This window comes from Bidens hawaiensis, unplaced genomic scaffold (assembly GCF_021521415.1).
Source record: "Bidens hawaiensis isolate Kalapana, Puna unplaced genomic scaffold, B.hawaiensis_p1.1 tig00020044_1, whole genome shotgun sequence".
Lineage (NCBI taxonomy): Eukaryota > Viridiplantae > Streptophyta > Magnoliopsida > Asterales > Asteraceae > Bidens > Bidens hawaiensis.
In genome coordinates, this window is record NW_027493052.1 from 13,977 (window position 1) to 86,065 (window position 72,089).

General features: G+C 39.4%; 4 protein-coding genes and 1 pseudogene across 6 annotated transcripts; 3 read left to right on the forward strand and 2 right to left on the reverse strand.

Annotated features, from left to right (window-relative positions):
* Nucleotides 1-15,438: 15,438 nt before the first annotated feature.
* On the reverse strand, nucleotides 15,439-17,587 carry LOC143559820 (pentatricopeptide repeat-containing protein At3g58590). The gene has a single exon (XM_077048281.1). It carries the CDS (start codon nucleotides 17,530-17,532, stop codon nucleotides 15,439-15,441), a length of 2,094 nt encoding a protein of 697 aa, XP_076904396.1. The 5' UTR covers nucleotides 17,533-17,587.
* A 1,370-nt stretch (nucleotides 17,588-18,957) lies between these two features.
* Nucleotides 18,958-23,460, forward strand: LOC143559805 (uncharacterized). The gene is made up of 9 exons (XM_077048268.1): nucleotides 18,958-19,452; nucleotides 20,330-20,536; nucleotides 20,619-20,861; nucleotides 21,418-21,484; nucleotides 21,581-21,760; nucleotides 21,857-21,948; nucleotides 22,175-22,363; nucleotides 22,442-22,578; nucleotides 23,241-23,460. Exons 1-9 carry the CDS (start codon nucleotides 18,958-18,960, stop codon nucleotides 23,416-23,418), a joined length of 1,788 nt encoding a protein of 595 aa, XP_076904383.1. The 3' UTR covers nucleotides 23,419-23,460.
* Nucleotides 23,461-24,465: 1,005 nt separating this feature from the next.
* LOC143559821 (pentatricopeptide repeat-containing protein At2g37320-like) lies at nucleotides 24,466-31,461 on the forward strand (annotated as a pseudogene). The gene is made up of 3 exons (XR_013140001.1): nucleotides 24,466-25,243; nucleotides 26,272-26,687; nucleotides 30,929-31,461. The product of XR_013140001.1 is annotated as a pentatricopeptide repeat-containing protein At2g37320-like (transcript).
* A 1,112-nt stretch (nucleotides 31,462-32,573) lies between these two features.
* Nucleotides 32,574-40,443, reverse strand: LOC143559817 (asparagine synthetase [glutamine-hydrolyzing] 2). The gene is made up of 13 exons (XM_077048278.1): nucleotides 40,307-40,443; nucleotides 39,076-39,214; nucleotides 38,598-38,693; nucleotides 38,367-38,508; nucleotides 36,854-36,949; nucleotides 36,638-36,732; nucleotides 36,212-36,373; nucleotides 35,333-35,413; nucleotides 35,035-35,256; nucleotides 34,614-34,748; nucleotides 33,656-33,823; nucleotides 33,455-33,562; nucleotides 32,574-32,791 (listed from the first exon to the last, which is right to left on the reverse strand). The coding sequence occupies exons 1-13, from the start codon at nucleotides 40,384-40,386 to the stop codon at nucleotides 32,639-32,641; spliced, it is 1,677 nt and encodes a 558-aa protein (XP_076904393.1). The 5' UTR covers nucleotides 40,387-40,443; the 3' UTR covers nucleotides 32,574-32,638.
* A 1,150-nt stretch (nucleotides 40,444-41,593) lies between these two features.
* LOC143559806 (uncharacterized) lies at nucleotides 41,594-44,965 on the forward strand. Of its 2 annotated transcripts, XM_077048269.1 has the most exons (3): nucleotides 41,594-41,613; nucleotides 42,582-44,726; nucleotides 44,806-44,965. In XM_077048269.1, exon 2 carries the CDS (start codon nucleotides 42,599-42,601, stop codon nucleotides 44,723-44,725), a length of 2,127 nt encoding a protein of 708 aa, XP_076904384.1. In that variant the 5' UTR covers nucleotides 41,594-41,613; nucleotides 42,582-42,598; the 3' UTR covers nucleotide 44,726; nucleotides 44,806-44,965. The 2 variants fall into 2 exon arrangements, with proteins under 2 accessions (XP_076904384.1, XP_076904385.1); XM_077048270.1 differs by lacking the exon at nucleotides 44,806-44,965 and having other exon boundaries at nucleotides 42,582-44,749.
* The last annotated feature ends 27,124 nt before the right edge of the window (nucleotides 44,966-72,089 follow it).

Here is a 72,089-nt window from a genome sequence, read left to right on the forward strand (position 1 = left end):
CTCAAGCTGCCCTCCAATGGCTTCTTCGAGAAGCGTTGCCTCAGGTATGTTTAACTTTGTCTTCACGCTTTTCTTTTGTAAGGAAAAGGTTCTAACACTTGTATTTTTTTCTTTGTATGTTGTGCGTCGGGTCTTTTCAGAGACCTCTTACGATGATGCTATGAGCGCAGCCCTCAACGCTTCTCATGAGGATGGGGAAAAGGCCGGCTTCTTGCTTGGTCTAGGGTTTGTTGAGAAAGGTGTCCCGCCTTCCAACTTCCCTCTGTTCGATGTGGATACCGAAGCCATTTATGACCAAGCATTGAACCAATACGCCGCCTTCCCGCATCCAGTGGTGGAAAAGGTGGACGAAGTAGCTGTTGCTGATGATGGGTTAGCTGTCCTCAAAGCTTTCCTCGAACCACCCCGTTCTTCTGATGGAGCGGGTCCAAGTGGAAGCGGCCCTGAAGCTTGACCCCGAAGATCCCTTTCCATTGCTAAGACTTGTATAGATTTACTCTTTTAGGCGGGTAGTAACCCGGCCATTCTTGTAATATATTATTGAAATATAAATCTTTTTGCGAATAAGATTGTTATTTCCTTTGGATTCCTTGCTTTATAAACTCATGACTTGCATACTTAGTTTAAGTTAGCAATTTTCCAAGTGTTTTAGAATAAGTTAACCTCTTGAACATGGTTGATGATGGGTTAAAGTTTTGCTTCCTCTTTCGTGATTGTGCGGGTAGAACCGTCACTTGCACTTGGTAGGATGGCTAAACTTTAACCTTCATCTGACCTGCGTGTAGGTTTTCCTCATTTTTCCTCGAAATTTCTAAGTATTTAGGATAAGTTAACCTTTGAACGTGGTTGATAGTGGGTTAAAGTTTCGCTTCCTCTTTTGTGATTGTGCGGATAAGACCGTCACTTGCACTTACAAGGATGGCTAAACTTTACTTACATCATACCTGCGTGTAGGTTTCCCTTATTTTTGTGTTTATGCGGGTTTTGCCGACTTCCACACGCAACGACTTACTTCTCCCCGTTTATGCGGTAAACACCGGCACCATTGGGGAGTTCATAAGGATAAAGGTAAACACATTATGAAAGGAGAATCATTTCCATTAGAAGTGGCTCTTGGCCTTTTCTTTACAAGTTTTGGAATTGATCTACATATAACATTTGCGTAATTGAGCTCCATTCCATGTTCTTGGGATGGGAGTGCCATCGAGCCCTTCGAGCCGGTATGCGCCCTTTCCCAGAACTTGTTTGATAACGTATGGCCCTTCCCAGACTGGGGCCAACTTTCCTGGGCGTTCTTGGTTCGAAGCCTCGTTGTTACGCAGTATGTAGTCTCCTTCCTTGAAGTTGCAGAGTTTTACCCGCGTGTTGTAGTACTTTTGCATTTGTCGTTTGTAGTTCTCTTCACGCACTGCGGCTAAGTCTCTGCGTTCCTCGGTTAGCATAAGATCCAACCGTCTTTCCGCATCATTGTCTTCTGGCTGACTCAAGACCCTTGGTGAGGGTAGGCCAATTTCGACCGGGACCATGGCTTCAGTACCATAAGTGAGGCTGAACGGGGTTTCTCCCGTACTGGCCTTCTTCAATGTTCTGTTTGCCCAAAGGACGTGCGGAAGCTCGTCCACCCAGCCGGATCTGTGTTTCAAGAGTCTTTTCTTTATGCCTTCGACGATGCTTTTATTTGCTCTTTCCACCTCACCATTTCCTTGCGGGTGTGCCACTGAGGTAAAGGTGTGGGTGATTTGAAGTTCTTTTAGCCACTGTTGTAGCTTTTTGTCAGCAAAGTTGGTGCCGTTATCGCTCACCAAATTCTGTGGAAGTCCAAAACGACAAATTATAAATTCCCAAATAAATTTTTTGATATGATTTGCGGTTGTTTGGGCTAAAGGTTTTGCTTCTATCCACTTGGTGAAGTAGTCGATGGCTACCACTAGGAACTGAACATTTCCTGCTGCTGTAGGAAATGGGCATGTCACATCGATGGCCCACTTCTGAAATGGCCACGAAGAAGTGACTGGAACCAGTTCGTTTTTCGGGCGATGCGTGTTAGGTGCGTAAAGCTGGCAAGACCTGCATTTTCTGATGTATGCCAGTGCATCCGTATGCATCCCCGGCCAAAAGTATCCCGCGTTGTTTAGCTTGGCTACAACAGCGCGGGGACCTGCGTGTACCCCACAGATGCCTTCGTGTACTTCCCTTAGGAGGTAGTTGGCATCTTGGTTGTCCACGCATCTCAAGAGTGGGCCAAGAAAGTTACGTCTGTAAAGGATGTCATTGACGAGTTGATAATTCAGTGCTTTACAGCGTAGTTTTCTTGCCTGTGTTTTTGACTCTGGTAGTATTCCTGCTGCAAGGTAATTTATTATTGGTGTCATCCACGTTTCTGTACTGGTTTGGATGACACAAATTTCCTTGTGCGGGACTGATGGCGCTTCGAGGAGTTCAATGCGGATGTCCTTTCCCAGGTGGGTGAAGGCTAGTGATGCAAGCTTGCTTAACGCATCCGCAGATTTGTTTTCGCTGCGCTTGATATGTATGACTTTACAATCACTAAAATCACGCATAAGGGTTTTTGCCTGGGCGAGGTACAGGGCCATGGTGTCGTTCACAGCCGTGTATGTTCCATTTATTTGGTTGGCCACCAGCATGGAATCCACGTGGGCTTCCAAGTTTTTCACTCCCATCTTACGCGCAATTCTCAAACCGGCCAAGAATGCTTCATATTCGGCTTCGTTATTCGTACTTGGAAAGTCCAGCCGAATAGCGTAAGTATATTCTTGGCCCGCTGGGTTGGTTAATTTTAACCCTGCGCCTGAACCCTCGTTACTGGCTGCTCCATCAGTATAGAGTCGCCAGACATCATTGACGTCCTGTGCTGGGGAGGGTTGAGCCTCCTCCTGGCACTCTTTCTCCCGCGAAGCGGGGACTTCTGCAATAAAATCGGCCAGGACCTGGCCTTTTATGGCTGGTCTTGGCTTGTACTTAATTGCATATTCTCCCAATTCAATTGCCCATTTGGCTAGACGTCCCGATAATTCGGGTTTGCCTAGAACGTTTGAGAGTTTGAAGTTGGTGAGAATGGTGATTGGGTGGCCCTGGAAATATCGTCTTAACCTGCGTGAAGCATGTATAAGTGCTAAGACTAATTTTTCGAGGGTAGAGTACCGGGTTTCTACGTCTGTTAGTACACGGCTAACATAATAGATTGGCATCTGGATGCCCTTTCGTTCTACTAGCAGGACTGCCCCGGTTGCTCTATCTGTTGCGGAAAGGTATAGGATTAACTCCTCTCCCGCTTGTGGTGCTGTAAGCGTTGGAAGTTCGATCAGGCGTGACCGAATCTCCTGAAAAGCTGCTTCCGCTTCTGGTGTCCAGCGGAAGTGCGTTTTCTTCAGGCAGTTTCTCAGTGTTGACACGAAAGGAAACGACTTATCCGCATGGTTTGCCAAGAAGCGATTAAGTGCGACTAGTCGCCCATTCAGTGTCTGAGCCTGTTTGATGGTGGTAGGTGATTCCATTTTAACAATGGCTTCGACCTTTTCAGGGTTCGCTCTAAAGCCATCTTTAGTAACAATGACTCCCAAGAACTTCCCTTCTTCCATCCCAAATGAACACTTGCTCGGGTTGAGCTTCATGTTTATCTTTCGGAGCGTGTTGAAAGTTTCTTCAATGTCTTTCAACATCGCCTCAGGCTCGAGGCTTTTGATGACCAAATCATCCATATAGACTTCCAAGTTTCTCCCGATTTGGGCATGAAACTCTTTGTCCATTAGTCGTTGGTACGTGGACCCTGCATTCTTAAGTCCGAATGGCATCATTTTATAACAAAATGTACCATCGGGCGTCCGAAATGCGGTTTTGTCCTGGTCATCAATGGCCATGTGGATTTGGTGGTACCCCTTATACGCATCCAAGAAGCATTTAAGGCGAAATGGTGCCAACGAATCCACTTTGAGATCAATTTCTGGTAACGGATAACAATCTTTGGGGCATGCTTTGTTCAAGTCTTTGAAATCTATGCACATGCGCCATTGTTTGTCATTCTTCGGTACCATTACGGGATTTGCAACCCATGTTTGATATCTACTAACGCGTACGATGCCTGCGTCAAGGAGTTCCTTGACTTGGGTTCTACACGCGTTAGTTTGTTCAGGCCCCATTACTCTGCGCTTTTGTACGATTGGCGTAACAGCCGGATCGCATTTGAGCTTATGCTCCGCCTTACTTCGGGGTACACCAGTCATGTCAGCTGGTGCCCACGCAAAGATGTCAGCGTTTTTCTGCAGTAAGCGTTTGAGTAAGGTGCGGGTGGGATCAACGATTGTTGGTCCAATGGTAACGGCCTGGTCGGGGTATTTGCCATTGAAGGCCCATTTTTCTGGTTCAGTGATGGTTGGTTTAGCCTTTTTCGGTTTGGGTTTAGATGAAACAGATGCAATGCATACCTGGGGAATGCCAGAGATCATTGCTACACCCTCAGCTGTTGGCCATCCCATCATGCCATGGACTGAAGATACCACGGCGTTGAATCTTGCCATCCCGTCTCTTCCGAATAGGATGTCGTACGTATGATGTGGCTTTTTCATTACGACAAAATCCACGTCTTCTGTGCGTGAATGATTCCCATCAGTAAGAGTAACGGGGAAAGATAGGATACCCAGGGGTGTTTCTGTACTTCCGTCAAACCCTTCCATTGAAGTGTAGACCGTTTCCAAGCGTTCTTTGTCTTCATCATCCAGCTTATCAAAGAACTGTCTGTACATCACTGTCGACGAAGCGCCGTTGTCAGCAAGAGTGCGTGAAGTGATGTAGTGCCCCAGCTGGCTTCTGATGACGATGGGGCCTTCTTTGCTGGGGCCTCCTGGCACTCGCGGGAAGCGCACCTCAGCTTCCTTCCACGCGCATGGTTCTGCCACCCGTCTTTTTCTTCCTCTGACCTTGCCATGAACCATGTTGATGCTGATATCGACGGGCTTTCGTCCGTTACCTCTGTACCGGTTGTCATTCCTTCCTCCCTTCCTGATCGATGCCACAAGATGTGCAAGTCTTCCGTCCTTGACAAATGTCTCAATAATATCCTTCAAGGATGTGCACTCTTCAGTACCATGACCCTTTGTCCCGTGGAAATCACAGGATTTGCTTTGATCCGCATTAGGTTTCTGCCGGATCAATGGGGCTTTAGGCCATGGCAATTTTTCCGTGGCAAATATCTCCGTGACGCTCTTCGTGAGTGGCGTCCACCGGTGTTTTCGGTTTGGAGGGTGTGTGTTGTCCCTTCCGCCAACAAGAGGGCGAGAGCTGGATGAGGTGTCAAAGTTTACCCTTGACTGCCAAATACCTAGCCTCCTCTTTTTGTTCTGCCGGGCGATCCGGACATTGTTCTCTCTGGTCCTCTGCGTGTAGAGGTGTGTACTCTGGGGAAGATCTCTTCCCAGTTGCTTTTCCGTCTCGGCAAAGCGCTTTGCCGCCGTCATGATGGCATCCCAAGTTGATGGCATGCCATCCTTACCCGTCAATGTGCGGATAAGTTCTGGGTATTCGGCGCCTTGGATGAAGGCGGCGCGAACCAGATCTTCACTTATGTTGCCGAGACTAAGCTTTTTGGAGTTGAAGCGAGTGATGAAGTCTAGTAGAGATTCATCCTCCTCTCTCACGCAGTTAAGGATCGTCCACTGCTCTTCAGTGTACTTCCTCTGTTGGCTGAAATGCTGGCTGAACTTGTTCTGAAAGTCCGCCCAGTCATATATGTGGTGGATCGGTAAACGATCGAACCATGCCCTGGCCGCTCCGACCAGAGTCATCTGGAACATGTAGCACCACGTGGGTTCCGTCCAGTTGCTGACGGTAGCCCCCGCAATGAACCTGTTCAAATGGTCGTCTGGGTCGGATAGACCATCGTAAGTGCCAATGTTGTACATTTGTTTGGCACTTCTCGGGGCGATTGCTTCCGCAAGGTCCCTTGCGAACTTTGACTTCCCTGCATTTGTAGCAGTTGGTCTAAAGGTTTTGGAAAAGTCACGCGGGTTTCTCTCCACGATTGGTTTAAAGGCTTCCCCAAAATTCCTTTTTGGTTGGACGTCCGTTTCCTTACGCTTCCCTTTCGCCTTATGGCGAGGGTTCGCGTCGGTGTCGGACTCCAACTCGTCGTCTGAGTACTCGCAGTCACTGCTCATATTGAGGTGTTGGCGAGTACTGGCGAATTCGTCAGCCTGTTGAACTGAACGCAAGCGTTCGTCCAATTCGGCTTGGAATTCTCTTTGCCGTGCTTCGGCCCACGCCTTCACTTGATCTAGTGTTTGGCGAGGAACCTTCGTTCGTTTTTCCAGTTGGGTATCGGAGAACCCCAATGGAATATTTACTCCACTTGCCCCGGCTTGGGTAGTCGGGGTAGTGTTCGTAAGGATTGTATAACCGCCGGTGTTCCCCCCAGTTGCTGGGGTTGTTACCGGGGTTTCTTGGTCGGTTACTGGCCTTTGAACCGGAGTAACGTTAACCATTTCTTCAGAAATTGTGAAAAAACTAAAGTAGTTCTAGCTTTTATACACGGATGGCGCCAATGAAGAAACACTAAGTGACCCTGTACAGATTATAGATAATCTGGGGGTTAAGTAATGTTTCCCACGGATGAGGTCTAGCTGAGAAGGCTGTTCTTCAGGAGACCTGCAAAACAAACACCGTAAGCTCGTCACTGAGAAGGGGGGGGGGGTTCCTCCTTGTGACCACCCTCCGGCGTGAGAATCAGACTAGGTTGCTCTGAATATAAGTGTATATTAAGAGATTGCTAGATAACTGGATAGCAGATGATCTTACCATTCCAAGATATTGGAGTATTTATAGCCGAAGGTAGGTTTCCTAGAAGGTACAGCCGGCTGAATAGTATTCCTGTTCAACCAACAGTGGACTATGCACAGGCCATACTGGTTGGTGGGTAGGTTACGGCCAACAGTAACAAAGTCGGCTGCACTATTCCACCAACTGTAGATTATGCACGTCCCACTTACTGTGGATTGTACGCAGGCCATGCTGGTTGGTGAATAGGTTACGGCCAACAGTAACACTATTCCACCAACTGTAGGCCGCGCATGCTCCTCAGTAAGGGTTGGTGAGTAGGCAGCGGCTAATAGTGACAAACAGTACTAGAGGGTGCTCCTCCTCGCCCTGTTGTCGATGAGCTGTCACCCTGTGATTGGCTCATGGGCTGTTCTGGTCAGATCGTCTGTCCTATCCATACCTTGGTAGGTATGGTACAAAAGATCTTTCAGAATCAGACTGGCTCATTTAGGCGGGATTGTTCCCGCCTTGCTCATTCCTTCATGTGACTACTGAAGTAGCTAGTGTCTTGTGCGTGTAGCCCTGCTGTCTGCGGGTAGCCTTCCCTGATGGCTTGTATCCGCAACTGCGGGAACAGGCGGGGTACTTCACCATTGGGAGGCTTTCCCTGCGTGTTCAGCTTGTGTACTGCGCGTAAGATCCTATGAGCATGGTGGGTCCTGCGGGAGCAGATGGCCTTTGCGCAGACGTCCCTGTTCAAGGTGAGTCTTGCGGGACCAACTGGTCTCTGCTGGGACCTACCAATGAAGAAACACTAAGTGACCCTGTACAGATTATAGATAATCTGGGGGTTAAGTAATGTTTCCCACGGATGAGGTCTAGCTGAGAAGGCTGTTCTTCAGGAGACCTGCAAAACAAACACCGTAAGCTCGTCACTGAGAAGGGGGGGGGGGTTCCTCCTTGTGACCACCCTCCGGCGTGAGAATCAGACTAGGTTGCTCTGAATATAAGTGTATATTAAGAGATTGCTAGATAACTGGATAGCAGATGATCTTACCATTCCAAGATATTGGAGTATTTATAGCCGAAGGTAGGTTTCCTAGAAGGTACAGCCGGCTGAATAGTATTCCTGTTCAACCAACAGTGGACTATGCACAGGCCATACTGGTTGGTGGGTAGGTTACGGCCAACAGTAACAAAGTCAGCTGCACTATTCCACCAACTGTAGATTATGCACGTCCCACTTACTGTGGATTGTACGCAGGCCATGCTGGTTGGTGAATAGGTTACGGCCAACAGTAACACTATTCCACCAACTGTAGGCCGCGCATGCTCCTCAGTAAGGGTTGGTGAGTAGGCAGCGGCTAATAGTGACAAACAGTACTAGAGGGTGCTCCTCCTCGCCCTGTTGTCGATGAGCTGTCACCCTGTGATTGGCTCATGGGCTGTTCTGGTCAGATCGTCTGTCCTATCCATACCTTGGTAGGTATGGTACAAAAGATCTTTCAGAATCAGACTGGCTCATTTAGGCGGGATTGTTCCCGCCTTGCTCATTGCTTCATGTGACTACTGAAGTAGCTAGTGTCTTGTGCGTGTAGCCCTGCTGTCTGCGGGTAGCCTTCCCTGATGGCTTGTATCCGCAACTGCGGGAACAGGCGGGGTACTTCACCATTGGGAGGCTTTCCCTGCGTGTTCAGCTTGTGTACTGCGCGTAAGATCCTATGAGCTTGGTGGGTCCTGCGGGAGCAGATGGCCTTTGCGTAGACGTCCCTGTTCAAGGTGAGTCTTGCGGGACCAACTGGTCTCTGCTGGGACCTACCTCTTCAAAATCCATTTTCCGTGACAGGTTTTGGAGTCCAATCAAAAGCTACCATATGTACTCAAGTCCGTCTTCCACGTCCAAGTTTGTACCAAATCCGCCTTCCCCGTTCAAGTTTACACCAAATCCGTCTTCCCTGTCCAAATTTACACCAAATCGGTCCAATTTCTAAAATATTCTCTTTTTAAGTTTTAAGTTTATATTAGTATAATTAATTTCATTTATATTTTGTTTTTCTTTTATAACTTTTAAATTAAAAAGTTTTATAAAATTTTGAATATACCATTGAGACATCTACGTGCCGACATAAATTTTATTCAAAATCGAGTCGGGTCAAATTTATGTCGAAACGTTCACTAAAAACTTGGCACGACTCGGTTTTGAATAAAATTTATATCGGCTTGTAAATAAAAATAAGTACGTCTCAACGATATATTCAAAATTTTATAAAACTTTATATTTCAAAATTTATAACAGAAAAACAAAATATAAATGAAATTAATTATACTAAAAATAATATTAAAATAAAACTTAAAACTTGAAAACAGAATAATTTAAAAGTTGGATGAGGAAGACGGATTTGGTGTAAACTTTGACACCGAAGACAGATTTGGTGTAAACTTGGACAGGAAGGCGGATTTGATGCAAACTTGGATGGGGAAGACAGATTTCAAATGGACATACATGAGATATGAAAGAAATTAGCACTATTACGGGTTTCTCTTTCTAAAAAGAATGTCATTTTGAGAATTTTCCCTTCTAAGAAAGACACCTTACCTTCACAAGTGTGGAAATTAGGGAACAACAATGCGATAGTGAGGTAATATGAAGAAATCCTAGAAATTAAAAGGGAGAGATGCGATGCGCAAAAGAGGAAATTAGGTAACTTTAAAATTGGCAAACTAAGAAGCGAAAATTGGCAAATTAATTGAATGGGCGTTACCGAATTATCAACTAACAATTGGATGACAAAACTTATTATTTCCTCTTCAAATCCAAATCCAATTTGTTTCAAGCTCACTGCACTGATACAACTTCCCGAGCATCTTGGAAATAATATAAATAATAAGTTTTGAACACTCGGTCAAACTATGACAAAAACTCGAACAATTTTGACTTTCTTTGGTCAACACGAAAAACAAACAACTTACTCGGCCGACATGGGAAAGAGCGTGGAGCATGCTTGATTCAAACCATCTCCGTAAGTTGGCTCTTACATTAATCAAGTCATACCGTGATCTATGTATCGCAGCCTCGCGGGTGCGTTGCAATATCTCACTTTTACCAGACCTGACATCATATATGCAATCCAACATATTTGTTTATTTATGCATGCACCAACCTCACTGTCATTATTTGAAACGGGTTCTGCGTTATCTTCGAGGGACTATTGATCACGGTATTCACATTCTTCCCTCTATGTCTATTGCCCTTACTGCCTACTCTGATGCTGATTGGGGAGGATGTTCTGATTCGCGACGCTCCACCTTCGGTTGTTGTGTATTTCTCGGTACTAACCTAATCTCCTGGTCTTCGAAACGCCAACCCACTATTTCTAGGTCGAGTGCCAAAGATGAATATTGTGGCGTCGCTAACACGGTTGTTGAAACGAGTTCGATACGTCACCTCCTGCTTGAACTTATGATTCTGGTTCGTCAAGCAACTTTTGTGTATTGTGACAATATATCTGCCATCTATCTATTGGGTAATCCATTCCAGCACCAACGCACCAAACATGTTGAAATAGACATACACTTTGTCATGAAAAGGTTTGTGTTGGCTCTGTTCGTGTTCTTCATGTACCAACTGATTACCAGTATGCAAATATCTTCACCAAGGGACTGTCGAGACCACTTTTCTTGAGGTTTAAGGCCAGTCTTTATGTTCGCTCTCCTACAGCTAAGACTGAGGGGGTGTCTTAGTGTATATCATTGAATATTATTTGATAATATTTAGTTTAAAATAGATGATTGTATAGGATTATATTTCCTTATTTATCTTGTATTGTAAATTTTTATTCAAGGCTTTGGAATGAGAATGATGACAATTCAGTTCATTAAATTTGGACGGTGTCTTCGCTTGGTTATCAAAAAGAACTCCTCAGATTAGAGAGGTAATATTGGCCCATCCATCTACAAATTACAAAAATAAGCAAATGTAAAACAAAATGTGGATTTGTAAATGTATTGGATGCTGCTGCCAAAGCCATTACAAGTGAGGCGACAGCAAGAAGTGCAAGATTGGCGGGGCTAAGAAGAAGGAGAAGAACCACTACAACCAGCAGCATGTTTGGTAAGATTTGTTTTTAAACCAATTGGTGGCATTTTGAGAGTTTTCACATAGCGAAAGTGTACATTTAGGTGGCGTTTTGTCACGGAGTTATCCCTCTAGATTCCGTGTGGCGCCCGAAGGCCAGCCAATCGGTCCGCTCATGACCAGGGTCTGCTGGTTTCGTCCTGCCTTGGACTCATCAGGTGAGCGGCAACAGCTCGCAACCAGCGATGCGTTCGTCATGCAAGCACGACTAGGCATGTACGCTTTCTTTCCTGCTGAGGCCGTGCCCAATAAAGTCCTGGACGAGCCAACAAACCCAAGCGTTACAACACAAATCAAGCATCTCGATCTTCAAATATTTGATCCGTGACACTCTCCCACCACCATAACCATGCACGTCCTCGTGCATGCACAAGTCATCCCATACCGACGTGCAAGACTTAGACGTTGTGGTCTTCCCCTATGCCATGCATGTCTGAAGGACAAGCTCGTCGTCACATACCAACTCACAAGCCGAAGCCTTGCGTTTTGAGAATGATCAACTCTGATAAATAGGACACCCAATAGTTCAGCCAAAATGTGAGTTAGCCGTGTCGGTTAATTATGCCGCCGGATTATGTGACGCCGACGTTCGCCAAGTTAGCAGACTTTAAAACAGGTTACGGCTTTGCTAAACCGTAAAACTTTTAACACGAACACGGTGGTCTTCACTTCACTGGACCAGGGCGGCTGCTCACGATTCCATACTCGCGGCGTACAAAGACCATTCAATCTTCTCCCACCACCATTTCTTAACTCATTCTCGACATTTTTAAGCTCTTTTTGGTTGAGTGTACACATTCCAACGTATCCGAGGTTCGACCTGCTCTGATCAAGCATCTCAATCTTCAAATATTTGGTCCGTGACAGTTTAGTATGCAGGAATAACCGAGGGAATTGAATGATTCATTGCGTGGGAATGAAAAAAGTGATGTTTGATTGCTCAATGGCATGGAATCATCCATTCCATATGGAATCTTATTCCATCGAAACTATTCGTTCCCGCATCCCTTCTTTTTTCATTCCATTCCTCCTTCACCTTACTTTTCTTAACAACACAGCCACCTAATAACAACCACCACCACCACCTTCGTCACCATCACCGCTACCACCGCTGTCGTTGCATGAGCACCACCACCATACCATTACCATCACTACCAATGCTACCATCGCAACCCCTGCCGCCTTACCGCCACTGCCACCACCATTTTTGTCGTAGAGCTACCACCGTCGCCTACAGGGGGGTTTTTTTTAAGTATTTTTAGAATGAAGTGTTTTTATTATTTCTATTTCATTCCTGCAATTTTTTTATACCAAATAACATAAAGTAATAATTCGTTTTATTCTCACAGGTTAACCAAACAAGATAAATGGTAATGATCCATTTGATTCCCTTATCCATTCCATTCATTCTCCTATTCCATTCTCCTTTCATTCCATTACCTCCAACCAAACATACCTTTACCGTTTTTGTTTGGGAATTTACGTTTAGAAAGTTTTTGGTTTTCTACTTTATACATTGTAGGCAAGTTGTGTTTTTGTTAGAAAGTAGAAATGAGTCAAATGACCCGTGTTATCGTTTTAGAATTATTCTAGTTTTTGTTTATAGTGATTTGTTTTATGTAGGGGGGCAATCCTGCCCAAAGTCATTCATTTGGGTCAGTTTGGGTTATTTTAAAAACCTTATGGGTTGATTTGGGTTGGATAAGTTTATTATACGGGTCAGAACGGGTTATTCACCAAAATTCTGTATTTTAAATTGGGTCAAATTGGGTTGAACTTTCTAGAAGAATGGGTTGGTAGGGTTACTCTTTTCAATTCCTCCAGAAACCACGGGTCACCACCGCCGTTCGCAGGTGGATCATCTGACAAACAGTCACCACCGCCGTTTGCCTTTCGCCACCGCCGATAACTTCATCTCCGGAGATTAATACCGCCGCCGATAACTTCTTCATCTCCGGTAGGGTCTCTGTCGATAACTTCTTCCGGTCACCACCGCCGTTCGCCGTTCTCCGCCATGAGCTACAGTTTGATCTTCATCTTTGGGTAACTCATCTCTGTCTTGATCTTTATGTGCATCAATATGTGAGCTACAGTGATTCCATAAACAATTGTTATATTACACCTATTTTGGGATTTACATATAACTAAATCTGACTTTTTGGATCTTCATCTCCGGACACAACTGTCTGACTTTGACCAGAAACATATCAAAAAAAATATAAAACAAGCTATTAATTTTAAAAAAATAAGCTATCAATTGGGATTTTTATATGTTAATCATATTAATTGTAGTTATTTTATTAACATAAAAATGCTAAGTTTCATTTTTTACATATTTAGATATAACAACTTTCATTTTTTAGTATATTTATGTTTGTATATTTATTAATATAACAACTTTCATTTTTTACATATTTAGATGAAAACGAGATTGAGGTGGAGGAACACGCGTTAATTTCGAGATATAATAGTAGCAATTTATATTGACCGAGAGGTATTAAAAGCTCATTCTCTTTGCAACTTTATTTTATGTTTGTATATGTATTATTAAAACAACCTTCCTTTTTTACGTATTTAGATTAAAACGAGATCGAGATGGAGGAACAGCTTGTATTGACCAAGAATATAATTTGTAGTAGAGTTTCTAGTTGTTTTGAATTGTTTAATGCTTGTGAATTGTTTAATGTTTGTGACTTAAAACAAATTGTGGCTGAATCTTCACAACTAAAATGATGTTTTGGTTTAATGTTTTGTTCTTCGTTGACTTTTTCAGGTTTTTTTTTTTAACAAAGATAATGGGAGAAACATTTTAGCTTTTTTGTTTTTAATTTATATTTTGAGTTATAATTTTTGTATTATTATTTTTTTAGAGTTTTTAACAAAAACATTTTATAACATTAAAAAGTAAAAACCCCTCAAAAAAATTCAAAAAAAAATTATAACTTAAAATATAAATCAAAAATAAAAAAAGTAAAATGTTTCCTCCGTTATCCTTGTTAAAAAAAAAAAAAAAAGAACCCGGACCCGAAACCTGTTTTGACCCATTCTGAACTGAACCTGTTAACCCTGACCCGTTCCGACCCGAACCAAAACAACCTTTTTTTAAATGACCCGTTTCGACCCTAACCTGTTCCGACCCATGACCCGTTTTGACCCAACCCATTTGCCACCCCTAGTTTTATGCTTCTTTAACGAGGTAGCAACCCAGTACGAATTTTATTGGTATTGGTTAGGTTCATACCGGCACATACATTAAACCCAAACCATAAATTAGTAAGCACCTAGAATAGTAGTGGTAGTGATATCACATAGCATATGATACAAAAAATTGAATATCAAAAATGCTTATTCAGTCGGTAAAACGTAGCCGTTGCATTTGGTCGGTGTCAGCCTCGTTTGTTACGTTTCGGAACTAAACCCAGAATATAGTTCCGTCAAGTTAACATATTCATAACAAAAGCACTGGTGTTACGGCGATGACTCGATGCGAATTCAATAGGTATCAATTAGGTTCATAACGTGCATGAGAACTAAACCGAAAATATAGTTTTGTATATTAACCTAATACAACATAGAGGATAACTAAAAAATAGTTGCTACAATGGGGGATTGAACTCAAGCAATTTAGTGTAACATGAGTTTAAAAATATTCCTTCAACCATCAAACAAAGTGAACAATTGGAATACATCTTGAAACCAATTTGATAAATGGTCAAACTATTAGCCCAAAAAACTTTATGATACCAAAGTTTTCAATTATACTAATTTATAATTTCAAAAACAGATAATTAATTAATTAAAGAAATATTGGTTTTAAATAATTTTAACTATGTCTTATTAATAAATAGCAATCCTAACTTTAAACTTGGCTGGTGGCGGTCCAAACTAAAAGGGTATTTGTTTATAACAGACCGCGACTAACGGATGTTAACTCCGTTAGTGATTTGCTGACGTGGACCTTCTCCAGACGTGTCACGCCAGAAACTTGCAACTCGTCGCCATTCTCCCTAATATCGTTACATCGTCTCTCTCCGTCTTCAAAACACATCAGAAATTAGTAAATGAAGCATATTTCATCTTCTTCCATGACCAATCCCAAGATACCAAAGCCGATCTTATTTTCAAAAATTCGAAATCAAATATTACACGATTTACAAAATAAACATAGGCTTTTGTTAAGGAGATCAAAACGAGTCGAATGATGTGTCAGTTACTCAAATGGTGCACGATTGACAATGGTGGACTTTACCGAAGACAACGACGGCGGCACGTCAATTAGGTTTTGAATGAGAGAGAGAAGGTGTAACGATATTAGGGAGAATAGAGGCGAGTTGCAGGTTTCCAGGGTGATGCGACCGAAGAAGGTCCACGTTAGCAAATCACTAACGGAGTTAACATCCATTAGTCGTGGTCCGTTACAAGCAAACACCCCTTTAGTTAGGACCGTCACCAGCCAAATTTAAAGTTATGACTGCTATTTGCTAATAGGACATAGTTAAGATTATTTAAAACCAGTATTCCTTAATTAAATATGGTTAGCCATAACTAAAAGACTCTATGGTTCTTTGTCTATTACAACCATCAAGGAAGCTACGCCATATGCTAGCATTTGGTGCAAAAGGCATCCCCAAAATAAACTTTTCAGCTTCCTTAAGATTACCATATCTGGCCATCAAGTCCACAACAAGAAGGTAATGTTCCATCTCTGGCTCAACCGCGTATTCGTCTTTCATTTTCTTAAACATTTCCGTCCCATCTTTCACTAATCCAGCATGTCGACACGCAGAAAGAACCGCTATAAATGCAACTTTGTCTGGTTTAAAACCAACCATCTCCATTTGTTTAAAACGTGCAACCGCCTCTTTTCCATATCCATGTAACCCAAGAGCCGAAACCAAAGACGTCCATGATATCACATTTCTCTCAGGCATTTCATCGAACACCTTAACCGCGCTCCACAAGCTCCCGCATTTTCCATACATATCTATCATTACATTGCAAGCCATTATGTCAAACCGGTTGAAATTAGATTTTATCATGAGGGAATGAAGCAAACTCCCCAAAACAAGGTTACATAGGCTGGTGCAAATGCTTATAACACTAACATATGTGTAACTATCGGGCGTGATACGGTCCACTTGCATATGGTTAAAAAGCTCAAAAGCTTCGTTGTAATCCCCATTTCTAGCACACGAAGCAATCAAGACGTTCCATGACACAATATCGGGATCTTCTACCTCGCAGAACAGTTCCTGAGCTTTATGGTACATGCCATTTCGATTATACATCCCCGCAACGATATTGTTGTAAACAACAGAATATGGTAGTTTATTATCATCAAAAAGACTTAACGCGTCTAAACTTAAACCATTTTTGGCATACGCGGTCATAAGTGCACCAGTCACATACTCGTTTAAAAGGTAACCCGTTTTCACAACCAAAGAATGAAGCTGCGTTACCTCCAAAGGTAAAACCGACTTTACAACACTAGAGAACGAAAACTCGTTTGGAAATGTACCCGAGCGTATCATTTCCCGCATCAGCATAACAGAAGTTAAACAACTTTTGTTGGAATATCCATGAAGCAAAGCATTCCAAGAAACTAAATTCTTGTCAACAATCTCATCAAAGCAACGGTGCGCGTTAACTAACCGATTGCATTTAGCATAGAAATTAACCAATGCACTGCCTACAAACCCATCGTTTTCATATCGGTTCTTGATTATCTTAGCATGAATAAACTCTCCATAACTCAGATTAATTAGCCTAGTACATGAAACAATAACACTCAAAAATGTGGTCTTGTTAGGGGCAAAACCGTCAATATACATCTTGCGAAAAAACTCGATCGCTTTCATTGGTTCCTCCCCATTAGCCAACGCGGTTATAACCGTATTCCACGTCACCAAATCTCGTTTAGGTACCAAATTAAACATTTTCACCGTTAAACATGTACCCGCACACTTCCCATACATGCTAACAAAAGCATTACCAACCGAAACTTTAGTTAACAATCCAAACTTAATAGCCAGCCCGTGTAACTGTTCACCCGAATCGAGATCATCCTCATATCGAAATCCCGATAAAACACCCACAAACGAAGATTCAGATAACGACATCCAATTCCACAAAAGCTCATGAAACATCGACATACATTCGTTTAGATATCCTTCGTGTCCAAGCAACGATATCATCGCATTATACGTCACTAGATTCCTGTATCGCATTTCATCAAACACCTTATACGCATCATTAACGCACCCGTTCCTACCCAAAAAGCCCAACAAAGCGGTAGCCACAAAACAATCAGTAAACAGGAAGCCGGACTTAACCGCCACTGCTTGCAAATAAAGTCCTTGATGAATGCTTAACGAATTACACGCGAAAAGAGTGGCGTAAGTGAACTGGGTGGGAACGAACCCGAATTGTCTCATGTCTAAGAACAAGCACCAGGCTTGTTGTGCATTGTTAAGTTGAGTGTAGGTGTTGATAATGGTGTTGTATGAGATGGTATTCTTGTGAGGCATTTGGTCGAACAGTTGGCGTGCAATGGATATGTGGCCGAGGGATGTGTAGAGAGTGATGAGGTTGTTGTGGAAGAATTGAGGTTGGGGTAAGGCTGATCCCATGGTGGCGATGAGTCCATGGGTGGGTTTGGGGTTGAGTGAGTTGACTCGTAAGGATTTACGAAGGAGGGTAACTAGAGGTGAAGCCAGCAGTTCAGTGTGGTGCCTTGGACCGGTTTCGGGTCTAATAACGAACCGTAAAGGTGCCTTGGATCGGGTTTGCCGGCGGTGAGTGGTGTTTGATGTACGCCTAGAGAGAATTAGTGGGTGGTGAATGGTGACGGTTTGAGGCTGGAAACACCGAGGGAGAGGAAGGCGGCGGCTGTTGGTGGTGGTTGTTTATGATGGTTAAATCCCATGTGTTCATTTTTACCCCATGTGAGGCACCAGGTTGGGTAAAAAAACGGAACTTAACATCAATTAAGAGGGTGTTTCGGATTATTTATTTAACTCTAAAAGTGCTTTTTGTCAAAAGTGTTTATTGGCTTCTGGCTTTTTGAAAAGGAGTTTTCAAAAAAGTGTTTGGATTAGCTTATGTGGTTGGAAAAACCATAAGCACTTTTTAAAAAATGTTTGGTATAGCTTATTAACACAAAATGACCAAAAGGGTAAAGGGTGGATAAGTTAGTAAAAATCAAATAAAAAAGCCAAAAACATTTTTGAAAAGCCTTAAATTGGGGCTTTTGGAAAAATGTTTTTTTCAAGCTAATAAAAAAGCCAAAACTAAATGGGCTTTTACATTTGCCAAACACCTTTTTAGCTTATTGGCTTCTTAAAAAAGTCATTAAGCCAATAAACATTTTTCAAATAGAGATTACAAATATCCGTTCCGTGCCAAACGTTAGCGTGAGTAATGAAAAGCCCAACCATTGCTAAACGATATTTTTGAGATTAATTGAGATGTTGTGATCCATTCTCTTTTTGTCATGGTATCTTTATCAATCACTTTCTCATGATAAATATCATATTAGATAATTCTAATTGACAACCCAATAGTGACGGGTGAGTTGGGTTGGCACATGACATTAAAAAAAAAAAATTTATAATTAATTCTTACAATTCATCAAAGCAAACTAGTTTACAAACTATTTTTATACCATGTGTTATGTAAATACTGGTTCATGTTTTTTTATACTTTTCCATACTAATGATTATGTTAACAATATGAAATACATTAATAAAAAATCTACTTGAGATCAGTCTTGTTTCTTTTATAAGGTTTTCTTTTTCAAGATTAACTCGACTCATTACAGGCTTACAGCCCTATTGAGCATTGGGCTCGTCCTAGTCAAGTAAATTTGTAATGATTAGATGTTTAATAATTAATTATTACAATGCTAAAAAAAATGGAATAGAATAACAAAATCGGCAGAGGTCGTAGCTGTCATAAAGACGGAAAAAGTCCACCCCCAACTAACACCCTCACCAGCACCGGTGGCGCCTGCCTCAGCTAATAATAATATTATTGTTAAGCAAGCACTAATAATAATGGCAGACCCCGACGTCCCCAAAAAGTTCCGAGCCCTAGGGGAGTCCGCCGAGCGTAAGTTCGCCAAGGTCCGGGACACCCCACCCTACACCCGCACTCCCAACCACTACTTCCCCAATGTCTTCAAAGCCTACACCAAGCTATGGGACTTCCAGCAGCGCAACCGCTCCAAGCTCGTCGAATCCGGCCTGCAGCGCTGGGAAATCGGCGAGATCGCCTCGCGAATTGGCCAGCTCTACTTCACGCAGTACATGAGGACCAGTGAGGCCAGGTTTTTGCTGGAATCGTATATCTTCTATGAGGCGATATTGAATAGAGGTTATTTTGAAGGATCTAGTTTCAAAGCAGTGAAGGACAGAGGGCTTAGGTTTAAGGAGTTGAGGTTTTATGCCAGGTTTTTGCTCGTGGCCTTGATTTTGAACCGCTGGGAGATGGTGAACTTGTTGCTGGACCGGTTTCGAGGGATGCTTGATGATAGTAAAGCTAAGTTTCCGGTATGATTCATTGATTATGTGTACAGAAGAAACTGAAACCCTAGCTATTTTGGTTGTTGGAGATTTTAGGTTAATTTAATTAATTTGAATGTTTGGTTTTAGGGCTTAGGTTTTGTACTAGTGGAGTGGATATTATTATTTTGGTTGTTTTGTAGGACTAATTGTAGGAAATTTTAGAGGTAGTTGTTTGATGGATTTAACTCTTTATTATGAAACTGAGTTTTTATGAAGGCTTTTGTAGACCGGAGGTTTATTAGTTTGTTGGAAGAATTTTTAGTTAGAATCATGCTGTTTTTTATCTGTTCTGATCCAAAATGACTGAACTATTGTGAGGATTAACATGCTATTTTAGTTGGAAGAACTTTTAGTTAATTCTGGAATGATGGTATCAGTAAGTTAGAATCATTTTATTTTTGTTTGTTCTCATTCAAGATCATGTTGAGAATGTGAAACTGAAGCATTTTGTGAGTATTAACATGCTATTTTAGTTAGATGAACTTTTTGTTAATGCTGGAATTATGATATCAGTAAGTTAGATTCATGCTATTTTATATATGTTCTGATTCAAAATTGAAGTTGTAATTGTGAAACCGAAGCACTTTGTGAGTACTAAAATGGCATTTTTAGTTGGAAGAACATGACTCCCTAGTTTAGTTATAGCTAATTTTTAAAGATAGGCATAATCATGTGGTTATCCTACTGCTTGACTCTTTCAAACAATCAAATTATACAAGATTTCTGTTAAAGATTTTATGGTAGTGTAATTGGGTATGCAGCTGATGCATTGTATGGACCCGTATCATACATTATTTATGAACACAAAAAGTTATGAATTTATGAGCCATGTTTACAGTTTTGAAAACCATTCTGTTTACAGGACACCACATTCAAGGAATGGAAAGTGGTGATGCAAGAAATGATGCGGTTTATGAAAGTTGATTCACCATTTTCGAACACTAGACCGTTACGTTACTGTGCAATGTTCGATTCACACCCAAATTCACTTCCATATGTGGCACGTTTCCATGCTAAAAAGGTTCTAAAGTTGGGAGATGCTTTGTTAATGAGCTATCACCGAAACGAGGTAAACTTGTTACATAACTGCTTGGTTATTTACATTTTACCCCTCCGTTAAACTCTTTAACCTTGGAATATTATCATTGCAGGTTAAGTTTGCAGAACTTACAATAGATACATTCAGAATGTTGCAGTGTTTGGAATGGGAACCAAGTGGATCTTTTTATCAGAAGCAACTTGCGGAAGCTCATGATAATGGTACTTCAAATGATCAGTCTGCTACTTCAGGGTTACTTGATATAAATTTAGTGGCGGATATGACCGACCCGTCTTTGCCTCCAAATCCCAAGAAGGCTGTTCTTTATCGTCCATCTGCAACGCATTTACTAGCTGTGAGTTGAAATATTTAAACTTTTAGTGTTGTGGTTATATATTATTGGTGGCAATCATGACCTGTTTTTAAAGAATAGGTTGATTTGGGTCTTCTCAAATCAGTCAATGAGTCAAACTGGGTTTGCTTAAATTAGTCAATGGGTAAGTGCTATAAAACTTGTTAACTTAAAAAGGATCCAAATGGGTTAGGATTGTTGTTTGTCTCTACCGCCTACTTATTGTACCGCGACACCATCGCAAACTCGTTTCAACCCTACTCCATTTTGGCAGAACTCTTTTTGATACGAACCAAATTGATGCTGTTTTTAATTTAAAAAAAAATTTGACCTGTTTTGACCCGAACTCATTTTGCTCAGAACCAATATTGACCCAAAAAACCATTCAAACCCGAACCCATTTTGGCACAAACCAATTGATGTTTTTTCCCCTTAAATTGACACGTTTTGACCTGTACTTTTTATGCTCAGAACCCATATTGACCCAAAGCCGTTCATACCCGAACCTGTTTTGACCTAAACCATTCAAGTTAATCCTTTATTTTGTGGGAATCTACAGGTATTGGCTGCAATTTGCGATGAGCTTCCTCCAGATAATGTTATGCTTATATATATAGCAGCATCAGGTTACTTTTTAGGTCCAATTATCCACCATGAAATCAATTTGTGAATTTGTGATTGTTATTAATATTAAGCCGCATATTATTATGTGTCCTCTGCAGGGGATTCTGGTCAAACTAGTGCCCCACATAAGCACGTATCTGGAAGTGTGAGAACATCTACGAAACTAAACACGGTCTATGAACGGAGTAAATTTGTGCCTGAAAATAATATCAATGGAAAGGGAGGTTCCAGCCATCCTGTTGAAAGTTGTGTGTGGTTAGGGCCCACCAGAAGTGGAGGTAGGAAGTGTGAACTGTGAAACTTTATTTTTTTGGCACGGTTGACTAAATATGATGAAAGATTTGACTCGCTTTGACTAATGTTGACTGTTACAGGGTCTAACAACCTTTTTCCTGGTGATCTAATCCCATTTACCAGAAGACCTGCTTTTTTCATTATTGATAGCGACAATAGCCATTCATTCAAGGCAGGTTTGTCTAAACTTGTACTTTTTTGTTATCCATTTGCAAACGGGTTATAAATACTTTTTTAGTGTATAAAAGAAAACAATATATTTGAGTTTCTTGATATATAGAGAATGAACATCTTTCTTTATTTTCAATAGTGATGAGTTTTATATATCACTTGATATATAGAGAATGAACATCTTTCTTTATAGCTGCTTATGCGCTTTCTTTTTATACACGTTGCAGATTCTACACGGTGCAGAAAGAGGTGAACCAGCAGCCCTGCTTCTTTCACCTCTAAAACCAACATTCAAAACTCAAACCAGTGGCGATAATAATATGACACAAAACGGAAGTCAATTCACCTTGTTTTTAACCGCTCCATTACGTGCGTGCTGGCAAATGTTTGGTCTCACATTTTCTGAAAACGAAGTGGTACATTTATTAAACGACATCTATTAATGAAGTAGTATTCTGTACACATGGTTTCTCATATATGTTTGATGTTTTAAGGATGTTATGGAAGATGCTGAGAGCATTGTTTCGGCTGCGTTTGCAGAGTGGGAAGTAGTACTTTGTACTTCAACCAGCCTAGATCTAGTGTGGGCCCAAGTTCTCTCTGAACCTTTGTTGAGACGGATAGTTCTAAGGTAAGTAGTCTTGTCTTCCACATAATATATTAAACCAGTTGACGTTTCATGATAAGTGAGTTGAATAATTTAGGAGTGTGCATAAAACCCAAAAACTGAAAATAATCTACCCTGAATAAAAACCGACGGTTTGATTTTATGTTTTTGTAAAAACCAAACACTCGGTTCGGTTTAGGTTTTGCATGTAACAAAAACCGACTGTTTGCTTTTATGTTTTTTGTAAAAACCAAACCGAAATAATTGAACCCAAACAAAAACCGTTTGTTTTGTGTTTTTGTAAAAACCGAGTATTCGGTTTGGTTTCAGTTTTGCATGTAACAAAAATAAAAAAATCGAACTGAACCGAGTTTATGGTTTTTATTTTGAGTTTTAAATTATTTATAAGAATTTAATAAATAGTTTTACCCGAATGCATAATAACAATTAATTATGTATTTAATAACAATTTTGGGCGTTTCTGTTAAAAAATTTTAAGCCCAGATGGCGAAACCGAAAAAACCGAACCGAACCGAACCAAAACCATAAAATTAAAACGAATGGTTTTCAAAAACTAAAAAGTCGAATTTTCAGTTTTAGTTTTAGACTCATGCACACCCCTTCAGAAAATGGCATGTTCCCTTGTTGACTCGTTACACATCCTTACTTTTAACGTTGTTTTCTAGATTCATATTATGTCGGTCTTTGCTCACATTTTTCGGGCACGAGGAAGAGAATGACGACTACGTGCCCGTATGCCTACCGCAGCTTCCGGAATCTGTGTCGGCAGGTGCAGAAGTTGTCCAATCAGCGGTGATGAAACTTGCAGAGCGCCTAAAAGTTTCGGATTGTTTTCAGTTATAGACATAATAAAGGTTAGGGGCAAATATGTAAATTCATTTTGAGTGAGGGGTGATTGGAAAATGATGGATGCTTGCTGCATATAGTTGTGGTGTAAAGGTTTGGTGATAAATACACAAGAGACTTACTGGTATTATTATCATTTGAGTTTGTATTTTATAGCCTTTTGTTTTGTAAAATGGAGGTACGTTGGCAGGTAGGGTGACTATTAATTTGTTGTTATTGGACCCCATAAAGAAGATATGACATGTTGGTTGGATGGATGATTTTATTTTCTTTCTTTTGATTTGTTCATGTTTTTTAGATACTTTTTATATGTTGGAATAATAGCTTCTTAATGTTTGACTTTGATTTTGCTGTGTTTTTTTTAGTCAAACTAGATATGCCATTTGGGTGTCTTATCAAATCTCTTCTGAAAAATCACCTGCAACTCGTTTTTCCTCTTTATTTTTATTCTTACACTATCTTTCAAAACTCACACACTCTATATACGATCGTATAGAAGTTATATAATCGTATGGAACCCCACATGACAAAAGTACACATAAGTACACTGAAGTACGAAGTATGACTCTCACACGACCGTATGGAAACAAAAAAAAAAAGAATTGATTAAGCCAGATGTGTTTAGAGTTGTGATAGTATACGGATATGATTGTTAAAGGAAATATAATATAATATTTCGTACATGCTTATCCTCGTTTTACTTAATGAGACTACACAATATGCCGGATTTGATATAATATTCTACCGGTTTTAATATATAAAAGTTTAGGTCTTTTTTCAAAATTATAATTTTTCTAAAAAGTTATACCCAAAGTTCTGAATATTAAATGGGTGATAAACATACACATCTTCAAAGTTATAATAACACACACATCTTCAAAGTAATAATTTCTTAAAAAAGTTATACCCAAAATTCATGCTTGTATACGAAGTTTGGCAATTGTTAAAAAAAAAAAAGTTTGGCAATTGTTAAAAAAAAAACTCGTATGATGGTATGGGAGTTGTACTATCGCATGGTTTAGGAGAAAAAGAGTCCATTGAAATATGCTTCTCTCCCGCCTTTCGCGGGCAATTATTCAAACAACCATCACTCGCCATTTGTCCACACACGATCTAACTCCAGACTTCACTTCATTCCGAGACATCTACACTTCCAATCTCAAAATCGCCACTCTCTCTCGCCAAGGCAAACTCCACCATGCACGCCAACTGTTCGACCAAATGCCTCAACGAGACACCGTCTCATGGAACTCACTACTCACCGCCTACTGGAAGCACGGTAACATTCACCAATCCAAACGCCTATTCGACTCCATGCCTATTAAAAACGTGGTCTCATATAACTCCATGATCGCCGGTTTTGTCGAAAACGGGTTAATTCATGAATCAAAAACGTTATTCGATTCAATGCCTGATAGAAATATATCATCTTGGAATGTTATGCTTGCTGGGTTTGTTAAATTCGGGATGTTTGAGGATGCGGTGAAGGTGTTCGATGAAATGCCGAGGAGAAATGTGATATCGTATACCGCGATGATCGATGGGTATGTGCGAATGGGGGATGTTGACAAGGGTAGGGAGTTGTTTGAGACTATGCCAAGGCAGAATGAGGTTTCGTGGACGGTGATGATTAGTGCGTATGTGGAGAGTGATCGGTTTGGTGAGGCGAGGGAGCTGTTTGGGCGGATGCCGCGCAAGAATGTGGTTGCGATTACTGCGATGATTACGGGTTGTTATAAGGAGGGGAATGTGGATGAGGCGAGGGTGTTGTTTGAGCAGATTCAGTACAAAGATGATGTTTCGTATAATGCTATGATAGCAGGTGTGATATAGTTTACTCACCACTTTATGTTTATGTTTGGCACTGTCCTTTATAAATATGTTGTCTATACTGGTGGGACCATAATTTATTTTCATAGGGTGCGATTGGAGGAGGGACGATCGGGATTTTTGTGTATAAATAACACTAATTTTTTTAAGGGGGGCGACCCCCCCCCCTACATTACAAGCAGGTCCACCCCTAGTTATTTGGATTACTATACTCTACACGTAAAAAAGATGTTTTTTGGAGTTGGTGTTTTAGTAGGGGGTGTTCATGGACCAATTAGGGTCGGTTTTGAGCGCAAAACCAAAAAAAATCGGTTTTCATAATGGGTTTGGTTCGGTTTTGTGTTTTGCCAATTGGGCCTGAAATTTTTAAGTAGACAAAAACTGACCCAAAGCAATGAATTTGGGCCTGATACTTTGGGTCTAAATATTTTGTTAATTAATGATTAAAAAACTACTATACATTTGGTCCTAAAATTTTTGGACCGACAAAAATACCAAAATAATGAATTGGGGCCTAATTTTTGTTGCTAATTAATGATTAATTAATTATTACACATTTGGTTCTAAAATTTTTGACAAAAACTCAAAACAAAATAATATTTTGGGCCTGGAGCTTTGTGCCTAAATTTTTTAGTAGCTAATGGTTAATTGATTATAACACATTTGGTCCTAAAAATTTTGGGCTACTATCGTTCATTAATTTTTTATAATTTACGTAACATTCAAAAATAAAAATTTTAAATTCATGAATTTAATAAAAATGAAAGTCCTTTTTTTCAGTTTATATGGATTTGGTTATAAATGTCAGTTCGGTTTTATGGTTCAGTTTGGGTTTTACGGTTCAGCTCGGTTTTCAGTAAATGCAATAGCGAAACCGAAACCAAACTGCAAAGTTTGTTATTGGAGAAACATATAATCAAACCATTGGTTTTGGGTTGGATTTGGTTATTTGGGTTACGTATTAGTTATTTCTGTGACTGACTACGTTTGTTTGTCATATAACACATATTCTTCATTCAGGTTATGCTCAAAATGGAAGAGGTGAGGAGGCACTAGGACTACTTCTAGACATGATAAGGAGTCGGTTAAAACCAGATCGATACACACTCGTCTTGCTGCATGTTCAGGTCTTGCTTCACTTACCGAAGGCAAACAAACTCATGCACTTGCATTCAAATATCATCTTGGCACATATGTTTCAGTAGGCAATGCTTTGATCACTATGTACAGCAAATGTGGGTGTTTAATGGACTTCGAGTCGGCTTTTGAACATATATGTGATCCAGATGTTGTTTCTTGGAACACAATCATTGCTGCTTTTTCACAACATGGATTGTATGAGAAAGCTGTCTGGTTTTTTAAGAAAATGGAGTTAAGTGGAAATGAACCGGATGGGATAACGTTTCTTAGCCTGTTGTCAGCTTGCAGTCATGCAGGTACAGTTAAATTTGTTGTATGATTGTGATAGGATGTGAATAACCTTTATAGTATAGTTAAATGGATTGCATAAGTTGGTTGAGAAAGGGTATGTGTTTCTAATAGGTCTAGGGTTGCATACAAAAACGGACATAAATTAACGAGAACACATGTGTTCGTGTTCATTCGCTTAACTAAGTGAAAAGAAATTTGTTCATGTTTGTTTGTTTATTAAATAAATAAACGAACATAAACAAACCTTCCACCAAAGTGTTCACTGTACGTACAGTTTACAGGACTAAATAGGTAAAATGGGTAAATTTAAAGAATAAAAACATCTAAAATGAATAGCCAATTTCATCCAATGTGCATCAACAATGCATAAAACTTTCTGTGTTCATTACAATAGTACATGTTAATATGGTGAATAATGTTCGATGCCCTTTCATTCACAAATATATCAGAATATATAGAGTACAAAGGGCCTAATCTATATTTGGCTAATATTCAACATTGACTACCAAATCTTTATATAATAATACTATATATCACTAATACAACCCCGCAGTCGAAACGGGAGGAGGCCGAATGTTGAGACTGGATCTGAAGTCTTCAAAAAGAACTCGTGGAAGACCCTTTGTGAAAATGTCAGCGATCTGAAAACGAGAGGGAACGTGGAGGACCCGGACTTGGCCACAAGCTTCCTTTTCGCGAACGAAATGTATGCCGATTTCGATGTGCTTCGTTCGTTGATGTTGCACCGGATTTGTGGATAAATAGACCGCACTCACATTGTCGCAATAAACAAGTGTTGCTTTTGATGGAAGATGATGAAGTTCACCTAGTAAATTTCGCACCCAACACGTTTCAGAGACAACATTTGCGACACCTCTGTATTCCGCTTCAGCACTAGATCTTGAAAGTGTAGGCTGCCTTTTGGAGGACCATGAAAGAAGATTGTCTCCCATGTAAACGCAATAACCCGAGGTCGACCTCCGAGTATCCGGGCAGCCTGCCCAATCAGCATCAGTGTAGGAAACGAGGGAAAAAGTATCTGACCGATTAATGGTTAGCCCATAATTTAAAGTCCCTTGGCAAATTGCGTCTAAGGGCATTCATGTGTGTCGATCGTGGAGCGTGCATATGCATGCAGACTTGTTGAACCGCATAACTAATATCAGGTCTGGTGAAAGTGAGATATTGTAGTGCTCCACACAGTTGGCGATATTAGTTGGAGTTTCAAGTGGAGTGCCATCTGTGGAGCTCATTTTCTGATTTGTGTCGACCTGGGTGACTGCGGGTTTACAAGTGGTCATACCCGCACGATGGAGAATCTCAGTAGCGTACTTTTGCTGGTTTAAAAATAAAGACTGGTTAGGATGTTTAGTAACCGCCACCCCGAGAAAGTAACTGATTGGGCCTAGATCTTTCATGGCAAATTCGTTTGCCAAAAGGTTCATAAACCGTTGGTGAAGTACATCTGAAGAAGTAACGAGCAGAATGTCATCCACGTATAGCAAAATATAAGCCGTGTCACAACCATGGTGATAGACAAAAAGAGAGTTGTCACAACGACTTTGCTGAAATCCCATACAATAAGCATACTTGGCAAAGCGTTGATACCACGCCCTTGGCGCTTGCTTTAGGCCGTAAAGGGATTTCTTCAATAAGCACACATGATCAGGATAACGTGCATCCCGGAATCCCATGGGTTGATGCATGTACACGGTTTTGTTAAGTTTCCCATGAAGAACGCATTCTTTACATCCAACTGATGAATAGGCCATGATTTTGAAACTGCAATGCTTAGAACAGTCCGGATGGTGGCCGGTTTCACCACAGGACTAAATGTTTCTCCACAATCCACCCCGACCTGTTGAGATCTCCCGTCACATACTAAACGGGCTTTATACCTTTCTAAAGAGCCATCTGAGCGTGTCTTGTGGCGAAAAATCCACATACTTCTCACAATATTCATGTTTGGATTTCGTGGTACCAAATCCCATGTCTTATTATCGATAAGGGCACGAAACTCATCGAGCATGGCACTCTTCCAATCCGGGTCAGCCAAGGCTGCTGTGGGGTTGCGTGGTAGAGGGGAAATGGTAGAAGTGTGGAGATTAAAGAACGGTTGTCTAAGTTTGGAGATGCCCGACATACTACGAGTAGTAATTGTACGGGATGGAGGGGGATTGAGAGGGGGGGCTGGAACCGTAGGTTGGGTAGGGACAGGAGGTTCCGGAGTAGTAGGTTGGGTAGGGACAGGAGGTTTCGGAGCAGTAGGTTGGGTAGGGACAGGAGGTTTCGAGCGTCTGGAGTAAGTGATAGGGTATGTGGTGGATGGTGTATTTGGTGGTTGTAGGGTAGTGGTGGTAGGAGCAGGTTGAGGAGAGGAGCTGCTAGCATTTGGAGATGGGGTTTGCGGTGGGGGAGATGAGGGAAGGGACGATTGTGTAGAGGAGGGATGTGAGGAATACCATATAGATGGGTGAAGGTCTGATGTAAAAACATCATACTTGGGAGGAGTAATGTGCGATTATGAAACGGGAAAATAGTCTCGTCAAATATTACGTGTCGGGATAAAGTAATTTGACCAGTGATCATATCATAGCATTTATAGCCACGATGGGTGTTAGGGTAACCAAGAAAGACACAAGGTGATGAACATTTTTGAAGTTTATGGATAGTGCTGGATGGGATGAGTGGATAGCACAAACAACCAAACACACGAAGATGAGAATATGAGGGGTGACGATTGTATAGACGGTATGTGGGAGTGGCAAATGAGAGGACTTGACTTGGAAGGATATTGAGTAAATAGGTTGCTAAATCTAAGGCATGGTGCCAAAAATTTAACGGAACGGAAGATGAGCTAGAAGAGTTCGAAGAATGTTATTAATAGAACGTATTTTTCGTTCAGACTTACCATTTTGGGAAGAGGTGTATGGGCATGAGAAACGAAGGATCATGCCGTGGGTTTCACAAAATTGTTTGAAGGAATTGTTATCATATTCCTTACCATTATCACATTGAAAAGACTTGATGGTTGTGTTGAATTGAGTTTTGACGAATTGATTAAACTTAAGAAACGTGGGGAAGACTTGGGACTTATTTGCAAGTAGATAAGTCCATAAGAAATTAGTATAATCATCAAAACAATAGATAATATTTGTGACCTCCTGAACTTAGAACGGGAGAGGTCCAGATATCACTGTGAACAATGTCAAAAGGTGAATAAGTAACAGAAGTAGATGAAACAAATGGTAATTTAATATGTTTCCCCAAAACACAAGACTGGCAAACTGAAGAATTGCTTTTACTAAGAGAAGAAAAAGGTAAGGTTTTGTTTAAAGAAGACGAAATATGAGATCCCGGGTGTCCAAGACGGTGATGCCAGAGATCTTGAGTGTTAGCAGCAAACGTGGAAGGACTGATAACTTTGGAATGGGGGGTGAAGGTGAGTGGGTAGAGGTCTCCAGTGCTGTTACATCTAAGCAGAGGAGTGCGGGTCTCATAATCCTTCACATCAAAACCATATGGGTCAAATTCAATTGAAATGTTGTTATCGGTTGTTAACCGACGAACAGAAAGTAAATTTTTAATAAGGTTTGGGACATGAAGAATATTGTATAAATGTAGGGGTGGGTAAGGTGAAGGGGTGGGTAAGGTGAAGGTAGGGTTTGGTTACCGGTTCCGTGGATTGGGATTTGAGCGCCATTACCTACAATTATGTTCCGAAAAATACCCTTATTGACATAAGAGGAAAAATTGCCTGGGTTGTTTGACATGTGAGCGGTGGCACCACTGTCCAGGTACCAATTCTGATCAGAAGGTGTCATCGACATTGTGTTGAAAACTTGGTCTGGCGCTGAAGGGGCCCAACAATGATAAGCTGGCTGCTGTGGAAAGGGGGGGCCAATACGCTCTGATACCATGTTAATATGGTGAATAATGTTCGATGCCCTTTCATTCACAAATATATCAGAATATATAGAGTACAAAGGGCCTAATCTATATTTGGCTAATATTCAACATTGACTACCAAATCTTTATATAATAATACTATATATCACTAATAATACAGTTTCTTTAATCATATAATGGAGCATTAAATACTTACAAAGTCGAGGATTAAAGTCAAAATCGTTTGCAGGTCAGCTTGGCCCGACTCTTTTGACCCATTATCCAAATTTATTCCAACATAACCGGTTCAACCATCTTGCCACCTCAGGTTTTGACCATTGACTTTGTCATAATGCAGGTATGGTAAAGGAGAGTTTATATTGGTTTGACTCAATGAAAGATACTTACAAGGTGGAACCAAAGTGTGAACACTATGCTTGTTTGATTGACATTTTGGGTCGATCGGGTCAAGTTGAAGCCGCTTATAAAATGATTAAAAAGATGCCATTTAAACCCGACTTGGGAATATGGGGCGCGATTCTAGCTGGGTGTCGGTTTAGTTTAAATATTGAGTTGGCTGAATTAGCTGCAACTGAAATTATGAGGTTGGATCCTAAAAACTCGGGGGCTTATGTTATGTTGTCTAATATTTATGCTGCGGGTGGTTTGTGGAGGAAAGTGAGTCGAGTGAGACACTTGATGAAGGAAAATGAAGTTAAGAAGCAAACCGCATTTAGTTGGATGGAGATCGATAACACAGTGCATTATTTTGTGGGAGGAGATGCGTCTCATTTAGCAATTGATGAGATTCATCATGTTATTGTTCAACTTTACTCACAAATGAAACACATGGATAAGGAATGTTACTTAGGTTATCAATACATTACATAGCTTAGAAGCGGTGCGATTTTTGTCTATACTAACGATTCTCAATTTTTATAATAGATTAGAACTAATGCGTTCAAATCTCATTTTTGTGCATCTTGAGGAGTAGTTAGAAGCAACAACATTCACAACATCCATCTGGCTGCTAACATGAATCAATGTGACTTGCTCTTAGAAAAACTACGTTAAACGGTTCATAAGGTTAATGTGACAAACAATGCAGGTTTTCTCCGCACTAGCTCGTTGTACTTGTAAATAAACTTACTAACAATGTGCTAATGTTAATGTGAGTTGATACAAACTGAGCTATATTCCATAAGACCAACTTAATTTTGTAAATCTGTAGTGAAACTTTCTTTTTTAATTCAAAATGTCTGCACCTAAAGGGTGCTTTCCTAATTATCTGAATGTTCCAATTTTATTTAATACTCTTCCAATTACTATTTTAAAATAGTTTCTAATTTGAATGTAAGTAACCATATCTACTTAAATATTCACATTCCACAACTAGTTTCTATTTTGTAAGTGCTAATCATAAGCCCTTAACGGATTTTGAAATTATACGATTAGTGCAATAATTAGGGTGTCAATCATGTCTTCGTTGGTCGATTATTAATGTCAGAAACATTAATGGCCGAGTCAAAGGGGTAGTTAATCGAGTTGGAAAGCTGTAAAATGGGTTAAACAGCCGAGTTGATTAGTTTAATGGGTTAAACAAATCAACCTATGCCTGTCATTGAACACAAAGTTGATTGTTTTGTGTTTTATGTCGTGTTTCGGTCCAAGTCAGAAGTTGCCACCCGCAATGAACGATAATTTAAGTGATTCAAGCATGGATCTTTTACAAATATATTGATGCATACAAATAACAGCAAGTTTGGCATTTCTAGCTTTGTGTTCAACTCTTTGGTCAAAGACTCAAAAGTTGAGAATTAGGCGACCTAAATTAGTGTAAAGCGAGGATGAAAAACATCAATACGATTGTTGTAAACTTCCTACTTTATTTATAAATCATAAATAACGTCATTTCGAAAGAGAAAAAAAGGGAGGTTTTGGGGTTTGAAAGATTGGAATCACTTTCCAATCATTTCATACTTTTATTACATTCCTTTGTTCTTATTCCCATTCCAAACTAATTAACCAAAAACGACTAATCTGTAGCGTCCGCCAACATTAACCAGATTCACTTGGTGTCTTTGTAGGCGGCTTCATGAACCCCAAGAGCCGCTCGGCCCGATGGGTCAAGATTTTTGGACCATGATGCATCCCACTCTACTGCTTTAGCTGTGCTGCATGCCACACTTGGACCCCCAGGAACTGTTAGTCTTGCAGCATTCTGCATCAACATAAAAACTATATGTCATGTACAAGGGCACTAGCTATATAAACAAATCATGTAAAACTCCACTATATTATAAAAATAAGGGAATATTTCTCACCTATAATAATTTTAGCACTTTTTGTATAAAAATGCTTTATTAACTTTTTGAAGTAGAAAAAATAAAAAATGAGAAAGGTAAATAATTTGTCAAACAAACAGAAATAAATAAATTATAAAATCATTTAAAAATAAATTTTATGAAATAAATAAAATTGATAAGAATAAAAGAAAAGGAAAGAAAAGAATTGTGGAAAGTATACATTTTACTTTAAATGTAAGGGTAAAATGGTCATTTTAAATAAACTAATGGGAAAAATTAACGCCGGTTAATGGAAAGGACTGTAGGTGTGACAACTTTTCACCTTAGTTTAAGGAAAGAACCCGGAAAGAGCCCGCAATTTTAGGTATACTAAAGGAAAACTTATGTAATTTACTCAAAAAACAATTGCGAAAATTTTCACAATGGAATAAGAGCGGCACTCAAATGATGGAATAATAATGATACTCGAGTGGTTTCATTGTTAGGAAAAACGACAAAGTGACTTTATTTGAACAATATTAAAAACTTTGTTATTAATTGATAACTTAATCTCTAAAAATAACAGTAAATAAAGGTACCTTAGGGAAAAACTTCTCAAAGATGGTACGATAGTAGTATGCTTCCTTGGTCACAGGGGTGTTTTCGGGATAAACAAAATTTGCATTCGCTAACATCGAATCAGTAACCTGAAAACATCATTCATCATATGCCTGTCTGTTTGTCTTACTATAACAATAATATTGAATTTCATGCACAAATTTTCAACACGAATAACCAACCTGTTTGTTTGCATGATCTTTCAACCCATCAATCCAACTGTATCCAACTCCGTCACTAAACTGTTCCTTTTGCCTGTATAATATATGCTTTGGAAGATACGGTTTCTCGTCATCGTCAAACGCGTTGCGCAATACCCATTTTTCAATTCTCCCGACATCGCGTTGAATCTATTGTAAAAATTTATAATAAATGATTATCCTTGTAAATACATCGAAACAATGTTTATGTTTGGTTTAGTTTTATGTTTTTTAAGAACCGATTTTTCAGTTTGGTTCGGTTTTTCTATCAACCAAAACCGAAAAGCCTTACTGAATCGAACCAATAGGAATCAAACCAAGCTGATACAAACCGGCAGTTTGGTTTGGTTTGATGTTTTTAAGAACTGATTTTTCGGGTTAGCTATCAACCAAAAAACCGAGCCGATTGGAACCAAATCGAACCCAAAAAAAACAACAGTTAGGTTTTATATTTTTTCAGAAACCGATTGTTCAGTTTGGTTTTTATGTTTTTTCGATAAACAAGTTTTCAGTTCGATTTTGGTTTAGCTATCAACAAAAGCCGAACCACAAAAATACCAATTCAGAATAAATTATAGAAAATTAATAAATGGCGTAGCCCGTAAATTTTAGGCCCAAATTTGTAATATAAATTAATAATTAACTAACAAAAAAAATTAGATGCAAAGTTTTAAACTCCATTTCATTATGCTGGGCCGTTTTTTGAGCCCAAAATTTTTATGCCAAATGGTAAAACCGAAAACGAACCAAACATATTGTGAAGCCCACAAATCAAAACCGAGCGGTTTTTAAAAACCAAATTTTCGGTTTTTGGTTCAATTTGAGCCCAAAAACCTACCGATAGCTTTTGCTATGAGTGGGATTTTACCGGATACGTTTGTGTGTTTAAATAAACAAGTGAATAACTATTTTATAGACACATCCTAAATTAATATTTTACCATCTTCCACTTTGGGTCAATGCTCATTGCAACATCAATGAACTCCTTATCTAGAAAAGGCACACGCGCTTCAAGACCCCATGCTGACGTGGACTTATTTGCCCTCAAGCAATCATACAAATGAAGAGCCTTGATCTACATGAACAAAACAACAATTCACAATCATTAAAACCTACGAATACGATAGTCCCAACTCCCAACTAGGGCTCTAAACGAGTCGAGCGAAGCCAAAGTGAGCTTACACTCGGGTCATTTATCTTAACAGGCTGAAACGTTGAGCTCACGCTCGGCTCGTTTACAGACCGAGCTGACTTCGAGCGAACTTTGTGCGAGCCGTGAGCTTTTTTAACAGCTCTGGTTCCGACATTTACCAAAGTAAAAGTAAGAATCACAATAAAAAAAATTAAAAATATTGTCAAACCTTTCTACACGTTTCTTCATGAAACTCCTCCTTGTTAGGAGCCTTGTGAAAATACAAATAACCGCCAAATATTTCATCCGATCCTTCACCCGAAAGAACCATTTTGACTCCCAACGACTTGATTTTGCGCGACATTAGAAACATCGGTGTGCTAGCTCTAATAGTAGTTACATCATACGTTTCAATATGGTAAATCACCTCTTCAATTGCATCTATTCCTTCCTAATATACATCATACAAACATATGTGTATATTTTAGATTTTGTTTTATCTAATATTAAGTTAAAAAAAGATTTACCTGAACAGTAAAGTAAAACTCATGGTGTCGAGTCTTAAGATAATCAGCAACCTCTCTCGCAGCAACTAAATCAGGAGATCCCTGAAAAAGAAACCGATTTAATTACAACTGTTTTGCTACCAGTAAGGCTGTAATTGTGTAAACAAGCCAAAACCGCTGATGAGCTACTAGAGATCAGCTCCCTAAAAACTCAAACGGGTGGAACTTAAAGTAGCTCCAAAGCTCCAACCTAAAACAAACTTAATCACTAAGCCCAAGCCCGCGCTTCACTTATCAAGCTCGAACTGGCTCACAAACTTATTATATGGTTTTATTAAATATATATTTATATAATAATTAGTATCTATAAAATTATGATAACAATAACTAAATAGTATATATTTTCATATACAAATATTCTAATTAAAAAATAAATGAAGATGTATAAAAACTAATTAATATTTAATAACGAGCCAAGCCTGAAGCTCAAATTTATAAATTTATAATAAACTTTTGAAGCTCCTTAGCCTAGACGAGTTTATTATTTATATACATTTTATTAAAATATTATATACACACTTATATAATAATTATTAATATATATAGCATTATGAGAAACATAACTAAATAATATATATTACGTTATATGTATAAGTTATATTTGAAAAACTATATAAAAAATAATTAAAAATGTATATAAAATAGTTAGTAATAATAAATGAATCGAGCTCGAGCTTTAGAAATAAAGCTCAAAACAACCCAAGCTCAAGCCCTCATAAGTTAAACAAGCCTAGTCGAGCTCTAGGTGTATTTGTTGTTCCCTTACAAGTTTTGAAATTTAAATTGTCTCTCTTTCGAAACAATAACTAACATATGTATGCAGAATAAAACAATGCTGACCTTCAATCCGACGCAGAAAGTATGCAGCTGTGATCCCCACTGGCAATAAGCTTCCGAATCGATCAAATGGCGTGAAGCAACAGCAGCAACAAGAGACGAATCAAGGCCTCCAGAAAGAAGTACACCGAAGGGTACATCCGTCATTAGTCTTTTAACCACAGCCTGTAAATATATGAAATGGACTTAAATTAAGCAAAAGTTGCACAATGATCCATGTAGTTCGGCCATATTGCAATTTTGGTCCCCAAATTTTAAAAAAATTGCAGACTTATGCTTGGCCCAAACATTTGTTAGTAACATTTATATTAATTACAATGAAACTTATGCTTGGTCCAAACTTGCAATATGGTCAAACCAATTCCTCTACAATAACTTTCAAATCATATAAAATAAGAATATTCACACTTATATTTAATTACAATTAACCTTCTCAAAGGCGTTGCGTAGAACAAGGGGATCGTATGGAGTTGAAGGAACGCGTTCTGAATACCATGTGGGGTTATACCACCGTCTCAGCCCACCTGTGACATGAATATTACAATATAGAAACTTGATTATTTTGATTGATAAAATGAAATTATTTGTCACATTTTGGAACAACTATGTGATAGTACTATATATAAATTTAGATTAATAGGATACCATTTTTGCTAGAATATATGTGGCCAGGAAGAAATGACATAAACTGTTCACAATCATCACTCAAAGCCTTCATTTCTGATGCAAACCACACAGAACCTGTAGTCGAAAGTTATAAGTTTAAAACAAACCCATAAATAATAGTTCCTTTGATAATGGTTTCAGTCATAAAAAATATCATTTTTAAATCAGAAAAACATCGTAATATGAACAAAAATATCATTTTTAAATTCAAAAAAATGGATATACATAGGGGTAGGGATGTGAACCTCTGGCATGATATGTCCCTAACACGAAATTCGCAGGTTTGGGTTTGGTGTAAAGTGTAAACGAGTTTGAGTCAGTTTCAGGTAGAACCCTCAACCCGATTAACCAAACGGGTCGTGTTCGGGTCAACCCATCTTGTTCACAATTGACACGTTTAACGCATTTAGTTTTATCTTTTCTTTAAATGTGTTTTATGTAATAAATTAAGTTGGTTGCGTATCTTATGCCAAATCATAAAATTAAAAAGGAAATTGACTTAAGATTTTTTATAACTAAAATGCAATTGTTTTTATACAAATTTGTATATTTTGTTGTAAAAATGTAAAGTCAAGTATTTACATGTGAAAAGTGAAAACCATAAGAAAAAAAACTCCCAAACGGGTCGTGTTTGGGCTCATGTGTGTGACACAATGTTCGGGTTCATGTTGGGTTGGACCCTCAAACATGGCCAACACCCCTACATAGGGTGTAAACGAGCCAACCCGCTTGTGAGCTACTCAAAATCAGCTTGCAAAAAGATCAAAAACCAGCTCGAGCTTAAATTCAAGCTCATTTAATAAACTAGCCTGAGTTTCACATACTGATCTTGACTAGGCTCGCGAGCCTAAACGAACCTATTCTTCATATAAATATAATAATGTTTGTTTTGAATAATAAATAGAGTGAATTTCATATATATTTACAAACTTGACAAAGTAAAAAAACTGTTATTATTAAATCGAGCCAATTGCAGAAGCAGTAAAAAAGCTCGTAAGAAATGAAACACGAAAAAACGAAAGAAAATAAAGCAGTAATAAGACGATTTAAAAGGGGGTAATAATAAGTTTTAAGAAAATTAATGAAAATATGGTTATATCATCAATTATTTTTATGGAACATATATATATAGCATTTTGATTATTTTATAGGGATATATATGATATTTTGCAAGTTTGTAAAGCTATATATGAAATTATCCCCAATATATAATTACATAATAAATGCTGTTATAAAATATTATTATGATAAAATTACTTAATATACATACATATATACATATAATATAATGCGTTATATATATATATAAGATTGTAATTATAATTTATCAATACATAAAAGGAATTATATTAAGTATGCAAATAAAATAATTAACAAGAATAAACGAGCTGAGCTGGAGCTTTAGACATAAAGCTCGAAATGAGCCAAGCCTAACTCAAGCTCACCTGAGGTCGGGCTCGACTCAGCTTGTTTCACCCGTAGATAAACGTACCATCGAGGCCCCAACCAATGTAAAGTGGAGTGATCCCAATCGCGTCCCTTGCTGCTATGTAACTTTTATCACGTTTGTCTAGAAGCACAAAAGAGAACATTCCATCCAACATATGCACAAAGTCTTCTCCATATTCTTCATACTAGTAAAAACATAAATATTTCAAATGTTATGTATATCCTTAAATTCTGCTAAAATATCAATTTTGACAAATCTACCCTTTCTACTTACAAGATGGGCAATCACTTCACAGTCGCTTCCGGTATTAAATGTGTGAGACTTCAGTTGCTCCCTCAACGCTTTATGGTTATAAATCTCCCCATTCACCTAATAATTGTAATTAAAGAGTTATAGAAAATTGCACAAGACGATCCCTGTGGTTTGAGCAAATTGCAAATTCTGTCCCTAGTTTTTAAAAAAATGCAAACTTAGTCCAAATATTTGTGGAAGGGCTACATGATTAGTCCCCAATGTTAATATCAGTTAGTTTTTAACACATAAGTGATGGCGCATGACATCACTTTTCCGTGAAACCCTCACACAAACGTTTGGACTAAGTTTGCTTTTTTTAAGATATGAGAACCAAACTTGAAATATGATCAAACCACAGGGCCCATTTGTCGAATTTTCTCTAATAATCAGAAAAAGGTAGACAGTAAATGCAACAATTACAAGTTTTGATAAAAAGAATATTATTCATTCAACTTACTGTCACAATAATGGATTTGTCCTCATTATAAAGTGGTTGATCCCCTGAAGCAGGATCTACAATCGCTAAACGTTGATGAGCAAGATAACAGTCTTCCTCACTGTGGAGCCCACTCCAGTCGGGACCTCGGTGGCGTAACCTAACAGAGTAAAAAGCAAGCAGACAGACAGTAAGATTATGAAAGACTGAACTGATAACCATTCAATAGGTGATTACAATATATAGAGATGTAAACTGGTCCCCTGAAACAAAATAACCCTGATGATAATATGCATTCCTATATCGACAGTTGAGAACTTACCTAATGTGACTCGCATGTTAATAATTCCACTTCAAATTTTGGAACAATTATAGTTGGAACAGACTACTGATTTCTAGCAGTTAACTCTTAAAAGGAAGCCCAACCAACTGGGTTTTAAAAAGCACGTGCCACACCAAGGCGGTAGGGTCCACTCGCAAAGACGCATGATATTTATATATATAATGCTTTCTTATATTTTTGGTAGGTTTCTAGTATCTCATACCCAAAATGTAGACATTAAAACTTCTGTACATGCTAACAACAAGCTAACTAGTTAAAGAGATTGGTTAAATGTAGAAGTGTAAATGAGTCGAGCCAGAGCTCAATCTCGGATCGTTTAACTTACAAGAGCTTGAGCTTGGGTGAGTAGTTTTTATAACTTGAGCTCGGTTTGGCTTCGGCTCTTAATTATTTATTATGTAAATTTATAGTAATTATATATATATATATATATTCATTATAAACTTATATGTAAAATAACACATATTAAATAAAAATTACATGAATAATAATAGGCTCGCTAGGCAGCTCGAGCTCAATAAGTGAACCTCAAGCTTGGCCTCATTTATTAATGAGCTTAGTTTTAGGCTCGAGCTCGTTTAAGCTCGACTCGCTTATATCCTAGCTACTTAATTGCACAAACTAAGGTTTTGTCACCACATGCAGCAAAGCCTCAGCTTCCATTTCATTTTTTTTTAATTACATTGATATCATTCATCCAGTTTTAGGTCAAACAGAAGCAGCGGAATTTATATTATTCAAAATTCTAATCGCACAAAGAAACATAACGCCTGTTAAGGAATTCTAATTAAATCTGTGCAAAAATAAGAAAGCCTAAACAGACATAATCTAACAGAGGGATTTAATCAATAAGAGACATGCATAGGTGATTGAATAAACAGAAAACGATTAAAATTAAGATGGCAATACCGTCTGGAGAGTTCGATGATTCTGGCTCGTTTGGCCTGAGAGCAATCGACGCAACCGAATACAGCGAGTATTCCACACATGGCGGCTCAAATCAAAATGAGCTGAGAATATAATATATCTAGGTATTCAACAGCGGAATAATAATAATAATATGTTAAACTCTGTGTGTGTGTGTGAGTATTCCAGCTTGGAGTTTAGTTATAATTTTTTTTTATTTATTTAAGGAAGGAATTACGGTTTAATGCCTATAAAAACGCCCTAATTACTACTAATATTTGGGGAAATTTTGGTGATTAATGGTATTAGTTAATTTTGATAAAAACAAAATCAACTTGCTATTATAAGCTTTGAAATCTTGGTGGGCCACAGGTGAACATGTTAATTATAATTTTTATAAAAGGATTTAGCACGTGGAATAAAATGATAGCGGTAAAGGAGAATCTTGATCTGTTGTAGTTTTGATAAAGATTATAGTAATGCCATTCCCTTTGATAATTGATCAAGAGTTATCTACACTATCAAAATGTGTGTGTAAACTAGATAGGGATCGCCATTAAAGACATCATTGGTTCTAAATTATGTGACGTGTTCGGTTATGTTTTGTCCAAAAATCTGTTGCGTGATGTGCTCTTTGTTATAATTTTTTATTAAAATTCCAAAACATGCATTTTTTACGGCAACGTCATATTATGGAATTTTATTTGGTAGCGTTCAACAAAAGTAGTTTTAAGTTGCTTATTACTTAAGTTGAATAAAAAAACAGAGAATAATGATTGAAGTCGCTAATCGTTAATTTTTATAAACCATCAAACCCAGTCAATAATCTTATATTGGAGTTGATTATGATTCTTTGAACAATTGAACTCGATTTTGATTCTTTAAGCTATCAAATTTACTAATCAGAATCTAGAAACCACCATACACACACTAATCAGAATTTAAAAACCACCTAAAACATCATTAATCGGATTTGAAGACCGATTATTCAATAAAACATGTTGTGTGACCATAGTTGCATCTTGTGAATTCTGCGCACATGGAAACGCTACACATCACAAGTTGCGATACGTCATTAAATTAAAATATATAAATAATAGAATTAAAATGTTATAATCTTAAAAAATATAAATATTATAAATTATAAATTAATAATATAAAAATACCGGGATAAAAACTAGTTATATCAATCACATTTCCTACTCGTCGTATCAGCCTTGTGCCTCTCCTTCCCTCTACTGCTCCTATCTCCGGCGACTCACCGGCGGACCCTTCATACTCGTATATTATATTGAATCCAGTATTAGCAGGTGCTCATCTTCTTCCTATCCATATTATTTCTCTTAATCAGATAACGCAGCTCATAAATTAGGTCTTTTGCTTCTTATCCAATCACATTCAGATCATATGCAAGATGCATTAATTTGATTGTTCCGGTTGAAGTTAGGGTTTTATATATACCTTGCAATCTTAACCTCCCATTATAAAGATAGATAGATAGATAGATAGATAGGTTATTTTGATGAAATTGAAGTATAAGCTGTAAACAACCGCAAAATGTTTGGTGGGAGTGTAACAAGTGAATGAACTTGAACAAGGAATTTTGTTCGATTAACTAAATTATGTTATGAACTAACACAAACAGAGGCCATGCTCGTTCACTTGTGTTCGTGAATCTTTGTTTGTTCGTTAAAAGTTTTTTAATGACTAAATCTTGTCATATAGATTTAAGCAAAATTATTATTATTTACAAAACAAAAAAATAAACTTGGTAGCAGGACCAAACCAATGACACTGACCATTATCAGTCACCTAAATCAACTAAAATAATGTTTGTGTTTGTGAACCATTTGCTTAGTGAACGAACACGAACCAGTTAGGTGTTTGTGAACCGTTCATTTGCTTGTCCGATAAAAGCTTAAAGGGTGAACATGAACAAGGCCTTCTTTGGTCTGGCTTGGTTCGTTTACAGATAATTGTGAAACACGAACCGGTTGGGTGTTTGTGAACCGTCCATTTGTTTATCCGATAAAAGTTTAAAGGATGAACATGAACAGGGCCTTCTTCGGTTTGGCTTGGTTCGTTTACAGATAATTGTGATCAGCTTGCTTTTGATGAAACTGAAGTACAGATTTACGTGAACACTTTATCTTATTGATCATTAATTGTTGCTTTTAGTTATGCGTTAAACCGTGTTACAGATTACAAGACCAAAAATGGCACAATTTATAAACCATTATTATTAAATTTGGAACTTTAAACTCTTGATTTGTGCTAGATCAATCAAACTCAACAATGGGAGCAAAGAAGGCTTCAAAACCAGAAGAAGCTGCAGAAGACATGCCACATGTACCTCTAAAAGCAGTCCTATTGGCCGACAGTTTCACCACCAAATTCAGGCCAATAACCCTTGAATGCCCGAAAGTACTTTTACCAATAGTCAACACCCCAATGATTGACTACACATTATCATGGCTCGAATCTACAAACTTCGACGAAGTGTTCGTCTTTTGTTGTTCACATTCAAAACAAATCATGGATTACCTCAACAAGTCAAACTGGGTCAACCACCCAAACTTTTCAGTCACCACAATCGAATCCCACAATTGTATCAGCGCAGGTGACGCGTTACGTATAATATACGAACACAACGTTATCAATGGTGATTTTGTACTAATCAGCGGTGATACAGTCAGCAACATGAATCTTTCAGAAGCACTTCAAGAACATAAACAAAGAAGACAAAAGGATAGTAATGCTGTTATGACAATGGTGATTAAACAATCAAAACCGTCGCCAATTACCCGACAAACACGATTAGGAACCGATGAATTGTTTATGGCAATCGACCCCGTTACAAAGCAGTTGTTATATTATGATGATAAGTCTGATAATGTTCAAGGATCTTTAACGCTCGATAAAGCGTTTCTTGCTGAAAACTCGTCTATTTCCGTGCACAACGATAAACAAGATTGTTATATTGACATCTGTGCCCCTGAAGTGCTTAGTTTATTTACTGACAACTTCGATTATCAGCATCTTCGTCGGCATTTTGTTAAAGGTTTGCTTGTTGATGATATTATGGGTTATAAAATTTTCACTCATGAAATTCGCTCCGATTACGCTGCTCGAATTGATAATTTTCGAAGCTATGATTCAATAAGTAAAGATATTATTCAAAGATGGACGTACCCGTTTGTGCCCGATGTCGCGTTTTCATCGAACGATTCGACCCACGTCGAACGAAACGGAATTTACCGAGCCTCGGAAATTTCGCAATCGCGTTCGGCTGAAATCGGCCAGTTTACGTGTATTGGGAAAGGAAGTAGCATCGGGGATAGAACGGTAATTCTGAATTCGGTTATTGGTGCCGGGTGTAAAATCGGGTGTAACGTTTTGATTGACGGGTGCTATATTTGGAATAACGTTACGATCGAAGACGGGTGCGTTTTAAAGCAGACAATATTATGTGACGGGGTTGTAATGAAACCTGGGTCGGTTCTTGAACCTGGGGTAGTTTTGTCTTTTAACGTTGTTGTCGGACCAGGTTTCGTGGTCCCTGCGTATTCAAAAGTTTCGTTACTCCCGCAACCTGTGACACAAGATAGTGATGAGGAGCTTGAATATGCCGATAATAACGGAGTCGTAAACGTGACTGATACGTTCGAAAACGGGAATTCGGTTAGCGAATGGAACTCGTCTGAAATCGGCGTCGGTGGGCGTGGTTTTATCTGGTCATTGAGTGAAGGTGACCACGAAGACGAGTGGCGTCATTCGGTTGCACCGATACCCGAGTCAAAACTCATTGAGCTCACTCAAACTGTTTTCGACAGTCTCGAAGTTAACGATCAAGATGATAGCGTGCTCGCGATTAATGAACTGGAATCCGGTAACGAATCAGATGATGAAAATCAAGGCGAAGATATATTTGAAAAAGAGATTGAAGCGACATTTTTGCGCGCGGTTAATGAAAAAGTCAAAGACGATCACATTATTCTAGAAGTCAACTCGCTTCGGTTATCATATAACATGGGTCTCGAAGATTGCGCGAGCGCGTTATTTTATTCGATGATGAAACTAGCACTTGAAACACCGCATAACTCTCCTGCGAATTTGGTTAAAAACGTTAGCGATGTGATCTCGCGTTATGGGAAATTGTTGAAACCGTATCTTCAAGGGATTGATGATGAAATTGAAGTGATAATGAAATTTGAGGAAATGTGTTTGGAAGATGCGAAAGAGTTTGCAAATGTGTTTGTGCAGGTTTTGCATTTGTTATATGATAAAGATATTATTCAAGAAGAAGCAGTTATTAATTGGGCGAATGAGAAAGAAGGTGCGGATGAATCGGATAAAGTTTTCGTTAAACAATGTGAGAAGTTTATTCAGTGGTTGAATGAAGCATCTGAAGAAGAAGATTAAGGTTTGGTTGTTGGTTTTAGTACTTTGGTTTTTTGATTTGCTGGTGTTTTGATGATGTTTGTTTTTTTTTGTTTGTGCAGAAACTGAATTCATAGTATGGGAAGAAGAAAAGAAGGGAAGAAAAAACAGTTTTTCAATCTACCCAATGAGTTCTTTTTTTCTTTTAATTCGTTGGAACCTATCTTCTGCATACATTTTGGTTTATTTGATTTTGTTTTAAAACATAGATTCAGATTTTGATAGTCTACCTTAAATCTGGTTCCAAACCTGACCTGTCGTACCCAGACCAGGCCCGGGACCATACCCGCCCATTCCCAGTTCCTCCTGTTTTTTCTTGGTTTTTGGATTTGGCGGTTGCTTAGCGGCGATAATGCCGTTGGGGCCGGGTTTGTGACCGTTTTTGTGTTTTTGACACTCTAAAATGGGAAATGCAAATTGGATTTATGGAGCGGGAGAAGGATTTCACATTCCTTAGCCGGAAAGATACGTGCCCTGTCAAATAGTTGGGTGCTAACATTCAAATTACGAACACAAATCAAAGAATATTTTTAAAGTCAAAAAGATATCTAAATCATATTTCAAATATGCAAAAGAAGAGTTCATTGTATTGTGTTTCTTTTCCATGTCTATTACTAGCTGATTTACATTAAAAAAAAAGCACCTTATATTTAAATTTAAACCTTAAGAATATAACAAGTGTGAAAAGGTTACAACAAAACCATGAATTACAAAACCTAATTATGATCATATCAACCCATACACATGATACTCATATCAATTAAAATACATAAAATAATTTGCAAAGTTTAAGAAGTATCCAATTCAGTATCGAGTATTCCATTTACTCTAATCAAATGGTTTACTACATATAAAAATTTTAAGCTTAAATGATTTATGCAAGTTCTTTTTATCTAGTAATATACCAACCGTGCTGTCATAGGAATAGGATATGGTTTTTGTGCTACTTCATACTTATATATGACGTGATTTTCTGCAGCATGATGCCTCTAAAATACAACAAGCCATTGGGTACGGGTTTGTACCGTTCCACCCTACTCACCATATCTTCAAAGCTTTTGCTACAATATATTGTGAGTGACAATAAATTCTTTTTTTTTCAAAGTGGCCTTGAAGAGGTAGGTCCCAGCAGAGCCCAGTTGGACCCGCAAGACTCACCTTAAACAGGGACGTCTGCGCAGAGACCAACTGGATCCGCAGGACCAACCATGCTCAGAGACGTGACGTCCTTACGCGCAGTACGCAAGCTGGTCCCGCAGGAAAAGCCTCCCAATGGTGAAGGACTCCGCCTGTCCCCGCAGCCTATGATACAAGCCATTAGGGAAGGCCACCCGCGCAGCATGGCTACACGCACAAGGCACTTAGCTCTCGATCACAGTGTCACCTGAAGGAATGAGCAAAGCCGGGAGCAATCCCGCACAGAGGCGGGAGGGGGAATACTCCCGCCCAAATAAGCCAGTCTATACTGAAGGATCTTTTACTGTACCTGACGAGGTATGGGCGAAAGATCTGATCAGAGATACGACAGCTCACTGATACAGTATGGCGAGCAGCATGCTCCTGTACTGTATCACTATTGGCCGCTGCCTACTCACCAACTACTGTCATACCACGTGCGTAGCCGGCAGTTGGTGGAAAGGGAATAGTATACAGCAGGCCTGGTCACTATCAGCCGCTGCCTACCCACCAACTACCAGCAAGGCACGTGCGTAGGCTACTGTTGATGAACAGGAACACTGTTGCAGCTGGCCATACCTCCTTGGAAACCTACCTTCGGCTATAAATACCCCAAATGGTATGATCATCTGAACACATTACATTATCTTATATCATCAGAATATACCTGATATCTGCTCTAGCAATCTCTTAATATACTTTTATATTTAAAGAGCAATCTAGTCTGATTCTCACGCCGGAGGGTGGTCACAAGGAGGAACCCCCCCCCCCCCTTCTCAGTGACGAGCTCACGGTGTCTGTTTTGCAGGTTATCAGAAGAACCATCTTCCAATGGTCTAACCCTTCGTGGGAAACATCTATCTAACCCCCAGGTTACCAGTAATCAGAAGAACCATCTTCCAAGGGTCTAACCCCTCGTGGGAAACATCTATCTAACCCCCAGGTTACCAGTAATCTGTCCGGGGTCCGGTTAGTGTTTCTTCAGGCCTAAAAGTGGGTCCCATGTAAGAAAGAGATTCCTTTTCGAAAGCGACTTGTTTTTATTTTTATATTTTATAAATTAAATAATATCTAGAAAAACAATTTATTCGTTTAAATTTGTTTTGTTAGACGCCTTTGAGTATTTAATCATTATATACAAATTTTTATTACATTATTTTAGAATTGTCTTTTGCTTTATGTTTACTAGAGTTGTTAGTAAATATTGTTTAGCTCCAAAAAATATAAAAAAAATTGATCACATAATTTAGAAGCGTTGAAGAAAAAGTCAGATGTCTTGTAGAGGGTAGTTATTTTATAGGGGAAGGTTAACGTACAATAACCGCTTAACGTACATTACGTATGCGACATACGTTCAACTAATACGTTCAGCTAATACGTTCAAAACCTATAAAAGTTCAGTTAAAACTTAAACGTTCAGCTGATACGTTCAGCTAATATGTTCCAGCTAATACGTTTTAAACCTTTAAACGTTCAACTAAAACGTTTTTACCTTTAAACGTTCAATGTGATTTTAATTAAGGGAGCACACCTGCCTTCTTTACCTTTAAACGTTTCTACCCAAAAACGTTCAATGTCAAACAAGAAGATGTCGGCTACGAAAACTGCCATGGCACAGCAATCACGCAACGGTAGTGCTGGCAGGAGCCGCCGATGGTGTCCGACACCGGAGCAGGTGATGTCGTCAATAAGTATGATGTCGCCGATAAGCCGATGGTGTCCGACATAGGAGCCGCCGATAGAGAAGGTCTGAAAATCTAACCTTCAAACGTTGATGTCACCGCTAATTACCCCGTAAATCTAACCTTTAAACTCATAGGCAGATGCTATTTTCTTATCGAAGGGGAAGGAGGTGTGTTGATGTCGTTTAATTGTGATTTTGGGTTTTGAAAATCTAACGGTTAAAAGTGTCGCGTACATAATGTACGATAAACCATTAGTGTATTATATCCTTTATCTTATTTTATAAAGGGAAAATCTCATAGAATAGTAACCAACTTTCAAAAGTGTTCCAATTAAGTCACTGATACATATTTTCCCCAAATCGGGTCACTAAATATTCAAATCAAGTCTCACCGATTTTTGTGTACGCCAAGAAATAAATGAATGATAAGATGTGGGTGTCGGAATTTGCAATATATGTAGTTAAATTTAAAAATTTTTAAAAAACGTTAATTATATTAAAATTTAAAAATAAAAAATAAAATTCACGTCGCCACTCAACGTCAACTTCAAAAAAAAGATAAAAAGATTTCCTATGTGAAACAGAAAATAAATTTGCTAAAAAACATGTTAAAACTTTTAATTTAATCAAACACGAAAGTTGAGTGACCTAATTGGAACATTTTTTAAAGTTAAGTGACCTAATTGGAACACTTTTGAAAGTTGGTTACTATTCTATGAAGTTGCCCCTTTTATAAAGGGGAACAAAAATAAAAAGGATGAGAATGATTTGTAGTAAAAAAAACCTTTAGAAAAATAAAGAAAAATTAATTAAATAATGATAACTCAAATTTTAATAAGAAAACGAAAATTGTAAAAATACAAAAATGTTTCCACCGTATTCCTCATTCAAACAAAAAAGAGCCCTCGAAAAAGACACAATGTTGAGTGAAAATGATCATTGTGTCTTTTTCTTTATCATTGTGTTTTGTGTTTATTTTCGTCATTAATTGTGTCTTTTTTTCTTGATACTGTGTTATATTACTCAACATTGTGTTATATTTTGTACGACATTGTTTTATATTTTGCGATTTATAGTGTCTTTTTTTTTGTTTATCATTGTGTTGTTTGTACATTTTCGGCGTTGTGTCTTTTCATCTTTTTTTTTGTTAGAACGGGAATGACGGGAAAAACATTTTAGTTTTTTAAAATTTTTTCGCTTCTTATTTATATATTGAGTTGTGATTTTTTAATTATTTTTTGAATTTTTTATGTGACCATAAATCCTTCTCACATTTCTCATTTTTGTCTTCTTTTTTATTTTAACTTGACCACTCTTATAGAATATAAATATATCTCTCTAAATACAGAGTTTGGGAATTTTGATCTTAATTATAGGCATTACCTCAACTCAAAGGAGTCTCAACGGTTAAGACTTAGGGGGTGTTTGGGATTCCTTATTTTAGCTCCTTATAGCTTATAACTTATGGGTTATAAGTTTTAAAATATTTGAAAAAGTTAGATTTTGTAGGCGTAGAAAGTATAAGTTACAACTTTGTAACTTATGACTTATGTCTTAAATAAGTTATAAGGAGGTAAAATAAGGAATCGCAAACACCCCTTTAAACTTCTCACCCAGCCAAAGAATGAATACCACTACCGCAATTGTTCAAGCATATGTGAATAACTTGTCCAATAGATCCATGAAGTTACGAGCCAGGCAAGTATTTTTTTTTTTTGAACAACCAACTAAGTAACACCAGGTATTTTGTACGGGGCCTCCATTGACTAAAGGTAGCCCGAGCCGGCCACAAGTCCGGACGAACAGAGTCCCAAGCGGTCCACCTATGGAGAGATTCCCCGGAGCCAGACAAGTATTAATGTATTATGCAAAAAGAAAGAAAAAAAAAGAGAAAAGAATACTCATAATGATAAAATGACAACTCATTAAATGCATGAACTGGCTTATACACGTTGAATGTAACCAATAAAACAATTGCGTTTACCAACCTGCCAAGTGGTCTCGTCAGTATATCGATACTTAAGGAAGTTACAGTCAGGAACTTAATTTTTTTAAATTAATTGATTTATTCGTTTGTATTTGTAAAACTATTCTTGATTCACTACAGCATACACTTCATCATTTATGCTCATTGTAATAGATTTGATTTCTCACCTTGCATATATTCACACCAGTTGTTGAGATCAATGATTTGATTTTTAAGACAAAATGGCAAAAGACGTCCTTTATGTTTGCCCTGATTTTCATTAAACGTTCTTTAAAGAAAAAAATAGCAAAAGGCATAACTCATGTTTCAAATTTGTTTCACGTTACGTCCTTTGTCACTAACCCAGTTAATTTTTCTTGTTAAATCTAGTCATGTGCCTTGCACATGAGGGCAGTGTGGTCATTTTACCCTTTTAAGGTCTGTTTGTGTCATTAGACTAAACATTTGACCTTTTGAAAAAATATATTTATTTATCAATAAAATAAAAAATATATAAAGTGGGTTATTTCATCATCACCATCCCCTCCCCTCCCCAGATTCATCACCATCAAACCCATCACCACCAAAAGTGAAGAAACACTAAGTGACCCGGGGCAGATTACGGATAATTTGGGGGTTAAGTAATGTTTCCCACGAGGATGAGGTCCAGCATAGAAGGTTGTTCTTCAGGTGACCTGCAAAACAGACACCGTAAGCTCGTCACTGAGAAGGGGGGGTTCCTCCTTGTGACCACCCTCCGGCGTGAGAATCAGACTAGATTGCTCTGAATATAAGTGTATATTAAGAGATTGCTAGATAAGATAACGAGATATCAGATGATGTCCTTACCATTCCAAGGTGTTGGAGTATTTATAGCCGAAGGTAGGTTTCCTAGAAGGTACAGCCGGCTGAATAGTATTCCTGTTCTACCAACAGTGGACTACGCACAGGCCATGCTGGTTGGTGGATAGACTACGGCCGACAGTAACAAGGTCGGCTGTACAGTGTTCCTTTACTGCCGGCTATGCACTGTTCCACCAACTGTAGGCTGCGCACGTCACATAGTAAGGGTTGGTGAGTAGGCAGCGGCTAATAGTGACAAACAGTACTAGAGGGTGCTGCTCCTCGTACTGTTGTCGGTGAGCTGTCACCCTGTGATTGGTTCATGGGCTGTTCTGGTCAGATCTTCTGTTCTGCCCATACCTTAGTAGGTATAGTACAAAAGATCTTCCAGAAGCATACGGACTGGCTCATTTAGGCGGGAGTATTCCCGCCTTGCTCATTCCTTCATGTGACTACTGAAGTAGCTAGTGCCTTGTGCGTGTAGCCTTGCTGTCAGTGCGGGTAGCCTTCCCTGATGGCTTGTATCCGCAACTGCGGGAACAAGCGGGGTACTTCACCATTGGGAGGCTTTCCCTGCGGGTACAGCTGGCGTACTGCGCGTAAGGTTTTCTCTGAGCATGGTGGGTCCTGCGGGAGCAGTTGGTCGTTGCGCAGACGTCCCTGTTCAAGGTGAGTCTTGCGGGTCCAACTGGGCTCTGCTGGAACCTACCTCTTCAAAAAGCCTAACCCTTGGTTCCTCAAACGCAACTCTCCATTCCCAAAATCAGTGGTCGTCGTAACCCAACCCTTCACCGAAATTCAGATCCATCAGTCTTTTTTGTTGTCGGAACTGAGTAGTTCGAGAGATGGGGTGGGGCCATCGGAATTGAAGCGTAACGGAAGATTGGGATGCTTCTTGAGGGTGATTTTGTTGTGATGGGATATTATTAATCGGTCGGATAGGATTGAAAGCTGGAGGAAGTAGAGTGAGATTGTGATGGTTGATAGGTAGATGAAGTCTTGAACCCATATTCTGTTGCTTGATTGTCGCTGCATACTTTTTGACTATTGTGTCTGCTTTGGTGTGTCAAAAACTTATCTTCAGGTCATGGCAGTCCCACTTTCGATTTCACCCAAAACCCATTTCAATCCAACAATCTTCATCCAAACCCTAACCCTAATCAATATAATTCTGTCCCGATTTTTGTTCAATTCCAGTTCCGACAACCAAAAAGACTGATGGATTTGGATTTCGATAAAGGGTTGGGTTATAGCGACCACTGATTTTGGGAATGGAGAGTTGCGTTTGAGAAACCAAGGGTTAGGCTTTTGGTGGTGATGGGTTTGATGGTGGTGACTGGTGATGAATCTGGAGAGGGGATGGTGATGATGAAATAACCCACTTTATATATTTTTTATTTTATTGAAAAATAAATGTATTTTTTCAAAATGTCAAATGTTTAGTCTAATTACACAAACAGTCCTTAATGGGGTAAAATAACCACACTTTCCTCATATGCAAGGCACATGACCAGATTTAACAAAAAAAATTAACTGGGTTAGTGACAAAGGAGGTGTAACATCTGCCCCGATCCGACCCGACCCAGGTACCCGTTTCTCTGACCCGATCTCTTTCTTTTATGATTTAATATTTATACTTATATTTTACTTTTAATAATAATATATATATTTTCCTTCCCGCCTCTTTCTCTCTCTTTCTTTCCGCCGTCCCGTCCCTCTCCTTCTCTCTTTCCGCCTTCTTTTCCCTCTTGTCGCCGTCCCGCCCTTACGCCTTGTTTCCCTCTTTTTCTTCTAACTCTTTGCTTGTCCTTTGTTCCTTCCCGCCTAAGGTTGTCTGCGCAGCTCCACGCGCCAGACCCCTTACAAGGAATCCTGCGTGAAGACCACCTGTTTCAGCGATACGCGAGACGAACTCTTCTCGCAGCGCGCTAAGAATTGTAATTCTTCTCGCAGCGCGCTAAGAACAGTAGTTCTTCCCGCGACGCGCTAAGGATTTGTAGTTCTTCTCGCAGCGCGCTAAGAATCGTAGTTCATCCCTCGACGCGCGAAGAATTATAGTTCTTCCCGCGGCGCGCTAGGAATTTTAGTTCCTCCCGCGGCGCGCTAAGAAATGTGATTCTTCCCGCGGCGCGCTTAGAAATGTAGTTCTTTCCGCGACGCGTTAAGGTTGGTTCTGTCTGCCTTCGCGCTCGCGCTCTCTTGACCTTCTGTGTCTGCTTTCGCGCTCGAGCCTTCTCGCGCTGAACCCTTTGAGTTTTCTTCTGTTTAATCTAGCCGTTGCTTTTGTGTTGTCTTATCTTTTGTGCTGTTGACCTAATCTGCTTTATGTCTGAAAAGCCACTTTTGGCGCAGCATGCGCACCAACCCCATTGGTTGGCAGAAAAAGTGACTGACATTATCTTTTGAGATCTGCTTTTGCCATGCTTGACCAGTACCTTTAACTGACCTGCCCATGCCTTTTTACTGTTCCCTGTCAGCTTTTTCTCTTTTTCCCTGCTGCCATATCTTTTGATATCTTTTGCTTTTGGAATCTTTTGCTTTTTGAGATCTTTTCCCCTTTTTCTAGGGATTGTGTTCCCTAGGGTTTCTCTATAAATAATAGTATTATTTTTCCTAACACATCACACACAAAACACTTAATCTCTCTTATTCTCTCTTGCTCCTTGCTCTCTCTGCCGTCCTCCTCTCTGCCTCCGTCTTCCTCCCTGTTCTGCCCTGTTTTCCGGTAATATATATATATATATATATATATATATATAATTTACTTATGCTAACTTATATCAAGACTTAAAACCGATCATTAAAACAATAATCTTATTTATAGGTTAACTTGTGCTTGTTTAAAGTTGGTTCTTGCTTTATCTTACACCGCATCGTTTATCAAGTGAGTAATCTCGTACCTAATCCCTTTTTGCTTTTAATGTTTTGGGATGTTCATGTGTTCATACAAACTTAGAGTCTTAAACTTGTTTATGAGCTTTAGTCGCGCAGTATCCCATGTGTTGAGGACGTTTACTTGGCTGTTTATTTGTATGTGTGTATCATTAACCGCTTTGTTCGGCCTATTCCGCAGTTTTCATGGATCCATTAGATGAACACGGGAGACCTATCGTTTACGGTTTTCTTTGTTTACACTTGCACAGATGTTTTCTCGTTTTTGTGCTCAATTGGGAGCACGGATTGAACTATGAACTATGAGCTATGATCTATCTAGGCTTGATCACAATCTGATTGCACCCTTGTTAAACACCAGACATACACGTGTTGCGCGCAGATTTATTGTTATCTATGTATTGTATTAAACTTGATTTCTCACCAACACGCAAGTGTTTGACGTTTATTTTAACACATGTTCAGGTTTGCAGTAGCTGTTTTGGAGTTCGAGGACACGTAGGAAGTTTTCTTTATTTTGGACCTAGATTAAAATGTATCAAGACAAGTTATTGCTGTTCGAATATTATAATTTATAATATATTGATTTATGATGATTTATGTTATCTTGTGTTTACCTTGCGCGTGCGCGAATGAATGTATTTATTAAATATTGACACCCAATAGTGTCACGAGTAATGAAACAATATGTGGCGCCCCGATGTATAATCCGCCTTTGGTCGGGGTGTTACAGATTGGTATCAGAGCTCGTTGACTTTAGGATAGGTGGTTAGACGTAACGGCCTAGAATACCTAAGAGTCCCTTCTCGCGCATGAGAGAAATCTCATGTTTGCGCGCTTATTGTTAATTACTCGTTATTTATGAATATGCTCGCGCTTGCGCAGTGTATGATTTTATGTTTTATTTCGCGATATTTCGATTTTTGTTGAATTTCGATTTTTATTGATTTTACTTACATATTCGTTTGTTGGGTTTGAAAATCCGAAAAGTCATGGTGATACATGAATAGTTGATTTTCAATTTCCATTTACGATTATGTTCTGAGGTTGGAGACTTGAAAAGTCATGGTGATACATGAATTGTCAACTTCCAGTACTCATTTTCTTGTGTATTTTATATTGAAGATTGAAAAGTCATGGTGATACATGAATCGTCAATCTCCAATACCCGTTTGCTCGTACATTTTAAATTGAGAATTTGGATGGTCATGGTGATACATGAATTGTCGATTCTCGATTCGGATTTGTTACCTTTATTAAGTCTGCATTTAGGGTCATTTATTTTACTTTAACTTTTGACAGTAACTGACTCCGTGAAACCAAGCTTTTCGAGGTTATACTTTGCGATAAAACCAAGATATTAACTAAAATTAAAACTTTTATAGAATGCCTCCACTATCAGCTCGCCATCTTAGGAAGAAAGAAGCCGCGCGCAGGCGATCGCTGCAACGTTCCCAGGAAATGGCCACCGCAATAGCCCAAGCTTTGAGCCAAAACAATACCAACACCTCCAGTTACAACATTAAATCCTTTAACGCGGGTAACCCTCCAAAGTTCACAGGTCTTGAAGGAGCCACCGTGATGCTCCAGTGGCTTGAGAAAATAGAAAACACTTTCCTCCACACCCAATGCCCCTCAGACAGACGAACCCTATATGCTTCCAGTGTCCTGGAATCTAGAGCGCTCACTTGGTGGAATGGAGTAGCTCATGCGCGTGGCGCAGAAGCTGCTTCCAGCATGCTCTGGGAGGAATTTAAGGAGATTCTGACGCGAGAATTCTGCCCTCCCAACGAAGTTAAGCGCCTGGAGGAAGAATTCTGGAACCTGAAGCAATACAGCGGTGAAGCGCGCGAGTACGCGACGCGCTTCCACGAGCTAAGCTTACTGGTCCCTCACCTTGTTACCCCTTCACGCCGAGCAATCGAGAAATTCCTTGGGGGTCTCCCCATGGAAATTCAAGATTCTGTATGGGCCAGAAACCCAGTAACCCTCTCTGACGCCATCGAGTTGGCCGCTGTGCTCAGCGACAACCATGTCAGAGCAGGAACCCTGTTCCTGCGGGGAACAGAAAAGACCAAACTCACCAAGACTGCCCCTGAACCAACAGAAACCAAACCTGAACCCTCAAACCGTAACAACCTCAAGCGCAGGCGCAAGGCCTATGCGCTTAACAACCCGCCCATTGTCCAGCAACCCATCTACCAACCTCCAGTTTACGCGCCTAACCCACTGACAGCCTACCCAACACCTCCTGTAGTCCATAACTATGCCTTAACCAATCCCGCACTCCCTGCCCCGCCACCTAAGAAACCTTACACAGGAAATCAACCCTTTTGCCCAACCTGTAGGCTTCATCACCCAACCCAAACCCCGTGTCGACAATGCAACCGATGTGGCCGCGTTGGTCACTCTGCCGAATACTGTAGAGTCCTTCCCGCCAATCCAATCGCGCCAACACCACCAGTCTACCCGCAGAACCCACAACCAACCTACCAAAACCCACGACCCAGGTCGTGCTATAACTGCGGTGATCCCAGTCATTTCCGGAACGCGTGCCCAAGGCTACAAGTTCAGATTACGCAAGCGAATCCGGTGAACCAGATTTCAAACCAAGTGACGCGTGGACGAGCTTTTAATATAACCGCGCACCAAGCGCAAGCGAATAATGACGTAGTTAATGGTACATTTTTGCTTAACGGATTTTATGCTTCTATACTTTTTGATACTGGCGCCGATCGAAGTTTTATTTCTCGCGCCTTCGAGCAGAAGCTTGCGCGACCGCGCGATAACTTAAAAGAAGATTTTTCAGTTGAATTGGCTAACGGTGAAACTGTTTTAATTAACTCGGTGATTAAAGATTGCACGCTTAACCTTAACGAAAACGATTTTCTGATCGACCTCATCCCCATGCCTCTTGGAAGCTTTGATGTTATCATTGGTATGGACTGGCTCTCGAAGAATCGCGCCGAAGTTATTTGCGCCAAGAAATTGATTCGCATACCTCGAGAAAATAGTGATCTTCATATCTACGGCGAAAAACCCTCCAGTGGTCTTAAGCTTATGTCTTGCGCCGAAGCCCGAAGGCTCATGCGGAAAAGGTGTATTGCATTCTTAGCCCATGTGGTTAAACCTGCTGAAGAAAAGAAGCTTCGCGATATCCCTGTTGTGCGTGATTTTCCTGAAGTTTTTCCTGATGATCTTCCTGGTATCCCTCCCGCTCGTGAAGTCGAGTTCCGTATTGATCTTGTCCCTGGTGCTTCCCCCGTAGCTAAATCTCCTTATCGTCTTGCACCCGCTGAGATGCAAGAATTGGCAAGCCAACTTCAAGAGTTGACTGCTAAAGGATTCATCCGCCCTAGCTCTTCGCCCTGGGGTGCTCCGGTGTTGTTCGTTAAAAAGAAAGATGGATCGTTTCGCATGTGTATTGATTACCGCGAGTTGAACAAACTCACCATTAAGAACCGGTATCCCTTACCGCGTATTGACGACCTCTTTGATCAACTCCAAGGTGCCTCTTGTTTCTCCAAGATTGATCTCCGCTCTGGCTATCACCAGTTGCGCATTCGCGATGAAGATGTTCCGAATACTGCTTTTCGAACTCGTTATGGCCATTTTGAATTCTTGGTCATGTCCTTCGGTTTAACCAACGCACCCGCCGTTTTCATGGATCTAATGAATCGGGTGTGTAGGCCTTTCTTGGATAAATTCGTGATTGTGTTTATCGATGATGTTCTGGTGTATTCTAAGACCAAGGCCGAGCATGAGCAACATCTTCGGTTGGTGTTGCAAAAGCTTCGAACCGAGCAGCTCTATGCTAAGCTTTCCAAGTGTGAATTCTGGTCTGATGAAGTACAGTTTCTTGGCCATGTTGTGAACAAGATGGGTATTCATGTCGACCAATCCAAAATTGAAGCAATCAAGAACTGGATTACGCCATCCTCTCCTTCCGAGATCCGTTCCTTTCTGGGCTTAGCTGGTTATTACCGGCGCTTCATTTCGAACTTCTCGAAGATCGCTTTGCCTTTAACAGCTCTAACGCACAAAGGTAAACCGTATATTTGGGGCTCGAAGCAAGAAGAAGCCTTTCTATCGCTCAAGCGATTGTTGTGTGAAGCTCCTGTCCTTACGCTACCTGAGGGTAATGATGATTTTGTCGTGTACTGCGATGCCTCCAACCAAGGTCTCGGTTGTGTTCTTATGCAACGAGGCAAGGTTATCGCTTACGCATCAAGGCAACTTAAGGTTCATGAAAAGAATTATACAACTCACGACCTCGAACTTGGTGCAGTTGTTTTTGCCTTGAAGATCTGGAGACACTACCTTTATGGTACTAAGTGCATCCTCTACACTGACCATAAAAGCCTTCAGCATATCTTTGATCAGAAGGAACTCAACATGAGACAACGCCGATGGAACGAACTCATCAGCGATTACGATTGTGAGATCCGGTATCATCCTGGTAAGGCTAATGTGGTAGCCGATGCGCTCAGCCGAAAACCCTGCCAACTTAACTGTATCTTGCCGCGCACCCAGCTTCACTTCGCGCCGATTCAAAGCAACCTTGAATCGCGTATTCGTGACGCGCAGCGCGCATCCATCAGTAATGGTAACCTTCGCGCCGAGTTAGCGTGTGGCGCGGAAGCGCACTTTGTCCCTAATCTGAGTGGAATTCTCTGCTATCTTAATCGCATCTGGATTCCCTTTGATGAGAATCTTCGCGCTGATATCCTGAGTGAAGCGCACAAATCTCGGTATTCTATTCATCCTGGCGCTGATAAGATGTACAAGGATTTGCGCATTACTTATTGGTGGCCCGGTATGAAAAAGGATATTGCTGTGTTCGTAGCTAAATGTCTGACTTGTTCTAAAGTGAAAGCTGAACACCAACGCCCATCTGGTTTGCTCGAACAACCAGAAATTCCTACGTGGAAATGGGAATGTGTAGCGATGGACTTTATTACCAAGTTACCTTTGACAGCAAGCAAACATGATAGCATTTGAGTAATAGTGGATCGTTTGACTAAGTCTGCTCACTTTCTGCCCATTCGTGAAAACTACCGTGTTGAGCAACTCGCGCAGCTTTATGTCAAGGAAATTGTCTGCCGCCATGGTACTCCTTTGAGCATCATATCCGATCGCGATGGCCGTTTTATATCTCGCTTTTGGAAATCTCTCCAATCTGCGCTAGGAACTCGCTTGGACATGAGTACGGCATATCATCCTCAGACTGACGGTCAGTCTGAGCGAACTATTCAAACTCTTGAGGATATGCTCCGATCTTGTGTTCTTGATTTTGGAGGTAATTGGGATTCACACCTGCCTTTGATTGAGTTCTCTTATAATAACAGCTATCATTCCAGTATCGGTATGGCCCCATTTGAAGCACTTTACGGTCGTAAGTGCCGCTCCCCGATCTGTTGGAGCGAAGTGGGTGAAACTCAAATCACAGGACCCGAACTTGTTCAAGAGACAACCGATAAAATCGCCAAGATCCGTGATCATCTGCTGACTGCCAGAAGCCGACAGAAGAGTTACGCAGATCGTAGGCGGAAGCCTCTCGAATTTCAAGTTGGTGATCTTGTTCTCCTCAAAGTGTCGCCCTGGAAAGGTGTTGTCCGCTTTGGGAAGAAAGGTAAGCTTGCTCCTCATTATGTTGGTCCATTCAAGATTCTCGCGCGTGTGGGAAAAGTTGCCTACAGACTTGACCTGCCGCCCGCGCTCAGTAATGTGCATCCAACGTTCCATGTATCCAATCTCAAGAAGTGTTTAGCTGACGAGAACCTTCACATTCCACTTGATGAAGTTCAAGTTGATGAAACTATGCATTTCGTTGAGAAGCCTGTTGAGATTATGGATCGCGAGGTAAAGCAAACCAAGCGCAGTCGCATCCCTATCGTGAAAGTTCGCTGGGAGTCCAAGCGCGGAGCCGAGTTTACATGGGAAAGGGAAGATCAAATGAAGATCAAGTACCCGCACCTGTTCTCTGCGCCACCTACTTCGAGATAAATTTCGGGACGAAATTTCTTAAAGTAGGGGAGACTGTAACATCTGCCCCGATCCGACCCGACCCAGGTACCCGTTTCTCTGACCCGATCTCTTTCTTTTATGATTTAATATTTATACTTATATTTTACTTTTAATAATAATATATATATTTTCCTTCCCGCCTCTTTCTCTCTCTTTCTTTCCGCCGTCCCGTCCCTCTCCTTCTCTCTTTCCGCCTTCTTTTCCCTCTTGTCGCCGTCCCGCCCTTACGCCTTGTTTCCCTCTTTTTCTTCTAACTCTTTGCTTGTCCTTTGTTCCTTCCCGCCTAAGGTTGTCTGCGCAGCTCCACGCGCCAGACCCCTTACAAGGCATCCTGCGTGAAGACCACCTGTTTCAGCGATACGCGAGACGAACTCTTCTCGCAGCGCGCTAAGAATTGTAATTCTTCTCGCAGCGCGCTAAGAACAGTAGTTCTTCCCGCGACGCGCTAAGGATTTGTAGTTCTTCTCGCAGCGCGCTAAGAATCGTAGTTCATCCCTCGACGCGCGAAGAATTATAGTTCTTCCCGCGGCGCGCTAGGAATTTTAGTTCCTCCCGCGGCGCGCTAAGAAATGTGATTCTTCCCGCGGCGCGCTTAGAAATGTAGTTCTTTCCGCGACGCGTTAAGGTTGGTTCTGTCTGCCTTCGCGCTCGCGCTCTCTTGACCTTCTGTGTCTGCTTTCGCGCTCGAGCCTTCTCGCGCTGAACCCTTTGAGTTTTCTTCTGTTTAATCTAGCCGTTGCTTTTGTGTTGTCTTATCTTTTGTGCTGTTGACCTAATCTGCTTTATGTCTGAAAAGCCACTTTTGGCGCAGCATGCGCACCAACCCCATTGGTTGGCAGAAAAAGTGACTGACATTATCTTTTGAGATCTGCTTTTGCCATGCTTGACCAGTACCTTTAACTGACCTGCCCATGCCTTTTTACTGTTCCCTGTTAGCTTTTTCTCTTTTTCCCTGCTGCCATATCTTTTGATATCTTTTGCTTTTGGAATCTTTTGCTTTTTGAGATCTTTTCCCCTTTTTCTAGGGATTGTGTTCCCTAGGGTTTCTCTATAAATAATAGTATTATTTTTCCTAACACATCACACACAAAACACTTAATCTCTCTTATTCTCTCTTGCTCCTTGCTCTCTCTGCCGTCCTCCTCTCTGCCTCCGTCTTCCTCCCTGTTCTGCCCTGTTTTCCGGTAATATATATATATATATATATATATAATAATTTACTTATGCTAACTTATATCAAGACTTAAAACCGATCATTAAAACAATAATCTTATTTATAGGTTAACTTGTGCTTGTTTAAAGTTGGTTCTTGCTTTATCTTACACCGCATCGTTTATCAAGTGAGTAATCTCGTACCTAATCCCTTTTTGCTTTTAATGTTTTGGGATGTTCATGTGTTCATACAAACTTAGAGTCTTAAACTTGTTTATGAGCTTTAGTCGCGCAGTATCCCATGTGTTGAGGACGTTTACTTGGCTGTTTATTTGTATGTGTGTATCATTAACCGCTTTGTTCGGCCTATTCCGCAGTTTTCATGGATCCATTAGATGAACACGGGAGACCTATCGTTTACGGTTTTCTTTGTTTACACTTGCACAGATGTTTTCTCGTTTTTGTGCTCAATTGGGAGCACGGATTGAACTATGAACTATGAGCTATGATCTATCTAGGCTTGATCACAATCTGATTGCACCCTTGTTAAACACCAGACATACACGTGTTGCGCGCAGATTTATTGTTATCTATGTATTGTATTAAACTTGATTTCTCACCAACACGCAAGTGTTTGACGTTTATTTTAACACATGTTCAGGTTTGCAGTAGCTGTTTTGGAGTTCGAGGACACGTAGGAAGTTTTCTTTATTTTGGACCTAGATTAAAATGTATCAAGACAAGTTATTGCTGTTCGAATATTATAATTTATAATATATTGATTTATGATGATTTATGTTATCTTGTGTTTACCTTGCGCGTGCGCGAATGAATGTATTTATTAAATATTGACACCCAATAGTGTCACGAGTAATGAAACAATATGTGGCGCCCCGATGTATAATCCGCCTTTGGTCGGGGTGTTACAGGAGGTAACGTGAAACAAATTTGAAACATGAGTTATGCCTTTTGCTATTTCTTTCATTAAAGAACGTTTAATGAAAATCAGGTCAAACATAAATGCCGTTTTTTGTCATTTTGTCTATTTTTAAAGTAGTAGGTTTAATATAAAAAAATGATTTTTAGGTACTTGATAATTAAGCAAATGGGATTTAGGTGTCCAACCATCTGAAATGACTGGATTGAATTCCTCTCTCCTAGTGGCAATCCTCGTAGATGATGAGGTGTAAATATATGGTGACTGGATCAGCCATCTGAGATGGCTAGATCCAACTTTATTCCCTTACATATTATTCTGACACGTGGCACCACCATATGAGACCAGCCATTTGAGATAGCCGGATTCATTTCCAATCATGACAACCTCTCATGGGTATATCGTTGGTGTAACATAATTAATATGTCAATTTTCACCAATCAAACGACTATGTAAACTTACTAAATATATTTTATATACTATTTATAATTATTCTAATAATAAGAAAAAAAATGTTCATTGGAGCATGGTGTGTTGTATAACCGTCGTTATATTATTTATAATGTTATTATGTATCTATATGTTATTATATTATTTTTAATATAGACGATATGATATTAACTATATAATTTTATTTAATGGTGTATAACCATCGCTATATTAATTATAATGTTGTTTGTTTAACAGGTAAATGTCAAATTGTCTTAAAACCCTTGATGGTGGATGATATTCAATGACCTCTCAGAAAATTAGATGGCACTCGCTACGCCAACCACCCTGCCCATCTTTGCACGATGCAGGTAAATTCCCCATACGAATTTCATAAGGTCTCTAGATAAACTGTTAAACAAACAACATTATAATTAATACAATGATGGTTATATAACACTAAATAAAAGTATATAGTTAATATCATATCGTCTATATTAAAAGTAATATAATAACATATAGATACATAATAACATTATAGTTAATATAACGACATTTATACAACACTTCATGCTCAAATGAACACTTTTTTTTTATTATTAGGATAATTATAAATAGTATATAAAATGCATTTAGTAAGTTTACATAATCGTTTGATGGGTGAGAATTGGCATATTAATTATGTTACACCAACGATACATCCGTTAGTGTTTGTCATGATTGGAAATGAATTCGACTATCTCAAATGGTGGTCCCACATGTCAGAACAATATGTAAGAAAATAAAGTTGGATCTACCCATCTCAGATGGCTGATCCAGTCACCATACATTTACACCTCATCGCCTGCGTGGATTGCCACTAGGAGAGAGGAATACAGCCATCTCAAATGGCTGGATACCTAAATCTCATTTGCTTCATTGTCATATACCTAAAAACCATTTTTTTAATATTAAACCTATTACTTTAATAAAAAAATCTGAGACCAATAGTCGTCAACCCATCCACCCGGGACCAACATGAGTTTGTAAACTTCATGCTTTTGTTTATCTAGTAGTAACTTTAATATGTTCAAAACTGTATTATATTTAATATGACGTCACTACATAATTTCTAAACTCATACTACAACTACAAACAAAAAGGTCGTCAAGGTACCAAGAAACAAAAGGACAGGAAATGTAGGGCATAGAGACATGAAGTGAAGGTAAAGAAGATGGCTTGCATGCGTGGGAAGGATGGAGTTGAGACCCTCCTCTGTCACGTTCACACAGATGATCATTTTATAGATTTTATAGCTTGTAAATGTCTAGATATCTTTGAATCATGTGCAGATCACTCTCGAATTGAAGTACAAGGATTGTATTTTAGGAACAATCAAAACGTTTGTAAACAGCATAACCCGTCTTGAAAAAGTATGTCAATTGGCGATTAAAACAACTGGCAGTTATTCAACCACCATCAACTAAAACTTCCTTCGTCAAAAACTCATTGAGTAGTAGCTTAAGTATTGTTCATGATTGGCCTGTAAGCAGTAACTTCAGTTACTGATGACCTTCCAAGTTGTTGATGCATGAAGAAACACTAATCGGACCCCGGGCAGATTACGGGTAACCTGGGGGTTAGATAGATGTTTCCCACGAGGGGTTAGACCCGGCAAAGATGGTTCTTCTGATAACCTGCAAAACAGACACCGTGAGCTCGTCACTGAGAAGGGGGGGTTCCTCCTTGTGACCACCCTCCGGCGTGAGAATCAGACTAGATTGCTCTTGAATATAAATGTATATTAAGAGATTGCTAGAGCAGATATCAGGTATAATATGTAATACGAGATAGTATATGATGATAATATGATAAGATGAGATGATCATACCATTTGGGGTATTTATAACCGAAGGTAGGTTTCCAAGAAGGTGTAGCCGGCTGAATAGTATTCCTGTTCTACCAACTGTGGCCTACGCACGTGCCATGCTGGTAGTTGGTGGGTAGGCAGCGGCTGACAGTGACCAGGCCTGCTGTGTACTATTCATTTTCCACCAACTGCCGGCTATGCACGTGGTATGACAGGAGTTGGTGAGTAGGCAGCGGCTAATAGTGACATACTGTACAAGAGCATGCTGCTCGCCATACTGTTGTCAATGAGCTGTCGTATCTTTGGTCAGATCTTTTGCCCATACCTCGTCAGGTACAGTACAGAAGATCTTCCCGTATCGTACGGACTGGCTTATTTGGGTGGGAGTATTCCCCCTCCCGCCTTTGTGCGGGATTGTTCCCGGCTTTGCTCATTCCTTCAGGTGACAACTGAATTATTGAGAGCTAAGTGCCTTGTGCGTGTAGCCTTGCTGCGCGGGTGGCCTTCCCTGATGGCTTGTATCCGCAGCTGCGGGAACAGGCAGAGTACTTCACCATTGGGAGGCATTTCCTGCGGGAACAGCTTGCGTACTGCGCGTAAGGACGTCACGTCTCTGAGCATGGTGGGTCCTGCGGATCCAGTTGGTTTCTGCGCAGACGTCTCTATTCAAGGTGAGTCTTGCGGGTCCAACTGGGCTCTGCTAGGACCTACCTCTTCAATGCATAATTATTGTTGCTAGTAATTGTTACTGGTAGCCTATGTTACTACCGATCATCCAAGTTACTGCTGATAGTATACTAACTGTTGCAGTTACTATCAATAACAAACTTAGTAGTAATTAGTTGCTACTAAATGACTAGTTATGAGTAATTCTCAATTTCAATTGACGCTCAATTAAACCGACCAACCAAGCAACTAGACCAAATCATAAGCAATTTTCGAGGGCTTTTCAATATGCTAATCGAACTTACTGGCTATTGACGCTTCACCAAGGACTCTACCCCTTTGACCCCACGAAGGGAGTGATACCTATTTAACAAAATTGACAATAGTCTCGAACGAACACATATACTCCGCATCTCTTATTTTTGTATCGACATTTATTTTAGCTTCATCTCTCGTCGACTTTACGATGTTTTAGTTGTAGATTCCCTTAGCAACATAAGAAAGTACAAACATTCGTCGTAAAAATGGTTTATATGTACGCATTTATGTATTTGATTCAAGCATGTTATAGTTTCTACTTTGTTAATCAAGTATTTAAGTTCATGGGTTTTCATGATTTTTGAAGAGCCCATACTTTATCAAAAAAAGGTAGCAGCGCAACTCATTGTTCGCTTGCCTTCTGTTTCAATGTAATCGTTACTATGACATAATATCATCAATAAATATTAAATTGAGTGATTTAAACAAAGAAATAATTGGGTGAGAAATAAGAGTGTAAATATTATTAAAGCTGTGGATTTATTGATTTTCATTTTATTAGTTACCTGACTTTATTAATTTACATTTTATTGACTTTGTTACTTTCTTGATTTTTACTTTTTGACTTTAACTTTGTTGACTTACGTTATACTTACTTTTCTGCTTTTCTTGATTTTATGTAGAATTTTTACTTTCATTCAAGTATGATTATTTTTCACTTGGCTTTTCACATATTTTGAAAATCGGCTTGGTTATTGAACGAGTTGCATTAGTGATTCAATAGTTGATCTGATTGAATCGAGCTCAAAAAATGAATGACGCCACAAATACATTTTTAAGCAATTAAATATTACATAAAGTTAAAATACTATCTTGTTACACTATGGAGAGTTTTCCCCTGAGGATGAATTGGAGATCATCGGGTGCGCCGCTAACCCGTTATTGATCCAAATTGTCGTTTAAAAATTTTTTTTGGCGTACAATATTTTATGTATATGAGATATTCATGTTTAAATCTTATGATCTACGGAAAAATGTTTTCCAAAAATAGCATACTCAAAACCAGCCAAACTAGGTCGTTGAGTGAAAAAAAACCGGCCGGTTCAACCGTGACGATTCAATCATGCGAACCAAACCAACAGCAAGTCTTGTTTTTTTTTCCAATCGGTTTGATTAGTCGATTAGTATAACTCGAGTTATGAGTAAGATAAATAATATATGCATAGATGTATATACATAGATATTATCAAATTCGAATAAATTTTTTTCATTTCATAAGACCATGTGTTGTGTGACTTGTGAAGAGGTTAGCTAAAGCGATACGTCACTGTCACGTAGGTAGTGTGGGTTTTAACTAACCAACCAAAAAAACAAGTGTAATAGAAGGGATTAGTTTTAGATATTAACAAAAAAAATACAAAAAAAAAATGAAAAAAAAAATTATTGGCTAAAATAAGGTGAACCCCGCCCTTTTGCCCCTCTTGGGCGTTAAGGGAATGCCCAATAGTGGGATGCAGGTTTGGCGCATGCACCGTGTTTGTGAGACGGAGCATGGTTTTTGCTATGATGGATGGGAAGTGGCATCCCCTTCCACCTCTATAACGCTTACTCTAATAGCGATAAATGTACATTTTATGATTGTATATACACTATAGCAATTGTTAAGTTAAAGAACTGGAGATGGACGACTGATGGGTTAGAGATAATATAAAATGTTATAAAAGAATAAGAAAATAAAAAAGGCAAACCTTTAAATAAAGAGATCACTAAATTTAGATATGGACTCTCAAAGGAAAATTTTAAAAAGAAAAGCAAGCCAAAAGTGCTTTTGTTGTATGTATAAAATCAAACATGTACATGATAGTGTCCATTTAAACCATAAATTATTTAATTCAATTATTTATTTCATTAGGAAAATAAACTATTGGGAAACTATATAAATATTGTTAATAAATGTCTTAGGAATCAAACCTAGGGTATTACTAAAAGGAAAAATAAGTGGAAAAACGCACTTGAATAAGATGTGCCTAATACATTGATGATTGTAATATTTTGAATTGAGAGTATGTGATGTAACTTTATAATTTTTTGGCAACCGTTCCAATTACATAAACCCCAATTCTCAAAATGGCCGCATACTAAAACCCCTATCTGTTTGCAAGACATTTGTAAAATCTAACTAAACATAATATTGAGTGCCTATAGATTAAGTGAAGAGTTGATCGACATCAGTGTATAGACTCTAGTGCTCAATATCCTCCTAGACATGATAGAAACGATTGGAAGGTCAATTACGTAAGCATGAAAGAAGGTTTGAATGTGCGCTTCAGACGGTCAACTTAACTAGTCACTTAGAGAACCTATACGCTGAGCATTTAAGCTTTCAAGATTAACTAAGTTCGTATTGCAAGAGTTGACCAACTCACGGTGAACATCTATTAACGCTCACAATTATACTAAGTATTTACATAAACCACTCTCTACGCTGACTAAGTGAAAGTCGTCTTAACTAATCAACAAATGATTGCTTTTAACAACATTCATGTCTTCAGGGTGTATACACTAGGTAAAACATGGTCCACATATTCAACTTATCAAAACTATAAAGATTATTTTTCAAATCCGAGTTTTTGATAACTAGGAGTATAATCCTAAAATTTTATTCTTTTTAAACAAAAAAATAATATTAGAATATATTTAATGGGGATTGATAGTTTTTTTAGTGGAGCATGCCATCTTACGTACTAGCTACTAGGGGTGAGCAACTTAACCGTCATAAACGTTAAACTGAACCATAACCGACATAACCGAACCGATTTTGACCGATAACCGACATAACCGATGGATCAGTTTAATGAATTTTTAAAAACCGCCCAATACGAGTCGGTTTTGGTTAAAGATAATTTCAAAACCGCTATAACCGAACCGGCCCATTTATTTAACCAACAATATGTATAATATGTTTGGGATTAACTTCCACCAAACATGTTGTCGGATTATATCATTTTGATGTTTTTGGTTCAACGTTTGTTATCATATTAAGTTGAATTACATTGTTGGATTATATAATGTCATTCTTTTTTGAATATTTGGTATTAATATTATGGATTATATACCTTGTTAGATTATGTCATGTCGTTTTTTGTAATAACCGGTACCAAGCTTTTAGGCTCAATTACTTTGTTCTGGTTACGGTTAACCGACCCATAACCGTCTCACTGTAACCTACAAAACTGATTAACCAAAACCGCCATAACGGGTCGGTTATGGTTATGGTTATCCATTAACCAACATATCGGTTATGGTTATGGGTTTGGTTTAAAACCGCCCCAAACTGACCCATGCACACCCCTACTAGCTACCGGGGTTATATAAAATTATAAATGTACTGAAGATACCTTCCCTAGTCATATTCATAAGCATAATTTAAAATATTGGTTTTGATACTTTTAATGTTTAATTTTCGTCGATATATCTCATATATGACATTATGTGCACATAACATAAGATCTAGAATATTTAGTTGTTATGAGTGACATTAAATTATCTTTTCTTTAAAGTTACAATTTTGAAATTGAGAGTGGATCCCATATGATATAAGCAACAGATTCCTTTTCGAAAGTGACTTATTTTATTTTATGTAAATATATTTGTTATTGGTAATTTGACCAAAATATTACTTTATTAAAATAGCTATCGTAGGATATGGTTGATATTAATATTTATTTAACGGCAGAGATCATATTTTATGAGTGTCACTTGTCACAAATTGCGTTCATTTACTTTTTTTTTTTCTCATTATCTTTCTTCATACAGAGCATCGGAATTCAAAAGCTTGGTAAATTATCACATTAAATTCTAAACTTTCTTGAAAATATTCATTTCTTCTGCAATACATAATAAGAGTATTCTATTCTAATATGTTTATTTAAGAAGGGATCAACACTAGTAAATCAGCGTTGGTTTACTGGCCATTTATTGAGTCGACACAAATTTTGTTTTTATCATTTAAATAAGTTATGTTGTCACCTTGAATTTTAATAGAGTAATTTTAAAAGTCTTGGACTTTAATAATGGTTTCCAACCGGAACCTCACCGTACGTTTTCTTTGTTTTTTTTTTTCAACATCTTTTTTTGTTATTCTTTATACCCCCGCCCCCCCAAAAAATATATATGTTTTAGGTATACTTTTTTGAGTTTGTTTTCGTCCAACGATTCTGACCGAATTCCCAAGTCCCGCTTCTACGTACGGGTTCATCACTATTAATACGACTTATTCCGACCGAATTCCACGTCCTTGCTACTACGCGCGGGGTCGCCACTATTATGACTTTAATGACTTATTAGTAACTATTTAATCAATACATAGAGTAGAGTAGGTAAATTGGAATCAAATAATATGATTTACTGGTTGACAATAGTTATACCAGCAATTTAACGAATGACGATTTTAACTTTTCATTTCGTTACAAAGGTTAATCTCACTCCAATTGATAAATAACTTTATCTACTTGTAATGATAATTTGAGCGAGTTTTATTTTAATTAGATTTTTTTAGAAAAATTTTGAAGTGATATATATAGATTGGGCCGTTGGGGCAGGCAAAGTTGCACGTTTGCCATAGTGAGGTTTGCTTTGTTAATAAAGTTGAAAGTTAAAAGTGTTATTAGTGTTGCTAGTATAGATTATTTATCAACTAGTGAGGCATAACTTGAATTATTAAGATATAATTCGTCTATATATTAATGTTTATTTTACATTATTTGTTTAGTATTTGCATTAAACATTTTGAACAACTATCATAATTTTATTATTATGTTGTCATGAACATAAATATCGCAAATGGGTAGACTCGACTCATGGATTTGACCCTTTAGACAACATCAAGGGTGTGGGTTTGACCCACCACCAAAATTTAAAATTCTGTTAATTAAAGATTTCGTGCATCAACGAATCAAGTTAAATTGACCGAAATCATTTGTTATTGTGATGATTAATTAAATCATTATTTTACATAAATAAGATTAAAGAAATATAACTAGACTAATGTAACACTAATGAATTGAGTTAATGTTCCAGTGCATGTCACTGATATTTTCAATTGAAAATTTTAGATGAGATCAGGAACCCTTACATGCCGCTGGTGGCTCAAACATCGATGATGAAGACATGGATGCACAACACAAAACAAGGAAGACTACAAAGGAAATATTGTCTTGATAATTTGTCAGATTAATTGGTTGTAAACCGGCTAGTATTCCTATTGAAAAATATTTATTTCTGGGGTCTTCTAAGTATGATGGTTGAAGAAACACTAACCAGACCCCGGGCAGATTACTGGTAACCTGGGGGTTAGATAGATGTTTCCCACGAGGGGTTAGACCCAGAGAAGATGGTTCTTCTGATAACCTGCAAAACAGACACCGTGAGCTTGTCACTGAGAAGGGGGGGGGTTCCTCCTTGTGACCACCCTCCGGCGTGAGAATCAGACTAGATTGCTCTTTAAATATAAATGTATATTAAGAGATTGCTAGAGCAGATATCAGGTATAATATGATGATAATATGATATGATGAGATGGTCATACCATTTGTGGTATTTATAGCCGAAGGTAGGTTTCCAAGGAGGTGTGGCCGGCTGCAACAGTGTTCCTGTTCCACCAACAGTGGCCTACGCACGTGCCCTGCTGGTAGTTGGTGGGTAAGCAGCGGCTGATAGTGACCAGGCCTGCTGTGTACTATTCCTTTTCCACCAACTGCCGGCTACGCACGTGGTATGGCAGTAGTTGGTGAGTAGGCAGCGGCTAATAGTGACACAGTACAGGAGCATGCTGCTCGCCATACTGTGTCAATAAGCTGTCGTATCTTTAGTCAGATCTTTTTCCCATACCTCGTCAGGTACAGTACAGAAGATCTTCCTATATCGTACGGACTGGCTTATTTGGGCGGGAGTATTCCCCCTCCCGCCACTGTGCGGGATTTTTCCCGGCTTTGCTCATTCCTTCAGGTGACACTGAATGATTGAGAGCTAAGTGCCTTGTGCGTGTAGCCTTGCTGCGCGGGTGGCCTTCCGTGATGGCTTGTATCCGAGGCTGCGGGGACAGGCGGAGTCCTTCACCATTGGGAGGCATTTCCTGCGGGAACAGCTTGCGTACTGCGCGTAAGGACGTCACGTCTCTGAGCATGGTTGGTCCTGCGGATCCAGTTGGTTTCTGCGCAGACGTCCCTCTTCAAGGTGAGTCTTGCGGGTCCAACTGGGCTCTGGTGGGACCTACCTCTTCAAGTCCCCCCAGTCCAATGTTCTTCTCATGGGTGTTTAATAAAGTGAGGTGAACTTTTGGACTTAAGCAAAGGGTTTTGAAAAGGGTTTTTTAAGGTTTTCCATGGGGATTCTTCCCGCGGAAGTCCTTGTCACTAGCAGAAATTCCCGAGTTTCCTGCTTGATCTTTGGGTATGATGCGGGTAGGCTGTAACCTCCTCGCAAGTCAGGAGCGCTGAGTCCCACTTGTGTAGATTCTCCCTGAGGTTTTGGTAGTTTTGAACATAGTGATCAATTATGTTAAAACCACCAATTCCATCCTGGAGCTTCAAACGATGTAGTTCTCAACGTTCCCGCTATGCGGGGATGTTATTTCCGTTTCCGCAAGCATTGCCCAGGAGATCCTTCTTGGTTTCAATTCCCTGCGGAGCGCTAGGTATGTGAAGGGTTTTGCCTTAACACTGTACCTGCGCTCGTCTTACGGTTACTTTACTTCCAAGGTACCCCTGGCGTCAATTCCCTGCGGGTGCTAGGTATGTGAAGGGTTTTACCTTAACACTGTACCCGCACCCGTCTTATAGTTCGTTGCCGGGGTATTCTTGGCTTCAATTCCCTGCGGGTGCTAGGTATGTGAAGGGTTTTGCCTTAACATTGTACCCGCATCCGTCTTACGGTTACTTGGTTGCCAAGTTACTCTTGGCTTCAATTCCCTGCGGGTGCTAGGTATGTGAAGGGTTTTGCCTTAACACTGTACCCGCATCCGTCTTACGGTTACTTGGTTGCCAAGTTTTTCTTGGCTTCAATTCCCTGCGGGTGCTAGGTATGTGAAGGGTTTTGCCTTAACACTGTACCCGCATCCGTCTTACGGTTACTTGGTTGCCAAGTTACTCTTGGCTTCAATTCCCTGCGGGTGCTAGGTATGTGAAGGGTTTTGCCTTAACACTGTACCCGCATCCGTCTTACGGTTACTTGGTTGCCAAGTTAAGGGGTATTTTCCCGCTTACTTTTGAATCTTTTTGAATTTTGAAATTCGAAGAGTTGGTGAAAGGATAAGAACAGTCCAAACTTCTGAAACGTCGTGCGACGGTTTCTTCTGACTGTGTCAGGACGTGCAGGAAGTTATGGTGACGTGACAGTACATGGTCATTCCAGACGCTTTTTCAGGCACGTGGGCGCGATTTTTCGGGCGCGTGGCCGCGAAATAAATGG

Coding starts and splice junctions, on each gene's coding strand:
- LOC143559805 (XM_077048268.1), top strand. CDS start 18,958: ATGGCAGACCCCGACGTCCCCAAAAAGTTCCGAGCCCTAGGGGAGTCC. Junction 20,862..21,417: donor CTGCAACGCATTTACTAGCT/GTGAGTTGAAAT, acceptor GGGAATCTACAG/GTATTGGCTGCAATTTGCGA. Junction 22,364..22,441: donor CATTTTCTGAAAACGAAGTG/GTACATTTATTA, acceptor TGATGTTTTAAG/GATGTTATGGAAGATGCTGA.
- LOC143559806 (XM_077048269.1), top strand. CDS start 42,599: ATGGGAGCAAAGAAGGCTTCAAAACCAGAAGAAGCTGCAGAAGACATG.
- LOC143559817 (XM_077048278.1), bottom strand. CDS start 40,386: ATGTGTGGAATACTCGCTGTATTCGGTTGCGTCGATTGCTCTCAGGCC. Junction 39,215..40,306: donor ATCATCGAACTCTCCAGACG/GTATTGCCATCT, acceptor TTACTCTGTTAG/GTTACGCCACCGAGGTCCCG. Junction 36,374..36,637: donor TACGCAACGCCTTTGAGAAG/GTTAATTGTAAT, acceptor ATATATTTACAG/GCTGTGGTTAAAAGACTAAT.
- LOC143559820 (XM_077048281.1), bottom strand. CDS start 17,532: ATGGGATCAGCCTTACCCCAACCTCAATTCTTCCACAACAACCTCATC.